General features: G+C 41.2%; 3 protein-coding genes and 1 long non-coding RNA gene across 10 annotated transcripts in view; all 4 read right to left on the minus strand.

Moving 5' to 3' along the window:
* Positions 1 to 2,613, minus strand: part of LOC117734187 (protein phosphatase 1 regulatory subunit 12B-like) — a 57,869-nt gene extending 55,256 nt beyond the window's left edge. For 6 of the 7 annotated variants that reach the window (XM_034538357.1, XM_034538356.1, XM_034538354.1 and 3 more), the window contains exon 1: positions 1,945 to 2,613. In XM_034538357.1, the coding sequence (XP_034394248.1) occupies positions 1,945 to 2,046 (102 nt within the window). In that variant the 5' untranslated portion in view covers positions 2,047 to 2,613. The remainder of the gene's footprint in view (positions 1 to 1,944) is intronic. The other variant, XM_034538353.1, reaches the window with a different exon arrangement.
* Positions 2,614 to 9,325: 6,712 nt separating this feature from the next.
* On the minus strand, positions 9,326 to 11,071 carry LOC117734191. The gene is made up of 2 exons (XR_004609784.1): positions 10,950 to 11,071; positions 9,326 to 10,869 (listed from the first exon to the last, which is right to left on the minus strand). It is a non-coding gene; the product is annotated as an uncharacterized LOC117734191 (long non-coding RNA).
* Positions 11,072 to 11,097: 26 nt separating this feature from the next.
* Positions 11,098 to 15,969, minus strand: zgc:66479 (uncharacterized protein LOC327541 homolog; the record flags this gene model as incomplete). The annotated part of the gene is made up of 4 exons (XM_034538351.1): positions 15,453 to 15,969; positions 13,530 to 14,017; positions 13,030 to 13,099; positions 11,098 to 12,270 (listed from the first exon to the last, which is right to left on the minus strand). Coding segments are annotated over exons 1-4 (2,013 nt in total), but the record flags the coding sequence as incomplete, so codon positions are not given.
* On the minus strand, positions 15,778 to 33,455 carry LOC117734013 (immunoglobulin-like and fibronectin type III domain-containing protein 1). The gene is made up of 27 exons (XM_034538032.1): positions 33,425 to 33,455; positions 32,548 to 32,607; positions 31,232 to 31,354; positions 30,921 to 31,060; positions 30,327 to 30,426; positions 30,067 to 30,109; positions 29,763 to 29,940; positions 28,478 to 28,676; positions 27,874 to 28,146; positions 27,287 to 27,727; positions 26,798 to 26,905; positions 26,052 to 26,156; positions 25,801 to 25,893; positions 25,205 to 25,333; positions 24,693 to 24,809; positions 24,054 to 24,178; positions 23,226 to 23,367; positions 22,786 to 23,079; positions 21,812 to 22,108; positions 19,231 to 19,410; positions 19,006 to 19,134; positions 18,590 to 18,898; positions 18,149 to 18,234; positions 17,823 to 18,015; positions 17,433 to 17,729; positions 17,032 to 17,358; positions 15,778 to 15,881 (listed from the first exon to the last, which is right to left on the minus strand). Exons 1-27 carry the CDS (start codon positions 33,453 to 33,455, stop codon positions 15,778 to 15,780), a joined length of 4,623 nt encoding a protein of 1,540 aa, XP_034393923.1.
* Between the last annotated feature and the right edge of the window lie 17,407 nt (positions 33,456 to 50,862).

Genomic DNA, 50,862 nt, shown 5'->3' on the forward strand with positions numbered 1-50,862 from the left:
TAACAGCAGTCTGCAGGAGCCAATGAAATCATCATTAGGCGAGTCTTCACTCATCTCGCTCATCTCCTCGCTCCCTCACAGCATCACTCCGACAGAGCGGACTGGATTTTGCTGTAGGAAAATCTGAGCCACACACACACACACACACACACACACACACACACACACACACTTCCTCTCCTCACCCCCCTCCGCTGGAAGCGACGCTGCACACACAACCATAAAAGACGTTTCTTCCACATTCACTCACCTTTGCTCACTCCTGCTATTAACTCTTTGCAGAGCATCTGAGCTCGTCAGGGAGCAGCTTCCTGTTTTTATTTTTTTTAAACAGCACTGACATCCAGTGATAGAGGAAGTACTCAGAAGTACTAATACCATAATGCAAGAAAACATCCTTTACAGTATTTAGAATCCAAAATAAAATAAAAGTCTGTTATTGAGCTCCATAACCCACAATACTATATTTTTTGGAACTAATAACACCTGAACTGTATTTTTCTGTATTTTTCAAGCCAAAAGTGGGGAACCAGCAGTTTAAACGTAATGTGTTACATTTCAGAAACATATACAAAATGTTCTATAATGTAAAAAGCTAGTGGCTATAGCTGTTAAAAGTACAATATTTCACTCTGAAATGTGATGGAGTGCAAGTTTCAAGTGGCATCAAATAGAAATGAGTAAAGTGCAGATCTAATGGGGATTTTTTTGCACAATACTTGAGTGAATGTACTTAGTTACTTTCCACCACTGAAGATCTGCCAAATGCGCATGTCATCCTGTAAAATATGTTCCTGTTTATACTTCCTTTTGCTTAGCTCTGAGCTTTACTAAGGAGGACGAGGTTCTCATCAAAGTATTCTGACAAGTGCTAAAAATACTGCATCAAGCGGATTACACCCCCCTCTCTGAAATGCATTTTCTCTCTCGTGAAAAGTCAAACCAATTTAGATTGGGCTGATGATGTCATAGAAAATGACTGCCTGAGTTTCACCATGGATACGTTGAGAAAAAGAGAGCAGGGAAATGATAGCGCCAGCAACTGTGCTGTAAGGAGAGCGCCCGTAGTGTTGCGTGACGCTGGGTGAGTAAATGCGAGGGTCTCTAAATAGACAGAATAACGCTGCTTCATATTTCTTTCTGCCCCTTTAAATGTGGCCGTCATAGTGCAGCTCACTCTGCTGCACCGCCGTGAACACAACAGTCAAACAACGCCCATGAGAATAAAACCACTTGGACAGAAAAAGAAAAAGAAAAAAAAACAACAGGAAATTACAGAAGAAACGTTCCAGTCAAAAAGTTTCTTCCAGAAGTTTCTCAAATGAGCTTCACGAGTTATCTGAACATTGTAATAAACTCATTCGGTGACATGATAATCATGTAGAAATCAGGGACTAAAAAGTTTACATATTTGCTTGTTTGTATGAATCCTCTCACAACTGCACATGTCCAGATGAATATTGAACAATTATCAGTTTAAAATGAAGTTATTGCTTCGCCAAAACAATGTCAGTTTGTGTCTTAAAATGCGTTTCATCAGACAAACCGTCAAACACCTTAAAAGAAAGAAAGTTCCTCACATTTGAAAGGCTGAAATCACAGAATATGTATTATTTCTGCTTGGAAAATGACAAAAAAAAAAATACATTATTGAAAATAGCTGAACCAACTAACCAATAATCAGCCAATTATAACAACTCTACTTAGGAAATAAGCTTGTTTGTCTAATCAGACATTCAAGAATCATAAACAAGTCACTTGATAGTGGGTAACTAAACTAAGATGCGGATTATTAATACTTTTTAACGGCTTCATGAAGATAAATTGGACATACAGTGATATAGAGATATGAAATTAGAAGAATCTCTCCTGCTACATTAATGAAATCATAAAGTTTAAAGTCCAACATGTGTATTTCTCTTTAAGAAAAGTTGCTGGTCTTACTCTGTAGTTTTTGTCTGTAGCGGAGGGAGAGGCCGGCGGTGACTCTGTCACTGACTTCCTGGTGCGAGTCAGGTCCTTGGTGCGCGGGTAGTAGGTAGACATCTCCCCCCTCTTCTCTGGACCGGCAGATCAACTTCTACTGTAACATTCACCGAGGCCAACCAGCAGATAACAGCTGCACAGGTTCCCTCAAGCAACGGTGACGCAGATGCCCATGACTGCGTCCATGGGGAATCCTCAGCAACAACAACAGGTGTGTGTGCGTGTGTGTGTATGTGTGTGTGTGTGTGTGAATGTGTGTGAATGTATATATGTGTGTGTGTGTGTCAGTCCAGCTTCACACTCCCGTGAGCCAGACAGATCTGCCGCTAAGTTTGGAGAGATTCCCAATGTGAAGTCACGGCTTCCTCAAAGCCCAGAAAGTGAAGCAATAATCAGATAAAAATGCAAACAAACAAAGCAAATTATCCTCTGATAACCAAAAAAAAAAGAAGAGAAATAAGCCTTGATCTATAAAAGCGAACAAATGACTCTGCTCTGTCAACACTGACGTCTTTGATGGAATGTGAGGAAAATAAAAAAAAGTCCAAAAGGAAGCAGCCAGGAGAGAAAAAGTTTGCTCCCTTTGCTGCCTCTTCCTATGTTTCCCAAAGTTATACATGCACTCCCTCTCTCTCCTTTTCCTCTCGCTGCTCGGTCGCCCTCCCAGTCCCTCCATCCCCCCCCCACCCCCCCGCTTCTCCCTGCTCTCTTCATCGTTGGCAATCTGCCAGAGGCTCTGCTGTGGCTGGACTCGGCACTGAGGGCTAAAATTGTCCACTGATGTGGACGGGGATAAGGGGGAGGTGGAGCACAAAGCCACAGTTGGAGGAAGAGATGTGGGGGGGGGGGGGGGGGGAGATGCAGCAGTTTGTGTCCTGGAAGGTCAACACACTATTACCTGAGGAGCCATCAACGACCGTGAAGTGTCGAGTAACTGTGTTGGCCCCCCCACAGTGTGATGGAGAGGAGAGATGCTGCGCGTAGAGAGCGCTACGCAGCGTCGACGCGTTTCCTCTCCCCGAAATGTGTTGGATTTAGTTCTCATTTGAGCCTCGTGATATTAACGAGGCATCGGTTAAATATGTGCATCCTGCGTGGCCTTACGAGGTTTGTAAAAAAAAAAATATATATATATACGTGGAGTTTGTTTCTGCAAAGTCACCATCCTAATGAAGGAATAGTTTCTGGGAAAGGATTATTGGCTTTGCTGCCAAGAGTTAGATAAGGAAATCAATACCACTCATGTCTGTACAATAACTACGGAATCAAGGGGGTTGCCGCTTAAGATTAATGTGAAAACTGGTAAGAGGGAAACTGAGAAGAAAACCTTTTTTTTTTTTCTTCTTTACATTTCAGTTTCTCCACAAATTCAACAGACCAGAGATGATAACCCTGCTCGCCTTTGGACAGAGCCAGGCAAGCTGTTTCCAGTAGTGATGCTAAGCTAAGCTAATCGACAGCTGGCTTTAACGTCATATTTACCATATAAACAAGAGAGAGTGGTATCAATCTTCTCATCTAATTCTCAGCAAGAAAGCAATAAGCGTTTTACCCAAGATATTGCCCCCCCCCCCCACACTCCCTCCCTCCCTCCCTCACTCACTTTCTTCCCACAGTCTTCTGGACATGCCAGCTTCCTTTTATAGTGAGGTACGCAGCACTTCGCCGTTCCTCAACTCCCTCATGCTTGCTCGTTGCGAATAGATAGAAGGAAAGATAAAGACAAAAACACACAGCAAAAAGAGAGAGAGAGAGAGAGAGAGAGAGAATGTGAAAGAGAGGTTGATGTTCGTAGCTTTGGTTCCTACACCATTCTGTGTCGTATCATCACCGTGTGGCCTTTCGTGACAGATGGTTTGAGATGCAACCCAAAAACAGAAATGGGCAACGGCGGCCATCTTGTTTTATGAAGTATCTGTGATACATGTTCGATCTGAAGGGAATCCGACTTTGTTGGAGTTGATCCCAGCTGGAGTTCGCCCAGTCTGATCCTCGCCCTCACGTGTGATGCTATCCTTGGGTATTTCCTCAATAGGAGACGATGAGCCACAGTGGCTGCTGCCAGAGTTTACTGGATTTTTTGGAGTAAACGTGGAAGAGTGCAATGTGCTTCCTTCCAGCCAGGATCTAATCACTGAATCCCACAACAGTGGTACTGCAGAAAGAAAACGCTCTACGAAGGCACTCCTGCGTGCTCTATCTCTTGTTAATTCCCCCCAAATCATAATCGCCACCATCTCCAACAATCTCCGTCGCTGTGGAAATATCTGCTCGGATCAACATGGAGTCGTGCAGAGGTCGGCTCTGGTGATGGGCAGCCCGTCGCGCTGTCGATGAAGCCTCGCCGCTTGGTATTATTGCCACTGACAGATATAGTGCTCTCCGTAACGCTTTGAGCCTCTGATGTTACTAGCCCACTGCTGACCTGGAGTCAGCTCAAAGGGAATCTATAATCTATATCCCTATCATCTATGTGTCCCCTCTCATTCCCATTCCCTACGGCATCTATCTTTTTTTACATTTTTTTTTTTATATGAACTCAATTGCCAGGTTTCACTCGGTAGGAGGAATTAGTGATGGGGCGCAGGTTTTTTTTTTTTTCAGTATCAGTTTAAATAGAAAAGAAAGTAAATCCCTCTGAATCCAAGACGAAGACGGAGCAGAGAGCGTCTCAGTTTGCCCAATATGGTATGGTATGCTGAGACACCTCAGCCATGTGATGCGAGGAGGCAAAGCGACTTAGAGGGAGGAGACGGAAGAAGGAGGAGGAGGCGGCGGGTTGGTCCTCCTGAACTGTCTTTCTATGAGATATTAACCAGCACTTCTAGTTAAAAGAATCATCCAAACACATATGCTTCACGTCTACGATTGCAGCGCGTCGCAAAATATTGCATCAGAGACCAGAGTCTGGCTGCCTTTGAAGCACACTTAGCTTTCGGGTGAGAAACGGGATGAAACAATGCCGCCAATGAATATTGACGCATCAAATGGCACGTGAGCCTCAGCTGTGAAAAGTATTTCATATGGAGATACCCGCTTTCATAAATAAGACATAGTTGTTGATAACCAAAATGTCGTATGAGCGCACTGAAACACATTCTCAAGGGATCTCAATGTATTAGACAATACTCGGTTCTCCTCAGTATAACCAGGCATGAAAATAAAAAAATACAAGGATGAGGAAATCTTTTGGCTCCATCTAGTGGTACTGAGGGGGAAACAACGGAAACATATTCCAAAGCCATCATGCGTGACCTCTTTCCTCTCTGTGATTGAATATGTTTTCCACATACCTCTCCGTCAGAGCGGCGCCCTCGAGCTGTTGCAAAGGTCAGCGCTTCATCTTCATGTGCTTCATCTTCGACAGGGTTCTGATTTTCATCTCTCCACCATCTTTTGCCAGCTGCACACACACAGTGAGGAGTACTATTGTGTATCCCTGCATCACCGCTGAGAATGAACAACAACACTTATTGACAAACTTAACCTGAACCTGACCTCAAGCCCTCTTTCTTAGCTCCAAAAACATTATTGAAATCGTGCCGCCTTGTCCGCTTATTTTATTTGACGAATATTGTTTACAAACCTGATTTAACTGATGACAGAATTCATAAGATTGACGAATATATATGATTATTGATGATTGTTTAGGCAAAAACACAGTTAAATACAAAGGATGCTCCTCTCTCTGCACTTCCTGTCCCAAATTCAAATTGAGTTGCAGTTTCATAACGGTTTGCAGGGAGTACAGCCTCTGGTGTCTAATCCACCTCACACATGACTAACGTCACTATGTTGGATAACATACTGTAACATTAAATATGTATTTACCTGGTGTAATGACAATGCTTACAATTCTGCATTTTGTCACTTTTGTCAAATGCAGGCAAAAGGAAAGGGCGACCACTTCAATACATCACACACACACACACACACACACACACACACACACACACACACATAAATAATAAATAAGATATGCTTTCCTGACCTATGTAAGAGTTGTTGCAGTGAATCAGGCCACGGGATCCAGCCACACACGCATATGAAAGGTCCGGAGGTATCGGAGACTCATGAAGGGTTTCTAACCTGGGTTCAATGTTCCCCTGCTGTACAAGCAGAAGAGAAACAAATAAATCAAATACAAATCAACCACTGCTGCAGAAGCCGGTCCCCAGTCTGCGTAAATTCCTACTAATAACCTGGTCCATTTTGCTCCACTTGGGACTGAACTCCGTTGTTTCTGTGGTCTCCGTCGAGCCGATTGTGACTCTCCTGTCATCCGTCGAGCCTTTTTTCCGACAGCTCCTTTCAGCCAGAGTGACTCCTTCCTCCGTCTGTCTGTCTAGAGGAGACAGGCTGTTGGTCTTCTGAGCCTCTTTCAGGTCAGTCAGAGTCACCCCCTGTAGCACATTTATACAGATTCATATCAGTCGACAGTCAAAACCCAATCCAATGAAACCTGAACTTCGGTCAGCCATTTGATCTCTACCTGTGTTGACCTGCGGGTCTGTCTGGCATGACGAGACTTTGCTTTCCTCTGAGACTCTGCTTCCTCATCCCTGACTGGGGTCAGATATGACCTGGGTGAGCGCAGAAAAAGACAGTCAACATAAAGTTTAAGTAATGAAACTTCAAAAAAGATCTGTGAATAATAACAGGTAACTAATCCAATTAATTGGACCTGAATAATTAAGGTCAACAGTTAAAACATAATCCAGTAAACAGTATTACTTATTGCTAGTATAACAGTATTACTTAAAACTTCATCAGTGTTAAACTCCAACAGCCAGACTTGCTTTTCAACATTAACAAAAAAAAGGAACAACTTCTCAAGAGAAGGCCATACATACATATATATATATATATATATATACACATACATATATATACGTGTGTATATAAATATATACTTATATGTGTATGTGAATATGTATATATGTGCATGTGTATATACGCATGTGTGTACCCATGTAAACACGCATGTCTACGCGTATATGTATGTCTATGCATATATACATATGTACAGTATATGGGTATACTTGTGTGTATACATGTATGTGAATATATACATATGTATATGAGAATGTGAAGCTTAAAATTGATAAAAGGGGTGTAGTAGCAGCAGTTTTTCTTGACCTCAAGAAGGCGTTTGACCTCAAGAAGGCGTTTGACATGGTTAATCGCAATGTCCTGATTAATAAAGTGTCAAATTTACATTATTTACGAGAGTCTCTTGCTTTGTTAAAATCCTACCTTGAAGGAAGAACCCAGTTTGTCAAAGTGGGTGATGTTTCATCATCTACACTGAGACCTAATGTGGGAGTACCCCATGGTTCTATTTTAGGACCTCTAATATTCAGTTTATACATTAAAGCTTTGCCGGGTGTCTGCAATGGGTGTGATATTCAAATGTATGCTGATGATACAGTGATTTATGTGCACGCAAAGAACAAGGTGCACTTAAGCTCACGTCCACAATGACAAATGTAACTAAATGGCTTTCAGATTCCTGCCTTCACCTGAATGTTAAAAAGACTGTTTGTATGTTCTTCACAAAGAGGCTTGCAAAGTGTCACCGGAGCCAGATGTTCAGGTTGCTGGTGAGAGGCTACAGGTAGTTTTAGATTTGAAATATTTAGGATTTTTTTATTGATTCTAATCTCTCTTTTAAGAAGCAGGTAAAACATCCGACAAAGGTTTTAAAATGTAACCTAAAGAATTTTAGATAGATAAGAAACCGTCTAACAATGCAGGCTGCGAAACTGTATTTTAATGTAATCATTAGCCCCCATCTGACCTCCTGCTTAACCAGCTGGGCACACGCTAGCGGCACAACATTATAATCCATCCATATTCTCCATAAACAATACATATATCTCGATTCTGGGAGCATAGTATATTGTAATATAAAATGTTATGTTCATTTTCTAAAAAATAAATGCAAAAAGCCATTTCTCCTGCCGTGCATCTTTAATTGTAACCTAATGCTGCATCAGCAGGTGTAACACCCCACTGATTTACACATTCTACATTTCTTCCCTGCATTATGCACCATCCCAACATATTATTGAAACCGCAAATACATCAAATTAAGAAGGAAAGATGCTCTGACAATGCATGTTCATTGTCACTTAAAGAACTTAGCCCAATGTCTGCAAGCGGCTGAACAGACAGAGAGCTCAGCAAGCGTCATGGCGAGGCTCGTGCTTTACCCAGAGACTTCGGCCCCTCCTCTGCTCCGCTTTTACTGCTATTGATCTCTCAGTTGTGGAGTCAGCCTGCATCCGGACAGACTCACTCTCCTGTATAATGTGCAATGCAAAAAAGGATATTCGATTTTGTCCACCCAGATCTGCAACCCGAAGGCCTTAACAGTGAAATAGTCCTCTTAAAAAAAAAAAGTTAATAATTAATACATTTAAATAGTTGCTAAGAATAATATCCCTTGGCCAATAATTACGAATGTACATACAAAAGCTGATCAAAGAGAAGGACTAATGTTCAGCCCCTAAAGTAACAAACTGCAAGCTCAAAATACATCAGTTGGAAGAGGCCTGCAGTACAGAGTGTAGTTACACATTAAGACGACAAACATCAGGTCGAGGAGCGTTGCAGAAACGGGGGATGAAACGGGTGGAATAAGAATCCAGGAATAGAACAACGCGACTCAGTGTCTCTGAAACTTACCTGGGAGCAAACGCTTGCATGGTCCCTGTGGAAGGTCAGAGACGGAGGCACCGAGACACTGCAGCAGTGATGTGTGGGAGAGGCTGAAGGGAACGACTGTAACCGGCTCGATTAGAGAGAGGGGAGGGGGGGGGGAGGGGGAGAGCTTCTGATGCTCTCAATCGATTGAGACTTCTTGTCTAGAAAGGTCTTAATGCAAGCAAGTCTTGACACACTTCAGTTGAACATGTGTGCAGAAAACAGATTTCTTGATAAGTTGTATGAATGCGTCCATTGTGACCTTGTTGCAGTTTGCCTCTTGCTATATGTAAAAGAAAAATAATAATATTAAAAAGGGGAGTATCTTTTCCTCTGGGACATTCAATTGAATATTTATTAAGATTTGTAGCCAAATATAACTGTACATTACAATGCTTATTCTTTAAAGATCGCCTCCTTCCGCATGAAACATGCAGATGTTGTAATAAATGGTGCATAATGAAAGCGCATGTCAGCCAGTGCACCCCATGTGGCTCATTGGTGTGTTTTGAAATAGTTTCTGGATAACAATTGAGCTTTATTGCACTCGGGGCTAAGCGGTGTCAAGCTTTGGCTATACAGGGAATACACAATATGAATTGTGTACGACAAAATGGCACATAATCAAGTATACAGAAGTAAAACAAGGGTTTATTTAAAAAAAAGTGTCATGGCAAAGTGAGATGAGAATGCAGTGCGTTTTGTAAAAGTCAAAGGGCCCAGTGGGGTCCAGGTCCTAGTGTACTACAAAGAACTGAATCACTAAACAGTCTGACTCCAAACATGGCATCATTTATGTCTTAAAAAAAGAGCTCATTTTATAGAGATACATTTTACATTATTAATAACTGATCTTATTCTTTGCCCTGATTGCAGCTTGCATATTTATTCTGCATTAGTCAAGATTTCACATTATTCCAGTTGTTTTAGGAGCATCTCAGCACCACACAGTATTGTGATTTGAACCTTTTAGTTTCTAATGTTCACCGACACGTTGGGTGGGGTTAATATCTGGTGACATGAACACCGGTACTCCTTGCTCCTCCTGCACATTTCAGATTCCCGGCATAGTTCTGATCCATCTTTAGCCTCAGTGTCCATCTGGAGATCTCTCCTCTGCAACCTAAAAGCTAAAAAGTCTGACTGCAGCATAAAGTAGTTTGTTCTGTGTATTTCTGCTCCCGTTTGACTGCAACGGTAAAGTTCAAACCGTTATGATCAATCAATATTGGCCCAATTGGTGTCGTTTTGGATGAAAAGATTTTGCTGTAATAGTTTTCCACCCATCTAGAGAGTAATTTATCCCTGAGGCTCCTCTTAAGTTAGAAACAACTGTTTCGCAGCGACTTTAATGCGTAGAATATGTCGCTGTTGTTTGTTAAATTAGTAAATGATGTAAAGTCTGAACTAAAAACGTATTAAAAGCAGTAAAATGATGATGAAGCAGTTCCAGGTAGAGGAATTTACCCACTGCATTTTACAATACTGCAAGTGTGTAGGTCTGAGTGCGATTGTAATTAGGTAAAAAGTGTTAAATCTAAGTAATGTAAAAAGTAATTAAAAAAAACAAAAATCTATCAACTACAATTAGTCCCTTACTTTAAAAACATTCAGGAATTGTTCTCGTTCATCTTGTCAAAAGATGCTTTTTAGGTGGCTGTGTTGCCTGAGTAAACAACTGGGATACAATAAGTTTTTCCCTTCTTAAAATATGCTCCGACGATACATTTCAGGCAGTGAGAGGAAACATTGTAACATTTCTTATGGCTTCAAGTGCATTGATAAACAGTTCACGTCATTGGCTTTCCAGTTTAGGACAGAGCCTAACCTTGACCATGAACAACGTGTGAGTCATGAACAGTGAAAGGTGCTCTGGAGAAAGAGTTCTTTTATGGATTAAGGCTTCGGAGGTGGTTATTGGCAGGTTAACCCTGAATTATTAATTTCCTAACTTAACAGCCGTGTCATATTTTGAGGTACAGGTTTCAGCTTTGAAGCCAGCACAGTGACCGATTTCTTCTGACTGAGGTCTGCTGTCCAAAGAGCAACCGCATAATGAATACTGCACCTAAACAACAGCAATCAAGTCCGCCTTCCTGCAGTAGTTGTCATATAATATTCTGCGAAAGTGTCCGGCATGGGAAAAAAAAAAAATACTTTTTGGTGACGGGCTCTCTGTAAAACATAAGAACATATTATTAGCATTATGCAAATCAGTGATGTTAATAAATGATTATTGATATATTCTTACTTACATTCATCCTCTGGTAAAGCATCATTTTCTAATGGCTCCTCATCTTCATCATCCGTCTCCTCTGCCTCCTCTTCAGTTGCTACATCCTGCTGTTCTTCCTCTCTTTCTGACACTTCCTCCCCTCCCAGCCCCTCCTCTTCCTCCTCCTCCTCCTCCTCCTCTGCTGCTGTGTGTCTCTCCTCTTCGTCTGCTTCCTGGTTCTCCTCTTCAGGCTCTTCTTCAATCTGCTGCACCTCTGCCGTCTTTTCTGATAAGGCGACTGGCTCGTCTTGCTGCATCTGATCCTCATTTACGGCCTCCACCTCCTCTGCAGGAGCAGTTTCATCTGTCACATAGTCCTCCTGCTCGACAGGTGCATCCTCCTGTGCAGCTGCCTCTCCTCCTTTATCTGCCTCTTCCTCTTCTGGGTTGGACGCCTCTTGTGCAACATCGGCAGGAAGCTCCTCTTCTTCTGGGTTGGACGCCTCTTGTTCAACATCGGCAGGAAGCTCCTCTTCTTCTGGGTTGGACGCCTCTTGTTCTACGTCTGTAGGAAGCTCCTCTTCTTCTGGGTTGGACGCCTCTTGTTCAACATCGGCAGGAAGCTCCTCTTCTTCTGGGTTGGACGCCTCTTGTTCTACGTCTGCAGGAAGCTCCTCTTCTTCTGGGTTGGACGCCTCTTGTTCATCATCGGCAGGAAGCTCCTCTTCTTCTGGGTTGGACGCCTCTTGTTCTACGTCTGTAGGAAGCTCCTCTTCTTCTGGGCTGGACGCCTCTTGTTCATCATCGGCAGGAAGCTCCTCTTCTTCTGGGTTGGACGCCTCTTGTTCTACGTCTGTAGGAAGCTCCTCTTCTTCTGGGTTGGACGCCTCTTGTTCATCATCGGCAGGAAGCTCCTCTTCTTCTGGGCTGGACGCCTCTTGTTCTACGTCTGTAGGAAGCTCCTCTTCTTCTGTGTCGGACGCCTCTTGTTCTACGTCTGTAGGAAGCTCCTCTTCTTCTGGGTTGGACGCCTCTTGTTCTACGTCTGTAGGAAGCTCCTCTTCTTCTGGGTCGGACACCTCTTGTTCTACGTCTGTAGGAAGCTCCTCTTCTTCTGTGTTGAACGCCTCTTGTTCTACGTCTGCGGGAAGCTCCTCTTCTTCTGGGTTGGACGCCTCTTGTTCTACGTCTGCGGGAAGCTCCTCTTCTTCTGTGTTGAACACCTCTTGTTCTACGTCTGCGGGAAGCTCCTCTTCTTCTGGGTTGGACGCCTCTTGTTCTACGTCTGCGGGAAGTGCCTCCTCTTCAGTTGATGCAGCTTCCTCTTCTTCAGCTTTCTCTTCCTCCGTCTGTCCCTCCGCCTACGGCAATAGAAAGCAATAAAATACTTAATATTAGTTCTTAGTAGACCAGATTCTGGATAGAAAAAGATTCACAGGTCCACTTTCTGGGCATCCAGGTGCCTGGGCAAATGGGATAAGAGCAAAATGAGTGTAAGTGTAGATGTAAATCCATCAGAGACGCCATGCCTGGCAATTAGAGCCTTCAAATTAACGAGATGAAAATCTCATTATGGTTCCCTTTGGGCACAAAGTGGACAGAAATAGTAAAGAGACCATGTGACAGTGTGTGAGCTAGGGCATGTCACGCATGTTCTGCCTTTATAGATATAGTTTGATATGAGGAAAACATATTTCTTTATACGTCTTTTATTTATTTGACATGATCTGATTCAGTCTGGCTACAGAATCGCCACATGCGTCACGACTTGTTCGGCAACTCATGTACTCTTTTTCAGCCAGTTGGAGAATAAATCGTCCAATCAGAGCTTTCTGGCCGGGGTTAAGAATAGATTTAACGTTAATAAAAGAACTAAATGGTACGAGCAAATTGGTGACAAGCCTGGATGAGATTGACACGGATGTACAAAGGGTACGCAGTGTCAAGCCGAGTGAGTGAAGTGAAACCAAATGGCAAATCAGTTTGACTGTCAGGCTCAATCTGATAGGCTGGTGTGTTTTTTTTTTGGTTTCCTGGGTAACCTGTTTCTGCATGTTCTCCTGCAGCTGAGTCCTGAGTTCAGATTTTGGGCTGCCGAGTTCCTCCAGACTCCGACGTACCGTATTGAGCTGCTCCTCCACCACACTGGCCTGCTGGAGCCGCAGCGACTGTTCACTCTCAAGCAACGCTCTGAAAGACAGGGAGGGAAATTATGGTTTTTAAATCGTCACATAATAATAATAATAATAATAATAACAACAATGATGATGATGATATTATAGAATTAATGGTCTAGCTCAATGAAGCCTGGCCCCTATTGCCACCAATGGCTTCATTATGTTGCTTTCTGCTGCTCAACAATAGAACATTACACATTTAATGCAAAACCATTCAGCTCCAACAAATCATCAACGCAATACAAATAATCACACAGATCGGGGAAATCTTACAATGTGAATATGAGGCCTCCCGTCTCTGGACTAGAGTAACACAGAGACAGTGACAGCCAGAGAGGCTTTGACAAAGTCAACATCAAGTTATGGGTCAGAGCAGGTGAGCCATTTCCTCCACAGCTCTAAAGACTGCTGCTCCTTTTTCTTGTTTCTTTTTCCCAACCCACCTGACGGTAGCCATCTCCAGGGTGCTGGCCTCGAGCTGAGCTTGGTAGGTGTACAGCTGCTCCTTCAGGCCGAGCACCGCGGCGGCCTGTCCGTCCACGGTGGCACTCAGCGTGGCGACGTGTCCCGCCCTCTCCCCCAGCTGAGACTCCGCCTCTCCCACGCTCCCCGCCAAGCCCTCGACCTTCCGGGACAGCTCGGCGCTCAGTGTGGCCAGGCCGTCCACCTGAATCCTGACGCCCTCGAACTCCTCGCTCTTCCCCTTCAGCGTGGTCTGCAGCTGGCTCAGCTGCTCCAGGGACACGCTGGCCTGCTGCATCTCCGCCAGGCGGGCTCTCATCTCCGTGTGGAGCGACAGCACCTGGGAGGGGAGCTCTGACGTCTTGAGCTGCTCGGCCGTCGCCAGGGCCATGCCCACCTGTTTCTGGGCCAGTGCGTAGGAATCCTCCAGGGCATTCAGGCGGGTCTCCAGGCTCTCTGAAACGTGCTGCTGCAAAGTGACGGACAGGAGCGATGGTGGGTCAACATGGCCACTTGGTGTGACTATCACTCTGACTGAACTGGTGCTTCGATGGTCTCTAAACTACACTAGTGGAACATTATAGAATCAACATTATGTTACTGAATGTTATGTTACTGTAAAAGATGTTTTAAATTCAAAATGTGCTTGTATTCATCCAGTTTTCTATTAAATAAAGTCAGAAAAACAATATGTCTCCTCCCATATCAGAGCATATAAATCCATGAAATGAATAAAGCATTTCTTTAATCAATCAGAATAGGTCTGATCATGCATGTACAGCTCAGGGGCACTTTACTTCCAAGAAGTCCAACTAAACACGTCCGTAACAAGACCGAGCTGGCAGAGCCTTTCTCATGCAAAGTGGCTGACACATTTATTTTAGTTCATTAAAAAAAATCTCCCTGAAGTCGCCTGCAGCAACTTAAACATAGTTGGAAATTCTATTAACATCACAGGTGGAGGGAAATGTGGCTCAAAGCAGTCATGACGTAACAGGGTCAGTTCAATCATGTGGATACATAAGGCTATATTAATAGTAATAAAAGGGTTATTGAAGTATAGCACTTTTCTAATTAATATTCCGACATATTTCCAGATGAAACAATCATCACTTTCTGCTCTTACACAATCTTTTCCGATGGCCCGTAAACCAGCTTCTGATCCGGTGTTCAGTATCACAGACTAAATTTAGCCCTGGATCACGACTGACTGGTTTCTCACTATTTTGGCAGCATCCTCTGCACGGCTTTAGAATCGTGTTAGAAATACTTAACTGCGGTTAGAAATACGGACATTTCCCACAGAGAACTCTTGATAGTGAGCACCCCGATCCACTAGTGTTTCAGTGGGGCGAGAAGAGTCCCTGCAGTGGGAGGTCAAGGGGGTCACCCTCGTTAAAAACGTCAGCAGGGTCTCTGTGAGGATGTTAGAAATAGCAGCGGTGTGTACTCAAGTCAGGCTGTTGGCATTTTGAAATCTGATAGGCCTGCAGGTCTAACTTTCCTCAGTGTGAGCATGTGCAGAGGCCTTTTTCTTATTTAGTGGGCAATATACATATATGTATATATATATATATATATATATATATATATATATATATATACATATATATATATATATATATATATATATATATATACACATATATACACATATATACATATATATATATACACATATATACATATATATATATATATATATATATATATATATATATATATATATATATATATATATATATATATATACACATATATACATATATATATATACATATATACATATATATATATATATATGATAGGAGGCGTTTTGTGCAGTTAAGGGCTGCAAACCCCGTGTGATTTTTATACCATCCCAGGAAAAAAAAAGACTCGTTCTGTATTTATGTCCGTCTTACCTCACCGCTTGACTGCCGCATTGCTTCATGGGAGGACTGTAGTTTCACTATTTTCATCTGCATGCCCATGAGATTGTCCGTCAAGTAAGTTAAAGTTTGGTGCTGCTGGAAACAGAACCACGCGCCGGTGGCGCCGCCGATCCCCACGAGCAGGAGTAGACCCAGGAGGAGCGCGTGCCCGTTGACTCCGGAGACAACTTCGGACTCCGCGGCGTCGCTTTTGAACGAGCCGTCATCGTCATGCTTGTGGGCGCCTTTGCCTCTTCGATGCTTTGCGGTCATTTTCTCACCACCACCCACCACCCCGACTAAGGGACACAATGTTCTAGCCAGGCAGAGCGGTGATACCCGAGACGCCAGGAAGGGTCAACCGGACGGGACCGGACTGGACGTGTGAGCGCCGGTTCCCTTCAGGAGGCGCAAACCGAGCTGGATTCAAACCGACGCGCAATATAAAGTACCGAGAGGGCTGCAGCGGCGAAGCGGTGTAAAGAGCCTGAAGATGAGAACAGGCTGAGCAGGGAGGGGGGCGTGGTCCGCAGGCACCGTGATGGTCCATTCAGGAAGCAGGAGGAGGGGGCGGGGCTGCCAGCGGGAGGGGGTGGGGGGGTGGGGTGGGGGTGGGGGGGGGAGCTTCCGCTAACCATGTGCGCCGCTGTCATCTAATGGGACAACTACACGTGCGGTTACTGTGCGCTATTTATGCCTCCTCACTGCATGCAGGGCCACGACGGGTTATAATGGTATAATGCTGACACTGAGTTTATACAATTCACTTTATTATAGGAGCCGACAGCGTCCTTTAAAAAAAAACAAAAAAAAAACAGGTCATATTAATGCACAGATTGTGGAAAAGGGCACATTAAAAAATAATGATACCTTCTTACATCCCATCTGAATTCATCTAAACACTGCTCAGGGTATTTCATTTGTCTGTGCACTCTGTTTATTAAAGCCTTTATTTCTCTTTCCTGATTATTGTCATTGGTGTCATTTCCCATAGCGCTTATTTTACTTTAATTGCATTAATGTCGTCGATTCACATTTGATTGTTGATTTGTGGAAGGGCGTCCAGTCTGGCTTCTTGAACGTCATACCGGTTCTACCAAAAACCTTCTTACGCACTGTGTTGCCCTCAAAACTACGATAAACTCCATTAAGGCTGAGCTAGGGCATGAGCCGGCATATCATTAGTGTTATCTGCTTTCAGGAGAATATGCTTTCACCCTTATCAACAATCAACTGGACCATGCTATTCATTGATTATCTGATTTGAACCACGGCACACTCCAATCTTCAAAAGAACCAAATACACTGTTTTTGTTTATTAGCAGTAAAATTACTACGAGTCCATAATGTTCTTGTTGCAAATGGTGCATTACAGCCAAGCAGCATAACCACATCAACTCAAACATGTTGTATTATATCTAAGCTTTAAAATTAATACTGCTCATACTGTGGCGCCTTCAGTTTCTTCACTCTGTATGGAAAACGGATGAAATCGATTCAGCATAATGCATCTGGTTCTTTACATTCCACCCATCGTTTGAATTGAAGTGCAGGAGTGTTTCTCTCTCACCTCTGACACTGAGGACGGTGGAGCACTCGGCCCTTCCGAGGGCGTTCTCCGCGGAGATGGTGTACTCCCCCGTGTCTTTGGGGCCTACGCGGAGAATCGACATGGAGCAAACTCCGCAGGTGTTGGAGATGTAATAGTTGGTATTAGTGTTGAGGCTGATGTGGTTGCGATACCACGTGATGCGAGGTCTGGGGTTTCCCTTCACCGCACAGCTCATATAGCATTCATAGCCTTTGGGTGCAGTGTGAAGCTTCAAAGGTACGCTGAAGGTCGGAGCGCATCGCAAATCACAGTCCTTTCTGGTCGGTACGCTCGCCGCAAATTTCTCTACGAGGAACGAGAAACGGTAAGATTAAATTTCCCTGCCGAAAGAAGCGACAATCTGACGTCCACAAACGCACCTTTCTTCTTCTCCGTCGCACAGATTGGTGACTCTGACGGTGCAGACACGCCCATGTCGTTTTTGGCATACACCCGGAAGTGATATTCCCTCCCTTGCATGATGTTGCAGACTGTAAACTTGTTATTGAAGAGTTTTTCCGCCACGGTTGTCCATGTGCGTTTGGTAGAGTCCAGTTTGGACACCGTGTAGTTGAGGCGGTCATCGCGCTTCTCATCAGGAGAAGGCTCCCAGATCACCGTCACCGTGCCGGGCACGTTTTCCTCCAGCTCCACCGGTCCAGGAGGCTTTGGATCATCTGTGACCACAATCATTTTACTGGCTCAGACATTTACACTACTTGGACATTGATGTGGCAAAAGAAGATGTGCATCTTCATTATTAGTTTTACCTGTGACCCTGACCTCTGTACTGAATGTCTCCTGTCCTGCGAGGTTTTTCACCAAAATGGAGTAGATGCCCGAATCGGAGCGCTCGGATGAGGGGATCAGCAGCTGGGATGAGCCGTCAGAGTTACTGATTGTGACCCGTTTCGCCACTGGCACGTTGTCCTTCACCCACATGATATGTGGCCGAGGGGAGGCCTGTAATAAAAGGACATTAGTAATGTCTTGTCTGGAATATTTCAGGCCCGAATGTTGCAACCTTTTGATTTCCCTCCAAACCCCGCTTTGCCTCAGTGTGTTGCCGATAATTAACCTAAAGTTTAAATCTCACCTCAAAGTTCACTGTGATCCTAACAGAGTTCCCTGCCCTCACCACCATGAAGCTCTTCATCTTGTTGTTTGTGAACTTTGGCCTCACTAGAATAATGAGCAAAAGCAATGACAGCAAGTGCTTTTCTGAAAAAAATTTAACTTTGCAAGGCTCTTACATAGTGTGGAGGGGGAGGGAGGGGGGGGGGAGCTTTAATACAGAGAATATATCTTGGTATTGATTTCAAAGGAGTGAGAAATGAAGGGGCAGTGATTTTGTACCTTGGAAATATTTCTGTTAACATACAACACTAAACAGATCATGAAGAGAAGCATTAGGAAATGATAAATATTAAAAGCGTTATGGTATATTGAAAAGAAACAGAATGTTTCAAAATGTTAATGCATAGAAACAACTAACCAGCAGCATATTACTTTGTTTTCTTCACTTCTTTTGACATACCAGGGGAGGGCATTGCAAGGACATAGTTGGCCAGCTCCTCGGGGGCACCCTCTCCTCCGTCATTCGCCCCAATTACTCTCACCCAGTACATGTTCATGGACTTGAGGCCTTTCACGCTGAAGGAAGTCGTGATAATGAGAGCGGTATTGCAGCGGGACCATTCAATGCACTCGGCAGTACGGATCTCAACAAAATATCCCATCGCTTCGTCCTGTATCTCTGGTTTATCCTCCGGTTTGGTCCAAGTCAGGACCAAGTGGGTGTAGGAAGTATCCGTCACCTTCAGGTTTGTAACTCTACCAGGAGGCTCTGAGGTACATTAAACGTCGTGCAATTACAAATATCACGGAACACATTCGATCATTTTATAAATACAATTTATTTAAGGTGCATTGATAATCCATTGCAACACTTACTCTTTGGATCCCGTGCAAAAACAAACTCAGAGGGGCTGCTGAATTCACCAAGTCCTGAGAGGTTTATGGCAGTGACTCTGAATTCATATTCCATTCTTGACACAACATCTTTCACTGCATATTTCTTCTCTGGAAGTAATTTCAGAGAAACAACAACAACAAAACATCAGTGTTGTGGTCTCCAATGGCATCAGATTGAAAGAGAGTCAAGTAAAAATGACAGACCTTTTATGATTTCGTCCATGGCATTCACAACGGTCCACAGATTACTCCCCCTCTTGCGTTTCTCTAAAATATAGCCCAGGATACGTGAACCTCCGGTCTTACTCGGTGAAGCCCAGGAAACGTTGATGCAGTCGTCGTAGGAGCTGACAACCATCGGAGGTGCTGGAGGGCCAGGGAAAGCTGAAACATGCAGAAAACAAGAAAAACTGTAACGGTTGTAGTCGGAAAGACTGAACTATCTTTTGTAGTTTGAGACTTGACTTAGTTTAGATGATCCAAAGCATGATGAACAATAAATCACCAAGATACTTTACAACATGGCCATGTTACAAATGAAGAAATCTGCTCTGACATCTGTGCAGTGTTTTGTGCTGATTTACAGTCCAAAGGCAAATCCGTTGCTTTTAGGAAAGTGCAGTATACATGTACGCTTTGTTACTCTTATTCTAGTTGTTATTATCAGCAAGGTGCTGAAATGATCATGCTTCTCAATTGATCAGTCGAGTGAAAGTAAATTAGTCAACAAGTGTAACAATTTGCAGCTTTTGTCTTATTGATACATTAAATAATATTTTAGGGTTTGGGGCTGCCGATCAGAAAGAAAAGCATTAACTCATAACTAATGATTATAATTATTTACCATCTCACATCAGTTATAGAAAGACAGACTGACTTTCATTCCTCACACGTTCTGCGATAGCCTCCATGATGTGTAAGAGAGACAGACCAGTGGCAAACAGTATAGTCTCAGAAGTAATGGCGCACAGCCGGTGGCACTAATGACACTACATCAACTGATGCTTAAAGAGACACATGTTGACGTGTCACAGTGGGAGAAGCACAGGTGTGAATAATCAGATTGATGACTGACGAAGGAACATTAGCAGCTTGGCAGTTCCTGCAGCGACGGCAGTCTTTTCCAGTTGGATTCGGTACCGTTCGCCCACGTGAGAGAGATGTCTTCACCGGTCTCTGCTGATATCTGACTTTAAATTGTCTTTGTCTTTGTCACACGCCCCGATAGGTGACGTAAGCCACACCTGCCTGTTGGGTACCAACGTGGAACCGCACCCACACTCGGGGCTGACCGGGCGTTAGAACCACCCAGAACCTCGTATATACGTTGACTTTACTTTTCCGACAGGTTAATATAGTTAACTGTCTTTGAGGAATCCAGAAACTCTAACGACAAACAGTTTGCTATTTGATGTTAGCTCTGTAGCTAAGCTAACTAACTAATGCTACTATAACTTAATTAATTAGTTCTAATGTATTAGTATGGGTTTCATGTGTAGTAATGACTAGACACGTTATAATACATTATGTTGGCTACAGTGGGCTAGCTTACATTTGTAGATGATATGTTGATATTTGGTAACGTTAGTATATGCTAGGGTTTAGTTCATATAGTTATACACTATTACACCTGCTAAGAAATGTAACATTAATCACATTGGGTTGACGGTAACCGCTTAGGATCTTTTATCATCATAAGCAGTTATGCTAGCCACATACTTACAGTGTTTACTGTAAGTAACTTACTGTAGAAAGATATGTAAAGTGACCTTATAGAATTTATACATGTTCCCATGAAACTGGGAATTTGCAGTCTTCATAAATTCACTTGTGACAAATAACTATTCCAATAATATAACGGAAAAAATTAAGTAATGAAGTTTTTCACACCAGATTTCTTTAAGGGAAAGAATAAGTTCGAGAAGGGCTCAGGGGAGACACAATATGTTGTTCATTGCACATGTGCAGATCGACTGATGTTGAGATGAAATGCCGGTGTGCGACTTAGTCAGCAGCGATAAAGTTATCTGCAATCCAAATTTAATGTGAACTGTTTGCCAACAGCAACAGCTTGTGGAGAAAAAGCAGAGCATGACCTTGGAGAGCACTTATTCAGACTTGTCAAGGACAACTTTCAACCTTTCTCTGGAGTCTTGTAGACCGGTGAGACTGATGGCCTCTATCGAGAACTTAAACAACACGCAAAGGAAGGACTGCCCGCTGGAGTATTCCTTTTCAAGACATCAATAAGTAAGTGTAAGTCAGTATTTTTGCATTATGCTTGAGTTTTATTTGTGTTGTGCCGGACAGGGCTTGTGTTTGTACCCTTGTACCCTTTCTGATGGCCTTTTAGTTTATTGTTATGCCATCAGGAGGATGACATATGTTGAGCTTTCTGTCTGTGACAGTCAGAGATTTACAACCCAGTGAAAAATAGTGGTCTTTTTTTTCGATTTGGAAAGGAAAATGAGATGTCACTGCGTGTAATATTGTCTTACTTTATTTAGCCCAAATGTTGTGACCGTTTTGGGCAATGGAATTGACTCTAGTATATTCTTATTGCTTTGCCGTGTGACTTGTCATTGTCTTCAGTTTGGTATTGTGGGGGAGTTTTGTATGTACAGGTAATGCCAAGAGAAGAAGAGGCGTTGGAGGACATTTTGTCACTCGGCAATGAAAGTGTTAGATAAAGTGATTTAAAAAGTGAAAGCTCAGTGGGTGCAGTTTATCATCTATTGTCATAGGAGGATCAAACTGATACCACAAAAGCACCAGTTTGACTCACCTAGTGTGCCGGCTGGCATTTCATCGGTCTCCATCACTTCACTTGTACCCTCGGCAGTAACTGCCCGGATACGGTAACAATATTTCCGGCCATGGTCCACGTCTGTATCGCGGTAGCTGGGCACACCTGGGATCTCCCCTATTTTCTTCCAAGTGTTTCGTCCCACCTGTTGTCGCTCAACCATGTAGTTAATCACCGGTGAGCCGCCATCATCCTTCGGCGGCCTCCATCTAAATTCAATACAAATAGCTGAGCTCTCTATTACCTCTGCTGGACCCAGGGGGGGAGTGGGTTTGTCTGAAACATCCAAAACGTGTCAGTTAAAACTTGAAAGTCAAAGTGAATGCTGCTATTATACCGGGGGGGGGGGGAGCATTTTCTTTGAGATATAATACCGGTAAAATCTGACAGTTGTGATGCTGTTAGCGATGGCAGATGTAGCAGAGGTTTCAACATAATAACTTCTGTCAAGCACTGCAATGTACTATAAAAAAAACCACTCATCTTTAACCTGTCACATTATCACCAACTGGGATTCCTCTTCATGTAGAACAAAAACGAGCTGCAGTTATAAAATAAGTACCTAAATCTGTCGGGGCACAGATGGGCTCAGTGAAATGTGCCCCTCTTTTCACATGCTAGAGAAAAGGCTGGCCTGCTTTTTTTTTACAATTGGGGTTTGTGGATGAGCCATGAAGCGTTTAACGACACTGCTGTTGGCTGTTCTTAAGATCTTACAGCAAAGCACTTCTTACTACACAACTTGCTGCACAACTCATCCCTTTGGGCATCTGTTTAATTAGATCTGTATTGAAGGAGTTGGATGTTGAGTTATTTCCTTTTAATTGACTGACAATTGACTGACCTTTTTATTGTTGAGTTACATAGAGCATAAGAAGAAGAAGAAAACAAATCTGCTTTGTGATAAGATAATTTCCTGTATTGAATTTCTGCATCGTCCTCCATTCACTCACCGAGCACAATTAACTGTGAAATTGCCTCAATGAAGCCGTGTTCGTTCTTGAGCTTAATCTTGATCTCTCCCGTGTCCTTTCTCTGGCACCTGCTCAGGAGCAAGCGGCTGTGACTTGCAGATTTCTCTATCTTTGTGTTGTTGTCATCGAGGAGCTCTTCTCCCTCTCTGTACCACCTAATCTTTATGGGTTCATTGCCAACAAAATTCAGTTTGAAGATGACGTTGTGCCCCACTTTCACTGTCACAGGCTCGGTGAAAGCCTGGAGGTCTTCGTGGTCAAACCTGGGGGGATCTACACAAAACGAGCCAGTTAGTTATTTAATTGGTATTTAGCTGTGATCTGATTCTGTTCCGTGGCTGTTAATATACATTTCTTTGGTTGACCAGTTATACTGGATACTATAAAATCATAATTGATGTCATAACAACTTCTCAAACCTTTGACGTTGATCATTGCCTCTGTTTTACGACCGTCAGCCTCAAAGCGGTATTTCCCAGAGTGCTCTTCCTCGCACCTGATTATGACTAATTTATGGATCGCTCCGTCTTTAGTCACACTGAAATTGTCATCTGGGGATATCTGAGAGGAAAAAGGGGCAGACAGATGATGATAATACTAATAAGCAATTCAAGCAACAACTGTTAATTAATTATTCAAATCAGAAACATTGCATGGCCAAAAGGGCTTTCTGTCCCAAATACGCTCAAAGTATAGAAACATCTGCCAAATGTTTGAGGTATGTATTTCATAGCTTATAAACGTCGTAATTTCCAGTTACCTCCATCAGGAAAATGCAAATGCATTTCTTTAGGCATATATGCCGTTTACAGTAAAGAGATGGAAAGGTGAGGAGAGAAAGAGGGATGTATCCAATGGAAGTCTCTGGCCGGATTGGTTGCGGTTACACACTCAACTCGAGTGTGTTCAGCCATTAAAATGCTGGCGTGAAAAACATGAGAACTGTGGTGCAGACTAAACAACCGGACCCAGACCGCCTGATAAGAAGGGTCTCGGTTCAGGGAGTGATCTCCCAATCTGTAAGCGCTGTGTTGCTTATATTATACAACATCAGTTTGTAACCATGGCAATTAATGTATGCATGAGCGTTGATGCAGACATGTCCCCTGCATCAGAAAGTGAAAAGGAGTTAAACCAGAGGTTCTGCTTATTTTATCCTTGAATTATTGCTCTCTCTTTGAAATATGGTCTTGAGAATTAATTACAAATTAAATATATAGTTCACTCCTTTGACCTTCACGACTAACCTTTTTGCCGTCTCTGAACCAGGCTCCCTCACAGTCTTCACTGCTGAGCTTACATGTGAACTCAGCAGTCTCATTGATGACGGCACTGACATCAGACAAACCACAGATGAAATGAACCCCTGGATCTAACACACACACACACACACACACACACACACGCACACGAGACAGTGAACAGTTGGGCTCTGGGAGCAGACCTGTTTTACAATGATTTAATGTGTATTGTTTTGTTGACAGCTCCCTGAAGCAAAAACAATAAATCTATCAGGAACACTCATGTCATACACAAATGAAGATGCCTAAAAATGTGGCATTGCAGTGTGTGCTCCTGGGGGCGGCTCCCCGCTGTGCCAAAGTAGCAGCCCATACAGCTATGAGTTATAAGTAATGATTATATTTTACGAGGCTTTTAGTTTGTCTGCAGTTCCGAGCTCTTCAGTTACAATAAAATACACACACGTCATGAGTCCATACAGATTCTATGCATATAAAGTTAGGCCTACTATGAATACTAATACTGTCTTTAAAACCATGAGAAGTCATACATGGAACCAGCAGGTATGTGGACCTTTGAATACTGGATCAACAGACTGATCCAGTTGGAGCCTCTTCCTCTTCCTCTGACTTTAGGTTCCTTACCAATCAGCACGTCTTCGATCAGTGGTCCTTGTCTTTTACGCCTTGAATGTGCTGCTCTGCCGGACGCATCTTCAGTCTCGTCATACTCACTGTGGTCTTCAGGACACGTACCTTCACCTTTAAAAACAAAATCAAACTACTCACTGAACTTCTCAAACACAGTCATTTGTTTAAAATGTAGACAATTATAAGTGAGAGTCTGAAAAGGTGCCCATGTGATGTTACCAATAATGAGTTTAACAGTATGTAAGGCTTACTTAAACTAATATGAAATCATTAAAACACACTACTCGTACATACTAGAAAACCAAAGTGATAAAGCTATTTCTGCCTTTACACAACAAAAGTATACGTTTATGAGCCTCTCCTTATTCTTATAAAAGAAAAATGTGTGGAACAATTTCAACAGCTTCATGGTGCAAAAGATCCAATTTTTTAAAATGTCTTAAATTTTCTGGCCATTTACACAGACTACACTTCCATGTGGTAGTGCACCACTTCGGGCCTCTTACCATTAACAGCTTTCTGTTGCTTCTTGCTTTTCTTTGAAGAGCTTGGATGCTTGTGCTGGCCAGTCGAGTCCACACTCTCATCACTTTCACTTGCTTCATCGTCACTTGCTAGTTCATTTGGATCTTGCCCTAGAAGCAGAGCAACAATGACAACAGACAGAATTATCGCCCAAGAACCCTGTGCCAGCTGTTTTTGTATCACCATGCTACTTCACAACTTCATTATTAAAACAAAGCACACTTTCTCCACCAGTGGGGTGCATTCCAATAACATTTAAAACGACATTAAACCAAATTAAAGCGAAAATAGTCCTGTTTGATGCTCCCTCAGTCTTGTACACTTAGTTAATTGCCTTTGTTTGGGTCTAGAATATCAGCCTCAAATAAAAGCCTCTCCTTAGATGTGACTACAGAGGCATCAAAGACCATTAAAGCTCTGACAAAGAAACAAAACACCTTATTGTCATAATGTTACATTACCCAGAAATGGACAAACTGCATCAGACTATTCATCAGTACTTAACTACCACATGTGATGCAAGTGTGGCTAACCATGAGGCGGCCGCTTGCAGTCAGTGTTTCCTGTTGTTTCTTACCAGAAGTAAGTCCTTTCTGTTGAGCCTTCTTTTTGTGCCTCGGGCGTCTGACAGTCGCAGTAGAGTCTTTATTTCCAGCTCTGCAGCTGGACTCTGCACAGAAAACAACACGCAATCAGAGGAATCAATAATGAAAAACATTATTAGGGAAGTTAACTGAGCACAGTTCAAAAAGTGTTGTCAAAGAAAAGAAATGGATCATTTCCATACATATTGATATCGAGCAGCACATTTTCCCCATGTTATCTTACCAATTTGTGCATCTTCTGTCTCTTGACCATGTTTTCTGTGTCTTGAATTAATGGCAGATCCAGGACTGTCCTCATCATCTTCAGAATATTCCTCTTCATCAGTATCTGTGGAATGTCAATCATAGTAGAATAGTTGAGTGGATCAGGTTTGGTTGTGTGGAAACTCTCTCGACTACACCGCTTCAGCTCGTATGTTTACATTACCTGGTCGGTCAATTCAATGTGATTGGGAGGAACGGCTTGCCCGATCTGAACCCCGAGCGGTGTCTCGCTAATGGACACCATGTTGGAGCATAAGGAGGCTCATAAGTGTACCTGGTACCAGAACACCTCAGGCCGGAGATCAATGATCGACTTTGTCATCGTATCGTATGATCTGCGGCCGTATGTCTTGGACACTCGGGTGAAGAGAGGAGCAGAGCTGCCAACTGATCACCATCACCACCACCTGGTGGTAATCAGTTGGATCAGATGGCGGGGGAGCCGGCTAGAAAAACCTGGCAAGCCCAAATGTGTAGTGAGGGTGAACTGGGAACGTCTGGTCCTCAACTCCCACCTCCGGAAGAACTTCTCACACATCCCGAGGGAAGTTGGGGACATGGAATCTGAGTGGACCACGTTCGAAGCCTCTATTGTTGACGCGGCCTGCTGGGTCTGCTGTCACCACGACCCGACCCCGGATTAAGCGGATGAAAATGATTGGATGGATGGATATCGAGCGGCACATTTTCCTCATGTTATCTTACCAGTTTGTTCATCTTCTTTCTCTTGACCATGTTTTCTGTGTCTTGAATTATTTGCAGATCCAGGAAAGTCCTCATCGTCTTCAGAAAATTCTTCTTCTTCATCAGTATCTGTGGAATGTCAATCATAGTAGAATAGTTGAGTGGATCAGGTTTGTTGTGTGGAAACTCTCTCGACTACACCGCTTCAGCTCGTATGTTGAAAAGGCATCACATCTAAACCAGAAGATAGATGTACCATTTAAAAAAAAAAAAAAAAAAAAAAAAAAAAATAAATATGATGCTGAATTAGGTGGTAAACTGCTCATAAGACAATATTTTACCAACCATGTTCTAAATGAATCCACTATCTTTCTCTTATAGTAATATGTAATACAAGAAAAATGGCAGCAAGTCTGCATGCTTTGATCATAAACAACATTTTAATCACCCCTGACTACTCACTGCGGTGCTGACGGTGTAAACGAATTGTTCGGCATAGATCAACTTTACCTGTTACCTTGTCAAACTCCATTTGACCAGATCTGATGCGCTTCTTTTTCTTATGGACACCTATGCGTTGCTCTCCTGCTTGCGTTACACACCCTGAATCGTCTGATTTAGCTCCTTTGCCTTTTCTTCTTGAGTTCTTGTTCTTGGCTTTCTCTTTGCTCCCTGGTTGCCCGGACAGGGCACTGGTTTTTGCTCCGTTGTTTCTACCCGGTCCAGTGGCTGCCTTTCTTTCACCATCTCTTCCACTTGTGGTTGATGACTTCCCTTCTTCCACTTGTCCTTCTCTGTGTTTTTCCTTCACGGCTGCTAAAATCCTCTCCATCTGCTCTCGGTTTTTCATTTGTTGCTCTTTGGCCACCTTCTCGAGGTCGATCGTCGCTCCACTCGCCAAGTTAGCTTTACGACTTCTCTTCAGGCCGGCAGATGCAGGGTCACTGTCAGCTTCGAGGATATGAAATGCAACATAAGTGACACATAATTCACCGTATATTTGTGGAAATCATAACTCCTACTTAGGGCAGCAATTAGGATGACTTCAGCACACGCTGAAAGATTGGTTATTGGCGCATTATACCGTTGGGTGTTACCTTGAACATCCAGCCAAGCGCTGCACGACGCATCGCCAGCTACAGCCGAATAGATGCCTTTGTCCAGGAGGTCGCAGTCTTTGATCAGCAGTCGGTGGATCAGTTTGTGTTCTGACACGGTTATGCTGTATTTCTCTCCCTCCGCCAAGGCCCTGCCCTTGCCCATCCACGTGATAGTGGGTAGTGGGTGTGTCAGGACGCACGCAAAGAGGGCGTCCTGTCTTTCTTCGGCTGTAAGCTCCTGAATTTTGATAACAAAGTCCACGCCGGAAACTGTAAAAGCAACGCAAAGAAGTCCGTGAGCCGTGTATTCATTTGGTAACACAAAGCTACTGTGTGTGTGTGTGTGTGTCGGCTGAACCAGACAAATCTACACGTATTCATAAAACTGAAATCAAATGTCACCTTTTCTGTAAATCTGAAGCTAAAACATATGACATTGTTTAAGCGAATAATTTACTTTCTTCCTTTTTAAATGGTTGTATACCGTTAAAAACCCTTAACTGTCTTTAAAACGGTAATCTCGCCATCATGAAATGGACTTTTGTTAAACCTTCTAAAAATGCACTCGTGGTTCAATCCCAAACACCGTCCCTGCACCTACGTTTAAATTCAGAAGAGAGGAGGGTGGCCTCTTCTTCCGTCAGATTCAGCCCCGTGAAGAGGAGGTTCCCCTCTTCATCCACCTGATCGAGCCCCGTGCATCTTTGCATCAGGCCCTTAATATTAGAATTCGTCGTCCTCCCAGCACTCGCAAGGCCGTGATTCTCCGTTCCGTCTTCATCATATGACATCGCACCATCCTGCCAAGTACACAGAGGATACTTATAATATCGTAATGTTATATCATCACTGCCAAGTAAAGTCCATCCATAAAATGACATCAGTATTTTTTTTTAAAATTCAGCCATCACATACAGTACAATAAATATAGCCTACGTACAATCTAGTGTGCAAAACCGGGCATTTTGTTTTCTTTATGTTAAAAGAAAATGTATTAACATCAAACCAAGTTTTGATGGTTTCCAGCACCCTTTCAAGAGCAAATCTGCAAAGATGACACCATTGAATAATTCAGTAACATTACAAATAGCATTAATATAAAGTATAACATGTAATGGGTAACCACTGATCCCTGTGGTTCTCCATATAAGGGTATTGTTTTTCTTTCTTCACTGTGGGAAGTGTTGAGGGCAATACACAATGCGTACTTTTCACACCCAGTATTCCGAGTATGACACTCCAAGGCAATGGTGAGGGGTAATATTCAATAAAAATTCACAACTTCATGTGCAACCAGTATCTTCCCCGGCTGAAGGTCCAATTCACAAAGGTATTGCAGTAATGATATCACAATGCAAATGTGCAACGTTTTGAGTGCTTTTTTTGCCCTTCAGATTTGGCTTTTTTTCTGTAGATTTCTTTTTTTTTTGCATGAGGCTCATTTGCATAGAAAGGGGAAAATGTGTGCCAAATACATGCAAATCACATAATCCTAATGCAAATAGCACAGCAATGCTGAGATGCCATTTGCTTGGCAACACAGTTAGAGGCTCATTTCACCCTTTTGCGTGAGCCTTGAGAATTATACAGTGACGTCTCTTTTGTGACTTTGTGCTACACTACCAAAAAGAGATGGGGACCATCTCATTAACCTCAATTTCCAACTCTAATGAAGCACAGCCATCTTTTAAAATAAATATATAAATACCTGCCTTCTGATATTGATGAGATATAGGAACAGCTGATTGAAAATAAGTCAGAGTGAGAAATATATATATATATATATATATATATATATATATATATATATATATATATATATATATATATATATATAATTTAGCTTGAGATAAATGCATCTCCTTTATAGCCGACCGTTTTCATACCTTACACTTATTTTGCGCCCTCTCCTTCTTCTTCTTCTCATCCAGTTTCTTGAGAATCAAATCTAAGTCCGCAACACCAAACTCGGTACAGATGCGCTTGTAGTCTTTCTTGTCGGCATTCAGCATTTTGTCCCAGAATCTTTCATCAGTTTCCCCTCCTGCTTTTTCCTGTCCTTTACTAAAGATGTCAAGCAAATGTTGAAAAATATTTTTCGGGCCAGATAAGAATGAACTTTGAAATTCTCACACATTTATTTATTTATATATATTTTTTTTTTTAATATCATGATATATGTTTCCTTACCTTCTCCGCAGCAGCTTTCTGAAGTCGGAGGGATTTTTTGAAGCTGAAAGCAACAAATTCAGCGGAGGTTTGTTAGTCTTTCACAGCTTTAATGTTGAAGTCAGATAAGGCTTTGCACTGTTTTAAAAAATAATTAAAGACACACTAAAAACTTTTCTTTTAAATGAGAAGAAGCGTTAAAGGGAATTACAATGCCAGTTAGAGACTTACGACTCCCCGACATCAGACAGTCAGTTCAGAACTGTATATCTTCGACTCACCCTCATCCACATTTAATGTAGTTGTGCAGACAGCTTTTCCATATTCGTTGGCAGCGGAGCATTTGTATGTGTCCGATTCCTCACCAGACACTTTGATAATCTAGAAAAAACAATTATATGCGATACGTTATTAAATGTACATTATTGAATTAATGCATTTCTTTACAATTGTACTGTTAACACTGTTTTGCTGTGCTATTAAAAACTCATTAACACGCCAGTCATAATTTAGTTTCAATGAAACCTCAACTCCTCCAATTCTTCTTCACCACTGTTTTGAAAGAGGGAAATAACGAATTACAAACAAGCTAGCTTTTAAAAATGACACATTTTCTTTTTTAATAGTGTAGTGGATCAAATACAGTGCATCAAATATATGCTGAATATTTTAAAAAATATATGCATAAAGTGCTGAGAACATGATTTGGTTTGCTGTGTTATCTTGTAGGGAATATTTTCTGAAATGTGGACATTAATTTAGTTGTTTTGTTGCACACTTTCAAAATAAACTTTGTCTCTTTATCCTGCCAGAAACAAATTGTGATATATTTTTGCTATATCCCTGAACCCTTACTGAAATCATTAATCACCCACCTCTAATATATGCTCTCCTGTTGAGTCATCATATTTAATCTGAAATTTGTCCTTGTCCGTCGTCGGCCCTTTAGCTCTTCTCCATGACACTTCTGGTTTCGGATCCCCTGTCACCACAACCTTGAAAATGGCTACTTTCCCTAAAGGATATGTGGAAATCACGACTGTTCATAATCAGAAAATAGTGCGATGAAACCCAAGCAATCAACTTTTCTTCGATCAGTTAGTCATTTGTTGTCCCACGGCTCTTCTAAGTCACAATATAATGTCATAAATATATCAGTTTTAGTGCTGGTTATAATGAAACCCACCTTCCTTGATAGTAAGAGGGATCGGTTTACTCAGAAAATCTGGGGCGCTTTTCCCCTCCGGTATGCTCACTACATACTGCGTGATCATTACTCCAGGAGTCTTTGATGCTATCCGGATGACAGCTACACAAAGCCAGCAAAAATTAAAAGAAACAGTTAATTATGAGCAAAGTACTTTTCAACCTGAAATTTAAAACCAAACAAAAGTAGATTTTAAATATAGTTCATATATATATAAGTAGGCCGAAACAGACACATTTTCTTGCTACCAGCAGATGTCAGGAACGTCAAATGTATTCCCGGTGATGCTGTGTTGAAAGAAAAAATTGCTTTTTCCCACCAGATACTCATTAAAAGATGGACATTGTTTGATAGTAGTTGTTTTGAATTCACGTAAAAGTGACTTCAGCCAATGAGCCCTTGCCACGTTTTACAACTAATTGTGCCAGCTCATTGCTCAATGGGCGACTATACATCTCAAATATATGCAGTTTGATTTACATGTAGATTATTGTCAACTTGATAGCTTTATGGATATGTGGATATCTCTCATCACAACATACATCGTGAACATTATGCACATCGTGATATAACAAAATACCTCATGTATAGATTCACACATACTGTCTGCAAATACCCATTATTTTCATGATATATTTATGTGCAATTTATATTCTCTATTAATCATTTCTTCAATAAAATGTCCAAAATCCAAAGGTATTCCACTTACAATGATATAAAACAGAGACATGCAGTGAATGGTTACAACTATGGAATGTTTATAGCAATTAACAATACAAATGTACTTGTATTAAAGTAGTTGCAGGTAATTTGCTATTGACTCGTCGTGTCAGCTCTTTGATGCAGAGTCAACACACTGTGCCCACAGAGTTAAATGAGAACACGACGGATTAATTCACTCGAGCTTTTCAAACCGCCGTGCATGACATCCACATTGTGATCCTCTGCCCACGCTGCGTCGCAGCTGAACATTTTCTTATCGGGCTGCTTTGGATGTGCAAAGATAGAGGATCACACGGGAGTCAATGAAGAACAACATTAATCCAGAGATTAAAGGTTATTATGACAAGGACGGAAATAGGTGAAACGCCACCCTGTCAAACAAGGGGCGATTCATTTGGCAAGGCATGAAAACGATATTTAATGTTATCCGCGCAAAGGCAGGGCCGACCAGAAGTATTGAATAATACCTAATGTATTATTCAATATTAATTCCATTATTCATAATAATGGAAATAGCTCAGTATTGTATTCAAACAGTACAGCAGTTCAATGTTTTTCTCCTTTTATTTCACCTGACTTGCTGCCAGACACCTCGTTAAAACGCTGGATGTATTGATGGACGAGTGAGAAACCTGGGTGAAAAGAAAGAAAGGACACAATAGTTAAGGGTACATGAGTGAGTGCTATGCTATGGCTGTAGCACATGAAGTGGATATATCTCTGCACTACGTGTCCAACAGGAGCTGTTCCATATTAGCTGCCTTCTGTGAAATTAAAGGTTATGTCCTGCGGGCATTTTCCGTGAAATGTTGATGATTATCGAAGCCAGGTGAAGCATTTATTTACGAGAGAGAGAGAGAGAGAGAGAGAAAGAGGGAACCAGAGGTGTGTTTTTCTCATCCTCGGTTCATCACTGAAGGTGCAAACTCCAACTTCCATAATTCGTCTGCATTCCATAAGTTGATGGAGATCCTGTACATCATGTGATTGGAGTGAAGGTTTTTTGTAATGTAAACTTTAACTGTAAAGTTTCAATGATTCCCTTTTTAAAACCTGCATTTAAAGTCTATGTTTATAACACAGCATTTAGTTTCGATCACCTTTTATTGTTGATGTTGTTAACTTGTTAGCAAACGGCTTTTTGTTTATGCACATAACATAAATGTTATCATTGATTTGGAGTGTGTGCGTGTGTGTGTGTGTCGACCTGTTGAACTCTTTAGCTGCTAAAAATGCTCCTACACTATGTTCACCAGCTCCTCTCTAACTGTCTTTCGCATTATTCACATCCATTCACATCTGTGCATTGACTTTGCGTTGAATCTACTAATTCGCAACGCTTTTGTTGTGAACGCAGCGTAACAGCTGCCAAGATTTCACACTATGAAAGTACCAAAAACATTGGTGGCCAGACAGCTAAACAACTAGCGGAGCTAAGTGAGGAGCTACATATGTTGGTGAACACTCTGTGTAGGTTCATTACGACTACCTTATTATCACAGTTTTTCCATTGTCATTGGACACATGATTATACAAATATTGATTATCGCTGCTCTATGTTGGTGGCAGGGACAAGGATGAACGCTACAGTAACCATTCTTTTTCACATTAAATGAAGAATACCTTGTTAATACCTTCACATGAATATAAACTTAACAAGGATGGTGATAGTAGCCATTCATGGTATTAACAATAGATGTAAAAACATTGCTTTTGTTCTGAAAAGACTGTAATATTTCTACAGTGTTGAAGCCTGAGCATTACTCAATGTGATGATGCATCACCTTCATGTTTCAAATTGTTTAAAGCCACTGTCTTGATGTTCTTATCTTCAATGAATACAACGGGACTTTTGTACTCTTTTTTTTTTTTTTTTTTTTCTGCTGTTTTTTTGACTCCAGCAATATGCTATGTTTTGGATTAGTAGCAGCTCATTTTCCTGATAAATTAACTTCCACACAGTTTAGTGTTTATGAGACGCTAATTTAATTGGTTTACTCCCGCCAAAGGCTTTCATTACAGATCATCACTGCCAAATACTGTCATAGACAATGTTGTCTTTTTTCTTTTTTTATATTCATGCTATACGATTTATTAATATGTCACTGAAGGTTGTTTGTTTTTTGCTAAAAGGTGCATGCATCATTTGAACTAAATTCAATGTAAAACGTCAATCGACAACATTTATTATTCAGTCATTAATATCAATGACTCACCGATTCTAACTTTTAATCTTTTTCATTTAGTTTATTGCAGTTCCTTGTATTCTTCATCCTATTCCTTATTAATTTATTTTACTTTGTTTGTTTCATCGTTTATTCTTTTATTTTCTGTTTATAGTTATATAGTTAGTCAAATGAATACTTCATTTATAAACACCTTGATTGATGGTCCCTGTACACCTTGAGGAAAACTCCGTAGCAACCCAAATATTTTAATTGGTTAGTATCAATTTCTAAAGTTTACAAATTTGGGGGGCGTCCAAAATGGAATCTTCTGTTAAATTCTGTTAGTTAAACTAATGGTGGCTTATGATAATGGCTGAGTGCCATCATTATTTTACATTAATGTATGGGTTTATAAGAATCGTTACATATCTTAATATTAATTAAATCTGCTACCGGGAACAATGCTACTACATTGGCAATAGATGGACTCCAGACTACATCACTATTGCTTAAGACAGTAAAAATGGGACATGAAAAAGGAAAGAAAGAGAGAAGTGTATAAGAAGGCTCAATTGAAATACTGTACATCGTCTGGGAGCGGAATCTGTGTTCTTCCCTCTTTTCCACATTTTGGCAAGCGTTGGCTGTCAAAAGGGTGACCTGCAAATAGAAGGTAAACACAAACATTAGCGCCAATGATAACCCCGGACATCACTAGATATACAATATATATACATGCACACTAATATTCCACTATTATTCTGATTATGATATTAATAGTTCACTGTTTTTATATTCCGAATTAGGCCTTATTCCAAATGTGGCATTTTCTGATATTGTGGGAAATACCAATATTATTCAGGTTTTAGGATCATTCTTTGGACAAAAAGGTCACATGGCCTCATGCCAGTTTACGGCCATCGGCATTTATTTTTATCAAGCATGCCAACAGTTTAGGAATATTGTCTTTGTGCAAAAACCTGGTGATGTTGTGCATATAAAAATAGTAATTGTTTTTCCATTATAACATTATCTTTATGCATTCATATTCCTCTGGATGTGCCATATTTTTGCAAAAAAGAATATAATATTATATATGTTCTACAACATTCAAAATACATAAAAATACAGTCATAATTTTCACAAATAATAGAAATAGAAAGGCTGATCTTTTTTGTAGTTTAGTTTAGTTCATATTTTTTCATCATTGCAGCAACTTGCCAAGATATCAAATAGTGTTTGAGTCAAGTTGCCCGGTTCTCATTTTACAGACACCACTTGCGCTGAAACAGAAACGTATTCATTGAGATATGTGTGTTGCCTTCAGGTTTTCTATGAGTGAATGCAACAAACACCTTGTTCAATTACTTCAAGTAATAAGTAAGTAAGTATTACTTACAACACTTGTGTCAGAGGTTGCATCACTCAAAAAATACTGTTAGCCCTACTGTAACTACCCATGCTTTGATGCTAATATGTGACCTGTCATGTTTAATATGACTCAAGGCTTGCTAGTTCCTGTGGCTTGCTAGTTCCTGTGGCTTGCTAGTTCCTGTGGCTTGCTAGTTCCTGTGGCTTGCTAGTTCCTGTGGCTTGCTAGTTCCTGTGGATTGCTAGTTCCTGTGGATTGCTAGTTCCTGTGGCTTTCTAGTTCCTGTGGCTTTCTAGTTCCTGTGGCTTTCTAGTTCCTGCTTGCAGCTCAAAAGCTTTCATGAAAAGCTTTGTAGAATGTGTTTTGCATGTTAAATATACTTCCTATGTACGTAATACACAAAGTATTAAGTAAATCATTTTTTGGACTAGAAAGATTATGCATATAGTTATTTTTAGGACCGAGGGTTTGCAAACATTAAGAAGGTGGTCATTGAGAGGCCAAGTCATTGCGTGCACAACACTGATGGGGTTCAGCTCCCAAGCTATAGTTAGCTGTGACCCTGTAATACCTTCATATGGTTACACCAGGCATTATTGCAGTCCATGCATGGCTGCTCTGATAATTAAATTCTCAGAATGTAATGCTTTCAGTGAGTTCAATATTTTTACCGATGGTAAATCAAACGATAACCTGACAAATGGGGAGAGAAGTGGTGGCTGAGATGCAGCGAGAGTAATTGTATCTTATTGCAGCTGAATATATCCTTCATCTGTTCAAACTTAAAGTCACAATGGTAATTGCGTCCAATGTCAAACCAGCTTGTGTTGCATCACAGATGGAAAATAGAGGGTTATTAAACCATAGAAGTGTCTTTCATACACCACCATGCCAACTAAAGGGAACAAACAAAGAGTGAAAAAGAACTCTTTGATCCAGTCTGCCTTTAAATAGAAACCTCCGATTCCTCTCCTGGTGGTGTAACGAACCACTGTCGATCCGTGATCCGTATGGATCCCCCATCACGGTTCGGCAAGCATTTGAACCGCGGATTATTTACACGGTGTGAAATAAAGTTTTACTGACGATTATTTAGTCACAGATTACTGATAATGTTAGATTGTAAAAAAACTATCCTTTATTTAATAGATGGATGAAGAGCCAGTGAGGTTAGCAGCATTGCTAACGGCTAACGAACAAAAGTTCTGTTTAGTTACGCTATGATGCGTTCAGGCTATGCCTGTTGTATTGGGCAAACGTAAATTATTATCATGATGTGTTGAAAAAAGTCCAGTTTGAAGAAAATGTTTAATCAAACAAAAGGGATCTATATCTGCCAATATCGATCATCAATAATTAGCAATTTGTATCGCCGTCAAAAAAACGTTAATGGTTCTCTGACAGTTATATTTGCTCCCTTTTTTCTTTTGTGCTGATATGCGATACGATCCAAGCTGAGTTTTATGATCCGTTGCATCACTACTGTAAAGCCCCCCTGCTGTTCTACTTCTACTATAGTTTCATAAACGGTAATCCACCTGGATATCATGAAGAAATGAGGGCTGGCCCGGGGTCAGGATGCACCCTTTGGTCACACACAAACAAACGGAGAGGAGAGTGGTTTACCTGTCTACAGCTTTGTCCTCACTCCCACTGAGACTGGTTTATAGATGGTATATACTTGCTGCCGTCTGGGTTTTACTGGGTAGTAAATCCTTTGGGAAGACACGTTTGATTTAGCGGCCTGCAAGCTTGTGCCTAGACAGTGACTGTCAAAGAGAGGCTTCTTCTGTTGAGGCAGATGGATGCTCAAAGCTGGTGGGTTATTATTAAGGGGGAACGGAGTGGGTGGTGGTGGTGTGGGCACTGCATGAGGTAAGGAGGGATGAATAGCCTGAGGGAGAGGGAAGGGCTACCAATGACAAGTTAGTGGTGAAGTTTACATCTCACTGCACTAATTACTGATGACAGCGTGCTCCTCTTTCACAGAACAGTTGCTGACAAGAAAACGATTGCAGAGTTCCTTTTGGTTTGTCTGGTTCTTCCAGATACCGCATTACAGACACCACGCACGTTTGACCATCATGGGGTCAGTGCTTTCAGTTCCTGTTAAGTTGAGTGTTAATTGGTGAAAGTAAAGGCAAATGACTTCAAAAGATAAATTGGTGTTGATGGAAATATGGAGCATTAAGAGCTGCTTAAACTATGGTAATTTATTGGCTGGCGGGGAGCAGGTAATGTGGCACAATACAGGCTTTGCTATTAATCTGGACTGCAAAGCTAATAAAAGAGTGTGGCATACTCTTTCAAGTCATACTCTCCATGGAATTTAAAGAGAGGTTGTCTTTGTAACAAACACACGTTTGATCCTGAATTGCTCCCTCCACTTGCTCTTGGAGATCACACATAGTGAACAAGGTACTGATCCCCTTGTCTGCTGTGTACTTCTTATATTACATAATCAAGGTCATGGCATTTATGTGGTATAAGCTCTTCTTGTCATGGCTTTGAGGCAGTGATTTTGGGAAGGGAAGGTCAAATGAAAAACAAGGCATTAATGGTCTCAAGGTCAAGTACCAGAGTATCTCTTACAGTCATCACATAACTAATCAAACTGCAGATGCATTCTTCCTTTTTTTAAATGTGTAATGTACACCACTTTTAATACATGAGAACATTTGGACATAAAACAGAGGTCACCACAGCAGGTGATAAACATCAACGGTTGACTTTTCCCCAATTTTGTTTTTGCAGTTGCTGATCTAATTTCCTTATGTGAGGTACTTCATTCCTGTTATGTTCTCTCCATGGAAACCTGTTTGTTTTTTTCATTCCATTAGCAGCCTGGCAACGCGGTTCAGTCTGTCAGTGCATTTGCGTTGGTGCATTGGGTCGACCACTTTCTTTCAGAGAACGACTGAACAAACTACGGATTGCCACGAATTGCGATACTGGCGCTGAATTGTAAAGACTGTACGTTATGATCCCTTACTTTTCATTTGGCACCGCCAATAGAAAGTTTCCACTCTTTATCTTTTCTACGAGATTAATGGTCACATAGCCCACTAATGTTAGCATGCTAACGTGAGAAACATAAGCATATAACGCTATGCCAAGACTAAGCATGCCGCCATGCTAACATGACACCTAGCACAAACCTGCTAGCATGCTAATATTAGCATTCAGCTCAAAGCAAAGCATAGCCCAACAGCTGAGGCTGATGTCTGATAATGTCTAAGTTGAGTCTGAGATTTCCTAAAATAGCGATTGAACAGAGGATGAACCCTTTTTGATTTTGCTACCAGCACAGCCTTACCTCTGATGTCAACGTTCAAACTATTTAGTTTTGCGCATTGGGATTCGATGGGATAAACATACTTCACCACTCACAAAAGTACATCCTGTGTCTAAAACCTATGTAACAGGTCCATCAGTTCCCTCCAGTGATATGGCACACCATGTAAACTACTTGTGGATTGAATAATACATGGGAATACAGACTTGTGACACTTCAGACGGGTCTTTCTCAACAGGAAATAGAATCGGCTAGCACAAAGTCCAAATGGTGCCAGTGTCGTGGCATGCTTGTCCTTCCACGTGCTGTACTTCTAATGCATCTGAATAGGCTCTTGAGTAGGCCTGAGCCCACATAAACCAGCTGGATTAGGAATTAAACCCCCTCAGCCAACCCTCCTTATATTGATGAAATGTCATGCTGCATTGCTTTCATTCCAGTCATGAGGAACCACAGAAAGCCGCCACCATGGTGCTAACTTGACAGCCTTGCCTGCGTCTCTGTAGTATAGATTGATCTTCTGAGGGAAACCTCAATAGTACATCAGCTGAGGCCTTGTCACTCATTCTTCAACAAGGATGGAAGGTATTCTTAATTGGGCCTCACTAGGTGCACTCGTACAAAATCCTAGCTTCTAAATAATAAAAATCTTATCCCAACAAGCTATCAGGCTTTCTGAGCAATTGGTGAAAGATCATGTTTTGCAGTAATCATAGTAAAGCTAAGCCACACTACTGCTACTACATCAACCTGTCAGTTACCATATGTCAAAAGGTTTTGGGGTAGCATGCCACAACAGCTTGATTTGTTACAGTCAGATGGCTGAGAGGACTACTGTATATTTTCAATTAAGGGTTTCCATAAAAATACTCTTAAAGAAGAAAACCAGAAAAATACGAACGTATTTATTCGCTCCATATAAGAATGAAAATGATTTCTAGACCTGCATGTGTTTTGGGAATAGCCTTCCCCTTAATGTAGATGTAATGTGATTATTAGCAGTAACAACCCTTCTGTTGTGTTGAGTTGTGAGGTATTTGTATTGCTGAGAAACCTGATTTTAACAATAAATAATATATTTTTTTAAACCTTTGTGTTTTTTTCACACGTCAACGCGGCTCGGCTGCAGGTGGCTCATCCAGAGATTTAAGCTTTTCTTTCTCAGCACAAATAGACAGTAACAATGATGTGTTCAGGGCTGGCGGCAGCAAAGCTGTCTGTGTGAACACCACATGTGTACGAGCCACAGCAGTTCAGTTGTCTGTTAACTTGGGCGCCGAAATGTAAAGCAAGAGGATCTGCTACGAAACGGACCAACAGTCTAAACTGTGTGGGAGTGAAGTAGTTCATACGGTGTTGCATGTCCCTCGTCCTCGTGTGTGTGTGTGTGTGTGTGTGTGTGCCAAAACCAACACGTGTTTGTGTTTATGATGGTAAAGACGATGTTGTGGCCGAACGAGACACCGATGATGGTGATTAAACGGGTACACCGGCCACTCTTACCGTGAGGTCAATAGGTCAATATTTAATCACGGTTACGATCATTGAAAAGCAAATGCACCATGTGTATGCAGTGTGTCTTCAGTAGCTTATGTAGCATGTAGCTAATATTTAACAAAATCTGGGATAGGCTCCAGCGCCCCCGCGACCCTAATGAGGATAAGCGGTATTGAAAATGGATGGATGGATAAATAACATTTCTCAGGAAGAACTTGGGTTGATAATAATGAGAATAATAAAATCATACCCTCAAAATTGAAAAGAAAACACTATTAATAAGCTTGTTTACAAGAAATGTAGCAATTCTTTATTTAACGCTTGTTGATGATGTGCTAAGCTACTCTGCTAATGTTAGCTACACAGGTTTTGTTGTAGAAAAGTATTGTTTTAAAAAGGTATATTGCCTTCCAAGTCACTAGGAAACGAGCATCGCTATTACACAATGTTTAACCATGACCAGCTCCAAAAACACCAAAAAAATCCTGAAAATGAAGAATATCTGTAATGATTGCATGAGAGTCTATGGAGCAGAGCCGTTTGTTGTTAATTCTCAAATTTGAGCAAAGTAAGAACATCAATATTTAAACTCTCAAGCTCTTAAAACAAGAGACAATCAAATTAAACACATTGAATTTCTGTAAAACCCTGAGGCATTAATGCTGACTCACTCCATTTTGAGTTCATACCCTGGGAACATGCTGCATGTAGGAAAAACTTTATAATACACCCGGGACGGATTTAGTGTGATGGAGTGACATATGAAGCGATACAACCAATGACACATAAAGGAGAAAGTGGACAACCTTTTACAAGTGCCTCTTTTTCTCATCAAGACAGTGTGTGACGTGTTAACTGCTGAGCATCACAGACGAAGCCGGTATGTTCAGTACGGATGAGGAGGGATTAAAACAGATCCAGGCAAGCTGCCAAAACTTTGTCATTTACCTTTTTATGCTGCTATTCAATAGATTTAAGCTATACTTTTCTGTTGCTGGAGTATTTGACAGGTGATTCTTCTTCGAGATGACACTTAATTGATCCGATTTTGGATTTGACCCTTTCTCATGCAATCGTTTCAGACTTTCACATTTTCTAGGTAGTCATGGTTAAACGTTGTACCTGGAGCACGTGTTACAGTAAAACTCATTACCAGGTTGGTTGGGAAGAGATAGATGTTTCTATAATATTGTTTCCACGTAAAAATTAAAACCGTGGAGCTAACGTTAGTAGAGTACTTAACTAGCGTTATAATGTCTTTGCTATACAAGCTACTGAATGTATCCACATGCTGCTTTTTAATGACTAACAGTGAATCAAGACCTACCCTGCATTACAGGAACAGTGATGTTTCCTAATTGTATCGTCTTCTGTCTCGATGATGCAGGGGTTTACTGTGATCTGGAGGCTTAAGCTTCTATCTTTATCTTTTTTATAGATTTTGTTTTTGCTGCGGTATCAGTTTGATATCCTGGACATATCCTTCAACCGCATATTGTAGACCCTTCTCTCTGTTTTTCGGTTCTGAAATTGCTTTTTTGTTTATCCAAACATGAGATAAGACCTATGCAGGCTGTGCTGGTAGTGGCAGCGTGGGCTCCATGGTCGGTCCATCACAGCTTGACGGAGCAGCAGTTAGAGGTGGGACTTAGCGATGGGTTAACTGGGTTTATTATAGCATAGTGGTAAGTAACCTAATTGTGGCCAGAAAACAATACGTCTGCTGGAATTCCACACAAACAAGAAAGGTTCCCATTTTCATACATAACATCCTTATGAAGCTCGAGTTATGGGCGTCTTCAAAAGCTCTTTCTGTGTTTTACCATCAGTAAAGGTTTTTTTGTAGAATTGCTTTCAGGTAATTATGTATCTAGAATAAATGGTACACATTTATTTCATGCCCTGTTGGCCTAACCTTTATTGTACCCAATGTGGACTGACTGTTTGAGGTTGTGATAAGATTGCTTTGAGGTTTCGATGTTTGCTTACCCATTGTTTGATTTATTCTTGAAGGCACGCTGGTGGCCTGGGCGGGTGCTATTCAAATAACAATCAAAGTGGAATCAGTGGAATCTGACTTATCTTCTTGCTCTTGAGGAATTTAATAAATTAGATGTTTTAGTGATATTGTAGTTGCTTTTACGTTGTCTCCTGAGCTGTAAAATCAGACTTCGTCCCCACTGTTTTAGTAATCAGACCCTAATACAGCTGCATGCCGCTCCATCATATGTTGTACTCTATATGCTGTCACCCTTTCATCATTGCTATAGAGCATTTCTACTCAAAGAGCTATGATTACGTATACATCAGGTGCCTCCCACATGCCCACTACAATGCTGATGGACCACGGATGGCTATAACTCAGTGATTTCACAGCAGAATGTGGAGAAGAAAGCAATGTGCTGTGTTTGTGACACTCATATTTATTATATTGCCATCTCCCTATAAGAGGATTTGCCATATGGAAGGTGTATATTGCCCTGTTTAGGCCTAAGAATGGCAGTGGGGAAATGTGTACCATATATTCTGGGTTTTTGAATTCTGGGCTTCAGACCAGAACAGCCCAGACATCTTTGGTCGGTAATGAAAAGCTATTTTTGATGAGATTTGATTTGATGCGATGAGACCAGAGGTGATCTGGTGTCCAAAACAGAACCAAACAAATGAAGCTTTGATTTGAAGGGCTCATAGAGTTGAAAATCTGATACTCAGTAAGGACTCGAGGAATAATAAGCATCTCTTATGAGACTCACAAATTTGATTATAGTCTGAATTTGTAATGCGCTAGAATACACAAACCTCTACCATCAGCTATTGTTGCGCAACTAATCAAAATATTATCAAAATTGCAATATGTCCTACGGCAATTTACACACAATATTCGTTAAAGACAAAATTTGTGTCAAATTACCATTTTGAATTAAACATTATCTTGCTGCAGAGATGTCCTGGGCTACACATCATATACAGACTTAAAGAAACATCTTTGTTTGGTACAGATACCTGCAAAAATCGCACCATCTTCACATTTCAGTGTACACATTTCAGTACGAGCATCTTTCAGTCTAGACAGCGTTGCTAGGTTTTGGTTAATTTGGGCCAGTCAGCCCTTTGCTGTCAACATCTGCCTCTATTTTGTAATTATTAAAGATCACATGCCTTGGTTCTTATCGAATGGTTCACATATGTAGATCAATGCTAAAGAGATGAATATGAAACCGGAAACCCACAGTCTGCTTTTAGTCGTGTAATGTCTTCAACACATTCAAAGAGATTGTAAAACAACTCATATACTTGCCAGAGCCTCTGTGTACAGATGTACAGGAAAGAGATATGGCTGTCTACTGGCAAGACAGAAGAGGAATAAAGGAAGGCCTCGTCTCAGTGAGACAGGGTACTTCCCTGCTGTGAATCGCATTCTAAATCCTCATCACATCTTCCTGGTGGCCCGTCTCCATCCTCATTACTCACAGCTCAAAAAGGCTTGATTAATTCTCCTCTCTGATTGTTGCCTGAAAGCTCCATTTGAATCATGTACTTTAGAGCTGAGCTCACCAATCACAACATAACAGCAAATACCTGAGCGCACTTATACGTAAAGGACACAGTGGCATTCAATGCAATTCCCCTTTTGCAAAAATATGAGGATTCTTGAGGGTGTTTCTTAGAGGTAGCCCTCCTCCTCATCTATCTAGGAACAACACAAATGTGACAACAAAAGAGCCCAAGTTGACTTAAACATGGCCCTGTCTGCAACATTAGATGGAGTGGAGTCTCTCCACACGGTTCAGTAGGGATTGTGGCGCTAGGCTTTTAAATTAAAATACTGTGTTGCTGCTGGTTCTTTCTGTGACTCATATTCCTGAATTAATTTCCCAGCAGCAGGTTTTCCTTTGCTTCCTAGCAACGCTTTTGCCTTGAACTGTTAATCATTTGGCTTCTACTGAAATCCAGGTTGGTCTTTTTTTTTCCCTGTAGATATCCAGAAGATGGCAGTATATTTCCTTCATTTGCAATCATTGTGAAATCGTGTCCCATAACGACAACATGTAGATGAACCCCCCCTCTTTTACCTTTTAACAACAAGAAGAACCTTCTCTTTCATGAATGTTTTATTGTGTAGTTATCGAGCAGCGTCGTGCAGTTATATTTATATATTTGTGACATAAGGCCTTTTGATCAATGTGTTCTGGCAAAAATCTATTTTCTTTCTCGAGTGGGTTCAGTGCATTTTTCTTCACCAGGTGAAACGGAACATAAATTCAGCTGGACCGCTGCAGAAAAAGAGAAGGTGGTTAAAAGGGAGAACACATATAATATAATATAATAAAATAACACATTATATTCAATCCAGATCTAATTCAGTCATTTTCCTCATTGAATTTTAGGCTATTTTCCATCCATTGAAGGGCTTTTTTTTCATTTTGCTGGATATGAGAAAGGCACTATATGATGGCAAGGCTATCTCCGAGATAGATGAAAAAGGCTGTGGGGAGAAATCAGAAATGTGAGGCTGTCATTGTTCGATTGTGACCCAGAAACCCAACTCTGACTGGCAGGATTACCACACGTCATAATGTTTATGAACCACTCCATGCTATCAATTGCTGAGTTTTATCTTCTGTTACAATTCTCCTGAAATGATCAAATTACAAGTTTCGTGCAAACTGATTTTGACAAATTCCTCAACTTATTCCTCTTGTATATAACAATTATGTTGAATATGATGCATACACTGATTGTGAGAGTCAGCCCACATAATAGTTAAACTATATAGACTATATAATATCAACAACTAACCAAATATCTGTAAGAAAACATGGAGAAAATACTACACCTGCAATGAAATCTGATTTCTCAAATGTTTTAATATAATGAGGCTCCAGAGACAATTGGCTGTCCCAAATCGTTATGGTCACGGTTGTAAAGAAACAGGCCCAGCAGGACTCCTGGGGAACAGGGCCTGCCGCTGTCATATTGGCAGTGTCTTTCTGAAGGAGCAGGCTCCAAACGTGGCATCTAAAACCAAATCGACTTTCTTCTCCTCTTCCCAGCAGTCGGCAACTGCAGCCGCGGAGAGGTGCTTCCCACTGTCCCCTGTGTGTGTGTGTGTGTGTGTGTGTGTGTGTGTGACATCTAGCACGGCGTTTATGACCACCGACATTAACCCGCAGTGGTCAACATAATTAGCATAATGCAAATCTAAACTGATTTTCTTTTCTGTGCGAGCAGCTTGGGAAATGGAAGTTCTAACAACGAATCAAATCACAGTGTTCCAGAGAGCATAAAACTATAATCAAAATGTGTTTGTGTCGACCAATACATGACAAATAATCGAACACCGTTCGGGAAACAAATTTGAACATTAAAGGACAAAAATGAATCATGAATCATTCAAGCCAAAACATATCTGGTTCCATTTCAGGTTGTTTCGTCAGCCTTTGATGACAGTAAACATACTACTTAAGACATATAAGACATTTTAGGATGCCATCTTAGGCTCTGGAGAAATGTGATGGATTCTTTAGTTTAAACCTTTTCCCCCAGAATTGTATAGACCAAACCACGATTTGATTAACACAAATATGTATTAGTCGAAGCCAGGCTACAACATTGGCACCATCCACTAGCCAAATGCAGGTCAAATAAAAAAAAAAAAGTAGCTTGTTAATGTGTTTCACCCACCGTAAAGATGTAAACATTCACTAGCCGGTGAGACAAAACATGAAATATGTTGCACCATGGTTGCAACCATAGTTCCCATCATCACAACTCAATATCAATAGGCACACCTTCTTTTCCCCCACTCGTTCTGAATGCTTCTGCAGAGTAATAAAGAATGCATGTGCAAGAGATATTGCATTGGATGCAGTCAATGTTTCATGGTTTTCAGATGGTAAACAATAAAGATGATAACAATGACAGCGACATCCACATGAACGTGAACACGCCATGAAGTCTGCGGATGATGATGATGATGATGCGTCCGATACCAGCCAGAGGGGCAGGTTATTACTGGTAATCCAGTCGGATGAATAGTCGCCGCTATCTCCAGTATATGTCGTTCAAAGGCAATCTGTATGTGTGGCTCAACCCATCCATTTCCTGTTGCGCAATCACCCTGAAAGGAAGTCCAGCAAAAGACAAGTATTTTAAGAAGACAAACGTCACAGATTATTTTCTCTGTTCCCGCTACATTGCTATGAGACCTGTCCTTTTTAGTCTAGAGGGTGTTTTTAAGTTAATGAAGGCTATTAAGGTGCATTATCTATTTATCACAAACTCATCAAGCAGAGAGGCTATGAACTTTAAGCGATGATGAAATACAACCATTTAAATAGCTGATTAATACATTAGTAGCAGACAAGTCATTCATATGCCTCCTAGTGATTATATAACTTGTGTTAAACCTTAGCAAGGGCATGCATTTATTTTGGCCTCCTAATCAACTGAGGGCAAAATTAGCTTTCTGGAAATATCCTTATCTTGAACTTCAAGACTTGGCTGCTTTCCCCACAACAAAAGAAGGAACGACAGCAGAGTTTAATCTTCTGCTTCTTCTTTCTTTCTTCTTTCTTTCTTAAAATGGCTCAGAGTGAAGACTCGGGTGGCAGTTTGAGTTGTGATCAAACTGGAGAGATTGCTGGTAATATCTGGTGTCTGTGGCTCCCTATCGCTCAGCAAATCCTGGTCCATCAACCAACAGAACACGCTTCAGCGAGACCATGATACTTAACCATCCACTTAACAAGATGGCACCGCAGCAGCAATTTAGAGAAAGAAGAAGAAGAAGAAGAAGAAGAAAAAAAGGGCTGTGAGTGCCTATCAGTCTTTGAACTATACTGCTAACTGCATTGCAGCAGAAGACTCGCTTAATACAGAAGATGGCAGATAAGCCATTTGAAATTCTGAAGCCATGCACATGTAAAATCTCTGATATTAGCGTATTTATGTTTGCAGCCATGTCTATTAATTAGTTTACTTCAGAACCATAAGATTTCTTTAACCGGTCCGTCATGTTGAATCTTTTGTAAATGTACAATGCAATAGGATGAGGCTATGAAATATATAATCACACATTGTTTTCATTGTTTTTTTTTCATTGTTTTTTTTTTGATGGATTTAAATAAAAAGACAAGTGTAATGGGGAGCCTGCACCAACCCACCCCTCACATGCTTCAGTGACCACATTTGAAATGTCCAAGTAAAGGTTATAATATGGTAATGAAGGTGATTGCAAATTGATTTTTTTATATATATATTTTTTCAAATCAATTTCTTCACCTGTCACCCAGAAGAGCTACAGGCTACCTCCCGTTATATCCGTCTCTCTCTTCCTTTTCTCCCCTCGGTCCTCCCCTGAATCCGTTAACTGGACACTGACTTGAGAAGGATGACACCCAATTCAGCACCTCCCTTAACATCATAACAAATGTAGGTTTGACAATAAAACTGACACTGGCACACCTGTTAAGAAGAACCCGGCAGCCATTATCCTCTTCAGTCATATTTTTCTTGTCTGCAAAAAAAAAAAAAAAAAAAAACTGGTGAACCTGTCAAGAAAAAAACATTTTCAGAGACCATCTCGTACCCTTTTCCTCTGAAACCTCTCATCCTGTCGCGGGGCACAAGGACCGGACCAATCCAACACCTTCTAATCAAGCGGTCACCCTTCGTCATCTCCAACGGACGGCTTTAAGTAGCCATAAATAAGCGTGGGCCAAGCTCCTCATTCGTCACGTGAAGCCGTATATCTCCCCTTTTAGAGACCATTTCTCTTCTTTTTTTTTTTACAGCCGCTGGCTTAAGTAGGCGATGCCGGGGAATGATGGCAACAAATAATCCTTATAATAATAATAATAATAATGTGCCTTTGCTCCTCAATGATGATGAAAGAAACGCCCTCATGAAAATACCTTTTTTTAAGCTTTCATTTTATTAAACAACAGAGCCTCTATTAGCGTCACAGGATTTATATTGTGGTGGACCGCTGTGGGTATTTTCTAGCCTGCCATGATGAAAGATGTAATTACATTTAATGTATCGCCACTGGGGAAACGTTTTCGCAGTACACATTTCTATTCTCATTATTCTGGTTTCAAAACTCAGGCAGGTAAATACTGTGTAATTATAACACAAACCGACTCTCACAACTTCAAACATCATGCAGCTTTTGAGTAAGAGATGACTTTAGATTTATTTTCTCAACAATAATGGATGGAATAATATACCTCACTTCACAGTAATTAAAGTCATTAAAATGTGATCTATGGACGTGTTAAGTTCAGTTCCTGTACCATAGTTTTTGACACTGTATGTTGCATTATTATTTGTTGTCTGTGTGACATGTATAGATTAGGCACCAGGACAGTGAGGCAGGATGTCTCATTCATCTTAAAAATGTGTCATACATTGTCTCGCTATTAGTTTCATGGAACTTTGCCCATTCGTACATGTTGTTTTGCAAAATGACAGATGAGAATTTTATATATATATATATATATATATATATATATATATATATATATATATATATACACGATTGGCTGAAACGGTTCCTGACTATTGAAGTGCACATTATGAACATTTAGAGTCAGTGGTTTAACAAGTAGCTACACTGTGAGATTGCAAAAATCTATATTTTCTCGCTCACGCCGACTCGCCCATGGGTAGACGACATGGCGAGTACGTGTTGCATGTATTTAAGAGGTGCACATTTAGCATTTTCCATTGTAAGTAAAGGTTCAAGGGACTAAAATGATACGCAGTCCTTAATCGAGTGCGACAATACACCCTTCTATACGAATATAGCCAGTATCCAGTATTTTCCTCATGGAATATTTTTCCTTAATGGTTATATATTGTTTGAATGAAATATCAATCGTAAATAAGCATGTATATGGCCAATACATATAAAACTGTTGATGTTATCTCTCCAGTGGTGGCACCATTAGTTGCAGCCAAGGCCAAAGCCATTCTCAACAAAACGCTGTTCCAGTGGGAATGCCAGTGCTTTGCTTTGTTGAGAATGGATAACTCATTTGCATAGCCCTCAAAAAGACTTTTGAATATGTTCCAACTTCTTGACAGATGATACATTTATGACATTTTGGACAGACGTGTGGGTGGCCGAGGCGTACAAGCGCGAGGCGGCGATTCTAGTTGGAAGCTTGAACTGCAAGATGAGGTGGTGCCTGTTCAAATCATGTCCAATCAATTCGCTTGAAGATGAGCTAAAGTGTAATACCAAAAGTCTGAATAGTTATATTTCAGTTTTTTCTTTTTAAATGCATTTGGAAAAAACAATTCTGGATATTGAGTGTAGATTGATGAGGGTAAACATAACTAAATGTGAAGAAAAAAAGAAAGAAGGGGGCCCGAATACTTTCTGAATGCGCTGTACTTTATACAGTACATTAGTTTGCATGATAACGCATATCATGGTCCTCGATGACATTTCTCCTCATTTTTCGTAGATCTACACATGCAACTAAAAAAAGGCAGATTGGGGGGGGGGGGGGGGGGGGGGGAGGAAGGGAAGAGGAACAACATTTGTCTCGATTCACAACCACCCACAGGGCTCTCACAATCCAACACTTATACCTTCCTTCCTATAGCCTGCGAGTCTGCAGAAATTGTGTCCATTGTGCCGAACACCTAGCCCACGCTGCTTCTGCATAATCACCCGAGGAACAGATATTGCAGACAACATATCCATTTTGATTTTGTTGTGTATCACATATACAACATACTTTGCCACAGAACACCACATTTGATCTGTGGACCAAAGTGAATCTTTTTTTATTGTTCATCCATACAACTGTTTCCATAGATACAAGCACAGTATATTCCCTGGCTGATGACTTCCGAACCGTATATATTTACATATAATCAAAAAAGTCACGTCAACCCTGCTATCTTAAATGTCAGGGAAAGATGATGGAGGTTTTCCCAACAGAGCAATTGCTCAATATTTACACGAGTATGTTCGACAGCGATTTAAGACTCGGTGATTCACAATTCAAAACCAAGTTCCCTTCCACATTTCATGTTGTCGATGGCGCGTCGGGTTGTTTGAGTGGGAGGGTAAATGAATTCAAATTGCACTCCACTGACCGGTAGACAACTCCCCTCCTTGAAAATGATATGCCGCTGCCAGTCAGTGAGAGCGCGGGGAGTGTGTTTGGTGGCCTTCCTGTCACTTGGAGTGGACGTCTCCTCTGCAGCCCATTCACCTCTCGTCTCGGTGTGGTGGCTTTGAATGCGGACCTACTTTCTGCTTCAGTTACTTGTGCTGTAACCTGGTGCTGACTTAAATGTGTGCTGTGGAACTGAATGGAGTTTGTTAATATTGGCACAGGCGACACAATCTTCCTCAAAATCAATACACTCTTGATAAGTTCGATGAAACTGATTTGAATTCAAGGGGCATCAGGGATTTCCTCCTGATGACTGATTTTAATATCTGAGACAAAGTATTATTGTCAGTAATGTCTGTCCTCCACCAGCCATTATTGTCCCAGGGACGTTTTTAATTTACTTTCCTGAGCTGATG

This window comes from Cyclopterus lumpus, chromosome 7, assembly GCF_009769545.1.
Source record: "Cyclopterus lumpus isolate fCycLum1 chromosome 7, fCycLum1.pri, whole genome shotgun sequence".
In the NCBI taxonomy this organism is placed as follows: Eukaryota; Metazoa; Chordata; class Actinopteri; order Perciformes; family Cyclopteridae; genus Cyclopterus; species Cyclopterus lumpus.

What these genes read in the sequence shown, in the direction of transcription:
- LOC117734013 (XM_034538032.1), bottom strand. Translation starts at nt 33,455, where the DNA reads ATGAACCTACACAGAGTGTTCACCAACATAT. An exon ending in GAAAGAAGATGAACAAACTG is followed by an intron (nt 26,157 to 26,797) that starts GTAAGATAACAT and finishes GACATTCCACAG; the next exon opens with ATACTGATGAAGAGGAATAT. An exon ending in TACAGAGGTCAGGGTCACAG is followed by an intron (nt 17,730 to 17,822) that starts GTAAAACTAATA and finishes TTGTGGTCACAG; the next exon opens with ATGATCCAAAGCCTCCTGGA.